General features: G+C 36.5%; 8 protein-coding genes across 15 annotated transcripts in view; 4 read left to right on the forward strand and 4 right to left on the reverse strand.

The window, feature by feature from the left end:
- The window catches only part of LOC130738528 (uncharacterized), a 6,898-nt gene extending 3,306 nt beyond the window's left edge, over window positions 1-3,592 (forward strand). The window contains exons 4-7 of one of the 2 annotated variants that reach the window (XM_057590524.1): window positions 71-365; window positions 1,391-1,485; window positions 1,885-2,079; window positions 2,772-3,592. In XM_057590524.1, coding sequence (XP_057446507.1) covers window positions 71-365; window positions 1,391-1,485; window positions 1,885-2,079; window positions 2,772-3,440 — 1,254 coding nt within the window. In that variant the 3' untranslated portion in view covers window positions 3,441-3,592. Of the gene's footprint in view, window positions 1-70; window positions 438-1,390; window positions 1,486-1,884; window positions 2,080-2,771 lie in introns of both variants that reach the window. The other variant, XM_057590523.1, reaches the window with a different exon arrangement.
- Window positions 3,593-3,777: 185 nt separating this feature from the next.
- On the reverse strand, window positions 3,778-6,079 carry LOC130738529 (pentatricopeptide repeat-containing protein At4g19191, mitochondrial-like). The gene has a single exon (XM_057590525.1). It carries the CDS (start codon window positions 5,883-5,885, stop codon window positions 4,068-4,070), a length of 1,818 nt encoding a protein of 605 aa, XP_057446508.1. The 5' UTR covers window positions 5,886-6,079; the 3' UTR covers window positions 3,778-4,067.
- A 9,803-nt stretch (window positions 6,080-15,882) lies between these two features.
- LOC130738530 (alpha-galactosidase-like) lies at window positions 15,883-23,373 on the reverse strand. Its single transcript, XM_057590526.1, has 15 exons — window positions 22,817-23,373; window positions 19,649-19,707; window positions 19,489-19,545; window positions 19,349-19,383; window positions 19,035-19,138; window positions 18,876-18,951; window positions 18,725-18,783; window positions 18,431-18,496; window positions 18,199-18,282; window positions 17,788-17,852; window positions 17,509-17,591; window positions 17,222-17,312; window positions 17,090-17,139; window positions 16,477-16,617; window positions 15,883-16,308 (listed from the first exon to the last, which is right to left on the reverse strand). The coding sequence occupies exons 1-15, from the start codon at window positions 23,008-23,010 to the stop codon at window positions 16,222-16,224; spliced, it is 1,251 nt and encodes a 416-aa protein (XP_057446509.1). The 5' UTR covers window positions 23,011-23,373; the 3' UTR covers window positions 15,883-16,221.
- Window positions 23,374-34,762: 11,389 nt separating this feature from the next.
- Window positions 34,763-40,136, forward strand: LOC130738532 (uncharacterized). Of its 4 annotated transcripts, none has more exons than XM_057590531.1 (8): window positions 34,763-35,418; window positions 36,191-36,310; window positions 36,431-36,484; window positions 37,848-38,011; window positions 38,121-38,303; window positions 38,603-38,658; window positions 39,049-39,217; window positions 39,443-40,136. In XM_057590531.1, the coding sequence occupies exons 1-7, from the start codon at window positions 35,017-35,019 to the stop codon at window positions 39,132-39,134; spliced, it is 1,065 nt and encodes a 354-aa protein (XP_057446514.1). In that variant the 5' UTR covers window positions 34,763-35,016; the 3' UTR covers window positions 39,135-39,217; window positions 39,443-40,136. The 4 variants fall into 4 exon arrangements, with proteins under 4 accessions (XP_057446514.1, XP_057446515.1, XP_057446513.1 ...); XM_057590532.1 differs by lacking the exon at window positions 39,443-40,136 and adding an exon at window positions 38,389-38,519; XM_057590530.1 differs by having other exon boundaries at window positions 34,764-35,418; window positions 39,465-40,136.
- On the reverse strand, window positions 39,231-41,445 carry LOC130738533 (probable aquaporin TIP-type alpha). Its single transcript, XM_057590533.1, has 3 exons — window positions 41,176-41,445; window positions 40,513-40,763; window positions 39,231-39,834 (listed from the first exon to the last, which is right to left on the reverse strand). The coding sequence occupies exons 1-3, from the start codon at window positions 41,306-41,308 to the stop codon at window positions 39,451-39,453; spliced, it is 768 nt and encodes a 255-aa protein (XP_057446516.1). The 5' UTR covers window positions 41,309-41,445; the 3' UTR covers window positions 39,231-39,450.
- Window positions 41,446-42,484: 1,039 nt separating this feature from the next.
- Window positions 42,485-45,809, reverse strand: LOC130738531 (leucine-rich repeat receptor-like protein kinase PXC1). Of its 2 annotated transcripts, XM_057590528.1 has the most exons (4): window positions 45,464-45,809; window positions 44,646-45,090; window positions 43,719-44,108; window positions 42,485-43,213 (listed from the first exon to the last, which is right to left on the reverse strand). In XM_057590528.1, the coding sequence occupies exons 1-4, from the start codon at window positions 45,554-45,556 to the stop codon at window positions 42,615-42,617; spliced, it is 1,527 nt and encodes a 508-aa protein (XP_057446511.1). In that variant the 5' UTR covers window positions 45,557-45,809; the 3' UTR covers window positions 42,485-42,614. The 2 variants fall into 2 exon arrangements, with proteins under 2 accessions (XP_057446511.1, XP_057446510.1); XM_057590527.1 differs by having other exon boundaries at window positions 44,646-45,808.
- Window positions 45,810-48,328: 2,519 nt separating this feature from the next.
- Window positions 48,329-56,000, forward strand: LOC130738534 (uncharacterized). Its single transcript, XM_057590534.1, has 4 exons — window positions 48,329-48,605; window positions 48,769-48,934; window positions 50,002-50,814; window positions 55,478-56,000. The coding sequence occupies exons 1-4, from the start codon at window positions 48,533-48,535 to the stop codon at window positions 55,590-55,592; spliced, it is 1,167 nt and encodes a 388-aa protein (XP_057446517.1). The 5' UTR covers window positions 48,329-48,532; the 3' UTR covers window positions 55,593-56,000.
- Window positions 56,001-62,263: 6,263 nt separating this feature from the next.
- Window positions 62,264-67,232, forward strand: LOC130738535 (abietadienol/abietadienal oxidase). Of its 3 annotated transcripts, none has more exons than XM_057590535.1 (10): window positions 62,267-62,481; window positions 63,027-63,296; window positions 63,972-64,296; window positions 64,398-64,547; window positions 64,824-65,063; window positions 65,213-65,296; window positions 65,460-65,538; window positions 65,669-65,811; window positions 65,904-66,031; window positions 66,825-67,232. In XM_057590535.1, exons 2-10 carry the CDS (start codon window positions 63,073-63,075, stop codon window positions 66,928-66,930), a joined length of 1,479 nt encoding a protein of 492 aa, XP_057446518.1. In that variant the 5' UTR covers window positions 62,267-62,481; window positions 63,027-63,072; the 3' UTR covers window positions 66,931-67,232. The 3 variants fall into 3 exon arrangements, with proteins under 3 accessions (XP_057446520.1, XP_057446518.1, XP_057446519.1); XM_057590536.1 differs by having other exon boundaries at window positions 62,270-62,481; window positions 65,669-65,790; XM_057590537.1 differs by lacking the exon at window positions 66,825-67,232 and having other exon boundaries at window positions 62,264-62,481; window positions 65,904-66,035.
- Window positions 67,233-69,590: the final 2,358 nt, after the last annotated feature.

Here is a 69,590-nt window from a genome sequence, read left to right on the forward strand (position 1 = left end):
CACCCTACATAAAACTTCATTTTGTTGTGATGATTATGAAATAAGTGTTGGTCTTCTCTATTTTATACAGAGGACGCTGTCCAATATGAGAACTCCCAGTTATGTAGGTGAAGTCATCTGTACAAACATCAACATGGGGAATGTTCCACCCTATATCATTGGAATGAGGGTTCTTCCAATTGAAATGAGTGAGGGATCAGCCTTAGAGGTTGACATTGAATATTCTGGAAGTGCAGTGTTAGAGATTGAAACAAGGCTTGAAGTTCGTGAACTAGAACTCCAAAGAGAGAAAGAGGGCTCAAATCCAGAGTCGAGCAATGTTGGGTCTGTTTCGTCAGATCTTCTAGAAGGTTTTGAATATTTTGGTAAGCAATTGAATCTTGCTGAAGGAATGAACGATTTAAATGAGCCAAAAGAAGATGGTGTCTGGAACACTGGTTAGTACATAAGTCCTATAAAATCCACCTATTTATGTATTTTCACTGCATATTGGTTTATCTACTCTGTACTGAATTTCTTGTCCCATGAAAATGGAATTAACAAGGACCATTGTGGTAGTTTCTGCTCATGGTATAAAACCATTTGTGCTCTTCCATTTAACAACTCAAACTTTTAGAATAGTTGATCTTGGCCTTGTATTAAAGCCTCTATGACCAAAAGGTCAAGGGTTCAGTCCTTGCCTTTCCTATTAAGTGAGCTTGGGCATTGTTCACAGTTCAAGCTTGAACTTGTTTGGTTGCTTTGTGCGATATTCACTGTTTTTTTTATAAGCCATGGTATATATATTGAAATGAAGTACAAGGGGTACTTCAACCCAATACAAGTAGACGATATTCACTGTTTGTTACCCAAGGTCTCATGACTTCCTTAGATTATCTGTACATGCATATTTACCGTAAACTTTTTAACTCTTGATAAACTAGGTAGACGGCAAAAGGGTCTTTCAAATTCCCACTGTATCAACCTATGGTTTCTTGTATGAGATTATAACCTTTCTGTATATTTATATCATTCAAAATATAAATGCTTATCTCCTATAGAGATAATGAATTTCCGAAAAGATTTTTCGTGTGTGCATGGCTGAGTGGGAGTTTAAGTAGTTCTCATATCTAGATATATGCTACGTTTAGCGCTTGTTTATTAGCTTATGAACAAGCGCTTATGCGATAAGCGCTTATCGCATAAGCTCTTATTCATAAGCTAATCTGAACAACTTATGAAAATAAGCTCAAAACAGCTTATAGGTAGAACATATGCTATTTACATAAGCTCTTCCAAACACTTACATAAACGCTTATGCTATAAGATAAGCTCAAATAAGTTCTTCCAAACGGAGCCATAGTGTTATATGAAGCATTGGGATTGACAATATCAATTTACCTTTTTGCAGACATGTCTAAGAGCTTTAAGAACAATACAACTTCCTCAACTCATGGATCGAGATGGAAGTCTATGTTAAATTCTGTTGCGAAGCAGGTTTCACAGGTAGCATCTCTTTATTAATCCCTCATTATTTCCCATCTGTTGCTTTTCTTTCTGACTACCCTTTTCTGAGTATTCATTCATTAATAGGAATCTGCTATATAACTATGTAGTATGGTTGAACTTGTATGAACTCTAAATCACTTGGTCATGTAGGCATTGATATCTTGTTAAGAACCAACACTGCCAAAACATATGCTTTTAGGTGAAAGCATATGAATGGTTTCTTATGCATCATCTCTTAGAATAAGCTATTAGAAGGGGCATAATGAAAACTTTTCTGTGAGCATTTGCATGTTGGTAGATGCACTTGGAGATGTTTTATTATTTTATCTAGTAATGAAGTTATAAGTAGCTTATTCTGTGTTGTTCTCAAAGTAATTGGTTATTCATTATGAAAAGGTTCCTCTCTCTTTGGGTATAAGGATAGCATCCCTCAGAGGGACATTGCGTTTGCAAATAAAGCCACCTCCATCTGATCAACTGTGGTACGGTTTCACATTTATGCCTGATCTGGACTTCAACTTGGAATCATCTGTTGGAGAACACAAGATTACCAATTCGCATATTGCTTTATTCCTGATCAACCGGCTCAAGGTATGATATCTCCTTTTTCATTATGTTAAATTATGATTATGAGATGGGTGTATGTGAAGGACTGCTTTTTCATGTTCTTTCCATGTCCTCCTTGTATTCATCTACACCATCAGTATCAGTATCAGTATCAATAATGAATAATTATGTTCAAAGAGGAAATTCTTTGGGGAATAACATAAGGAAAAAAAAATTGTTTGCCTCCTTCAGTCACTTTATGTGACATCCCTTAGAAGTGCCTGAATTTTGTCGTTGTAGTAACTTCCATTTGTGAAGTATGTGGCCATAGAATTCTGGACTTGTTGATATTTGTTTTCTTTTGTTTGGGTTGTAATACTAAATAACTTCATTATTTTGTTCTCTGTGTGTGTGTGTGTGTGTGTGTGTGTGTGTGTGTGTGTGTGTGTGTGAATAAACACTCTCCATAAGTTTAAGTGAAAAAATAATTCTGTTTAGTCTACTCTAATTTCAGATTGGTTAAATCAATAACTTAGAGGAAACCTACATCTGCCACAATTAGTACAAGTTCTCTTCCTGTTTTTTGGAGTCTGTTGCATCTATTGTAGTCCTTGACTGAAACCTTCTTTCATTACAATATAATACATGGGGAAATATGATTCAATAATTGAACTTTATGTATCTTCCAGAAAGGAAAAAACATCTGTTAACTGACAAATTTAATTTATCTCCTGCAGGCAGCAGTTCGGGAAACTATGGTACTACCAAATAGTGAAAGCATAAGCATTCCATGGATGCTAGCCGAAAAGGATGATTGGGTTCCTCGTAATGTTGCGCCATTCATATGGATCAACCAGGAATCTGGGAACGAGACTTCAACTTCAGTTGATACCAATAATGTACCTTCTGGAGGAGTGAAATCTAGTGCAAGTACCTTAAGTGAAGGTCCAGAGCTCAAACAACAAAAACCAAAGAGAAGCGAATCTTATCAAGAACCAGCTAGGAAATCGGATCCTCTGGCACTTCCACCAAGTTCCGCTAGTGCAATAATATTAAGGAGTAGCAAAAGTTCTGGTGAACTGACAAGACCTTTGCTCGAGAATGACGAACCACGAGAAACTAGAGATGTGAATGAACTAAGAACACCTTCATTACAAATTGACGATACAAATGAAACTAGTGAAGAAACGACGGAGGATGTTTCTGTGTGCGAATCACCTTCCAGCAGTGTGGCGATGTTCAAACCAAATAGTTCAATTGAACAGGATGATTCAAGGCCAAAGAAAGTTGGGAGAAGGGAAAGGATGCTTGATTTGCGAAAGAAGATGAGCGAGAAATTTGAAGAAAAGAAGCGTCACATTGAAGAAAAGAGTAGGCATATTGTTGAGAAGATGAGAGGACCTTGAGAAATATTAACAAAGTAAATTTCAGAATACTAACTATTTGTTATGATTGTTGGTCATATAAGAAATTAGTGACATTCATAAATAAGAATGTGGGGAATCAGATATTGTTTCATTGTTAAATTGTATATTTTTAGGGGCATGTTTTTGTTGCATTCCACGGCAGTTTCAAAATGCATTATTGACTTGGTTCTCTTGTAAATTTCCAATAGCCACAGGTTATGATAGAAAATTCATTTAATAGTTGAATACCAAATAATGTTTTGACAGAGAAATGCTATATAAGATTCAGTCACTCTCATTTGAAGAGTAACTTTTTTTTTTAACTCATTTGAAGAGTAACTCATTTTTATTTATTTTGCACGCTAGAATTTCTATAAATGCCATTGCTAATTAGTCAACTGTGACTGAATTGAAGTATCAAGTGCGTGTAGAAATAGTTTCGAACTATGAAGTGAGTATTCACTTCTAGGGCTAGCATTGCAGGTCTTGCTTTCTAACTTTCAAATTTTAGAGAATCCGATTTCCTAGCTGTAGATACAATTCAGAGAAAAATGAAGATCTTCTATTGTCTTATAGATATTGACTAATCCAACATGTGAGTGATTTCCTGCAACAAACGTATGAGATCTACGCCTTGACCTCGACCTGGCTCCGGCCACATTCTTTCACAAGTTCTTTACCATCTATCAAATTTCTCATAATATGTGCCTCCTTCCACTTGCCCAAAGAGGTATACAAATTAGCCATTAATACATAACTTCCAGAGCTTCCTGGACTCAGGTCTGATAACTTAGCAGCTGCAAGCTCTCCCAGCTCAACATTGCCATGGATCCTACAAGCACTGAGCAAACAACTCCAAGCTTGAGCTTGAACATCCAGTGGCATCCCCTGAATTGCATCTACAGCTAAGTCGAGCTGGCCAACTCGACCGAGAAGATCTGCCAAACAAGTATAATGTTTCACTGTAGGAGCTATTCCAAAATCCTCATGCATACTTTTGAAGAACTTAAGTCCATCTTCTACCAATCCCGAATGGCTACACGCCAGCAAAATACTAGTATAAACAATGGCATCTGGCATTATCCTTTCTTCAACTGTCATTTTGTGAAAGAGGTTGATAGCCTCATTCCCCATCCCATGGATAGCATAACAATTTATCATGGAAGTCCAGATGGTTAAATCTTTATCTGTCACCCTATCAAATACTTCTCTTGCTTTCTGGATGCTTCCACATTTTGAATACATGTGTAGGAGAGACGTTTGGACTTGTTGGTCCAAGTCCAATCCATATAAATAAATGTACTCCTCAATCTCTTGTCCCTTGCTTAGTGATCCCAAATCAGCACAAGCTGATAAAACAGTTGCAAGCGTCGCTCCATCCGGTCTAATATCTGTCCTTACCATCCTTCTAAACAGATCAAGTGCTTCTGCCGGATGACCTGATTGGGCATATCCTGCTATCATTGATGTCCATGATAAAATGTTCTTTCCAGCGGTCAGATCAAAAATCCTTCTAGCAGACGTAAGGTTATCACATTTTGCATACATATGTATAAGCAAGTGTTCAATGGAATCATCCTCACAGACCCCGCATTTGATTACAAGAGAGTGAACAGATGAAGCTAACAAAGGCTGTCCTACTTCTACACAACCAGAAATAAGAGTTAGAAACATAATGAAGTCTATGCTGATACTTTGATGTTGCATTTGATTAAATAATTTAAACGCTTCCACATTGTCCCCAACCTTCACATAACCCCCCATAATAGTTGTCCAAGAGATTATTGACTTTTCATCCATCAAGTCGAAAACCTTCCTTGCTTCATCCATTTGTCGAAACCGGGCATACATACCCATCAGTGAGTTGGCCAGAGAGACCTCAAAACACACAAGCCCAAGTTTGACCAAGCAACAATGCACTGAAATCCCCTGCAAAAGGAAACCAGAAGAATCCAAATTGGAATAGCCAGAGAAAATCGAAACAAATGTCGACGGACTTGGTTCAAACCCAAGAACCAACATTTCTTTCAAGAGGCTCAATGCCTTGTCCATCCAAGACCCACGAGAATAAGCCGAAACCATGGCATTCCACGACACAACACTTCTCTGCGGCATTTCATCAAACACCTGGCGTGCAGATGTAATATTGGAGCATTTCGAGTACATGTCAACAAGAGCAGTTTGAACAAAGGTGTCACCTTGGAACCCAAGTTTAAGGACATGCCCATGAAGCATTGTCCCATGGGGAATGGAAGAGAGGTTGGCACAGGCCTTGAGGAGTAAAGGGTAGGTGAAGTTGTTGCCATGAACACCAGATTGTTGCATGCTAGAGTGCATCTTTAAGGTTTCTGTGAAGAACCCATTATTGGTGGAGTCTCGAATCATCAAGTTCCATAGGTAAAGGGGTCTTTTGAAGTTGGAACGGGGTGAAGGACGCAGTGACATTTACTTGTCACTTTCTGGGGATCATGTTCCCCTTTGTTGTCTATGTTGTTCGAATGTTTGGTGCTGTAAGGGTTTTTGGCGGGATTTGGGTTTAACACCCCACCCATTAGGCCCCCGCCCCACCTGGGGGGCGAAATTACAAGAAAATCAGTTGATTAAAAACGGTAAATGATTACCCGACTCTATAACGGGTAATCATTTACCGATCGTGTTTAAAACATATAAACACGATAGTTTGGGTTTTGAAACCTATTATTTCAAAACCCAAATTTCCCTCCCCAAATCGCACCCTCTCTCAAAGCTCGGTTCCACCACTTCAATCTCCCTCAAAGCTCGGTTGTAATCATCATCAAAGCTCCCTCAAAGACCCATTCCATTACATTCAAAATGCCAGTTTTGATTTTCAATGATTCTCACATTTCAAGTTTGAATTAGGTGAATGATTGAACACTAGGGTAGTTGATTGATGATTAGAGGTAGGTTTTGTTGTGTTTTGTTGCCTGAAATTGCATGAAATGAGTATGGGCACGAGTGGGGTGCATTCTGGGTCTGCTCTGGTTCACTGTAATATCGGAAAATCAATTTCCGATATGATAATGGAAATTGATTTTCCGATATGATAATGGAAAATGAATTTCCGATATGACAGTGCAGACTTCCAAAATTGATTTCCAATATTTAACCATGGCCTGTATTTAACTTCCAAGATTACTTTGCTGATTTGTTGAGAATTGGAAATGATCAAGATAGATTTGAGTTTCATATTCTTCATGTTTTGTAATTAGGAAAGTTGTTTCTTGTTTTTGTTTGCTAGTGATGATGGTTGCTTGGTAGTGGATTAGTTCTTAAATTGACCTTAACACAGCTAGAAATTGTTAATCACATTCACATGCAATGTTGCTATTTTGGTACTTCAAAATAATTAGAGGTTTTAGAGTCTTGATATAGAAATGACGGTTGAGTTAGAACTTACAAGTTGTCCTTTTTGTTAATTCTCTATATTTTCCTTTTGATATCGTTAGTTGCTAAATGATATGCTCATATGTGAAAATGCTTTACTTATTATGACAAGTATTGTTAAATTTGTTTGTTTTGCACAGATAGCGAGAATGAAGGGCGGAAGGAAGAGGTTGCGTCTACTAGTGAGGATCCAGCGGATCGACACGAGCGCTTGCATGCCTCTTCTAGGCGCGGCGACCATATTGCATCCTCTCAGGCGGTAGAGGCTTCGGCACCGTCTCCAGCTCCGTCAGCTACTCCGGCCGGGGCTCTGTCTGCTTCTCAGGATGCGGCTGAGCTGGATCCTACTCTGATGTCTCCGATGGCTGAGTTACCTCGTCAGGAGACATCTGGCGAGTCTTCTTCTTCTGAGCCTAGTGGCGAGGAGTCTTATTCTGAGGCTAGTGGTGAGGAGGAGGAGCCTCTTATTCTCCAGGAGGAGATTGATGCTGCTGATGTCGTGCCAGAGGATGTGGCACAGGGCGGTGTGGATGACCTCATCCAGAGGGTGGCACCGTTTCCCGGGGGGCCTGAGGATCTGTCGCTTCTTGCGCATTATCCCGACCACAAGGCTCCTTGGACATGGCAGGCACTTCTACGCACAGACCCACGGTACGATGACCGTCGGACACTGAGGGTGGCCACTGTTGGGGGGAAGGTATGGAACCTTCCCTGTGATAGCGATTCAGAGGCCCATACACATGTGCGACAGCTGCTGCAGCAGACGGGTTTGTATCACCTGCCTTGGTGCGGGTTACCGGAGACAGACCCACCTCTCATACTGGCCCTTGTTGAGAGATGGCATGAGGAGACGAGTAGCTTCCACATGCCGTTCGGGGAGATGACTATCACCCTGGACGACGTGTCGGCTCTTCTCCATCTTCCCACGGGGTCGAGGTTCTACACTCCGGGCAGGGGGGAGCAAGATGAGTGTGCAGCGCTCTGCGCCCAGCTCCTGGGAGGATCTGTTGCTGATTATTTCGTTGAGTTTGAGGCGGCGGGTGGCCAGAATATTCGGTTCCTTACTATGAAGGCCATGTATACGCCTGCTTTGGATGGTATGTCTTAATCATTACTTTATTAAGTTGTATTTATTTTTAGCGTATTATTAATAACTGTTAACTTAATTCATTTCATTGTAGAGCACCGCTTTGAGGATGCTGCTAGGATCTGGCTGGTGAACCAGCTTGGTGCCACCTTCTTTGCCAGCAAGAGTGGGGGTTACCACACTACTGTCTACTGGATCGGGATGCTGGAGGACCTCGGTCGGGTGTCGGAGTACGTGTGGGGTGCGATTGCGCTGGCATCGTTGTACGAGCAGCTTAGTCGTGCGTCTCGCAGGAAGACGGCCCAGATCGGAGGGTTCACCTCCCTCTTGCTGTCATGGGCGTATGAGTACATATCCAGCAGCGTCATTATCAAGACGGAGGTACCCGGCTACACACAGGACCAGCCTAGGGCGCAGCGGTGGTCCACGTCCCGGATCGCGCATTCCGGACTCGATGAGAGACGAGTCATGCTGGATGAGCTTACATTGGATGATATCACATGGACCCCATTTGAGGACCATCGGGCTGTTCGACCGCGGGATCCCAGGGCCCTCTATTCCGGCTACATCAAGACACCTTACGGCCGGTCTGTGAGCCGACATCTACCGGAGAGGGTTATGCGCCAGTTTGGCTACATCCAGGACATCCCTCGACACCCCTCTGAGATCCAGACGACGGGGTCCCTTGCCGAGACCGCAGATGCTGCCTATGCTGAGTTTGAGTCGCACCTCCGCCCTCAGGGGATCCCTGCTACATATCCGGGAGAGGCGGTGGAGGGTTACATGAGGTGGTATAGCAGAGTGTCCCATGTGTTCATCATCCCTGAGGATAGGAGGGAGGAGCTTAGTGCCGTGGTAAGTTTGGATTCTAAACTTGTATATTATTTTTATCCATTCAATTGTGATTTTTGTTAATGACATTTTTTTTGTATATTATTTTTATGCAGTCTGCTATACGTAGGGGTGTGGAGTTGTTGGAGCAGTCACTGGAGGTTCCAGGTGCTCTTGCTCCAGGGACACAGCCCCGAATCCTCACTGAGAGGGCGCTCGAACTCTTTCGACGGACTTCCTTCGTTGGTACCCAGGGAGTTGCCTTTTCTGCTATTCGAGGAGCCGCAGTTGCGGGAGGCAGAGCTCGTGGAGGCAGAGCTCGTGGAGGCAGACCCCGTGGAGGCGGAGCCCGTGGAGGTAGAGCTCGTGGAGAGGGTGATCCTGGAGAGGGTGTTCGTGGCGGTAGAGCTCGTGGACCCAGAGGTCGTAGGGGGCGGGGTCGGGGAGATTGATTTTATTACTTTTGTTATGTGGGATCCATTGTTATGTATATGTTAGGACTCTTTATGTTATGTTATGACTCTTGCCTCTTTTTATTTACATGTGTTCTATTTTTAGTCTTAATATTATGACTCTTATAATGAAAAAAACAGTTACAACGACAACATAAATAATCCAAAGCATGTAATAATCCATGACAATAAGTTAAACGGTTACACAACCAAATTAAACATAACTAACACGGAAAACAAAATTATTCCTCTGTGATATCGATGAAGTCATGGGGTCCGCAATCTTTTGGGAATACCTTCACTAGGTTGGGCAATGTTATATTAAGATAACAAACAGTTCCTCTAGGTGCAAACATAGCAACCTGCAAGTAAATTGCATGCTTTAATCAAACCATGCTTAGTTGTCCAAAAAATGAAGCAAGTTTCATGTTTAGGTTCTAGGGGATATACCTTTTGGAGAACGAGAACAGATCCAACAGTTATGTCATTCGCAAATTCACTGTGGGTTTGCGATGGATGCTAGCATCAACAGCACCCGTGGGGTCCTACATTTTTGAAATCGTTTGGGAAGTAAATAAGAACGGTTAGAGAAGGGGGGCCTAAAGCAAGGCCTTACAAAAGCAAGGACAAGACATACCTTGAGGGTATCTTTCGCATCTCCGAACCCATTGGGAGTGCAAGATTTAATAACAGTAACAACATTCTCCACCCTCTCAACGTTCGCTGTCAGAGAGCCCAACGGAGTGGCAATTCCCCACTCTTGCAGAGCTGATAGCCAAGCATGTGAGTTGAAATCAGGATCGGTTTCGGTTGATCCGTGATCTAGCACACGCCTCACGATTTCCTGGGTCGGAATGAGTGTTGTGTTAGGGGTGGATCTACGGGCATACATGGCAGCCTGGATGGCGCCAGCCAGGCCAGGAATGAGAGGACGAGAGCTGCCAGAATTGTTGCTTTGACGTTTGCAATGGCAGACGAATGGATTTGAGTCTTGTTCCATTGTCTAGAAAGAAGAGTAAGAAGAAGAGGCAAGACACAATAGACAGGAAGATGAGGAATGAAGAGTAAGAAGAAGAGGCAAGACACAACTGAGATTTATAGCAGAGCAGAATGGTCAAAAGATTTATGGTGTACTGGTGGATGGTAGAAGTGTGGTTGTGGCTGGTGGTTGAGAGTAATGTCAGGGTTGGTGGTGGAGGGTAATGAAAATAATAATGACAAGACCTTCATAATGAAATGTTAATGACAAGACATTGATAATGAAATTAAATGACAAATGAGATATACTATTCAACGTACATCAAATTAACATTACCAAAAGTACACGCATGAACCTGCCAATCTACGATGATGTCTAAATGGTTGTCATTAACAACAACCTGTGGATAAGGGCCACAAAATTAAAATTACAGAGAGTTTACAAATTAATATTACACAATACAAGAACATTCAATCTGTGGTGATGTCCACATAGTCCGCATGACCACTAAAAACACCAAGCCAAGCTTGGAATTGTGCAGCGTACATGTCTAAACGTGGACCATATGGGTTGCGCCAGTATTTGGAGGCAAGATCAGCATGCCAATCCCACTGGGGAGCCACAGGCGGCATAGGATGTCCAGGAGTTAATTGGAGCTGCATTTTAGAGAATAACCATAAAATTAGATAACTTCAACATACAAAAATTAATCGACAAGCTAGTAGGCAACTAAAATATTAGTGTATTTGGTCAAAATATACCTGTACCCAGTGATTTGTCACATGTCCAATAGCTATAACAATATGCGGATCTGGTGGACCGGCTCCTATCAGTGGAAAGTATGTGTTACAACCCATAGAGGATAAGGATACGAGAACCAATTGGTACTTTGTGGCAACAAGGTATCCCATCTGTGGCAGTTGAAACCATTTGTCAGGGGTGGCCGGGTCACCAAGAGGAAGAGTGAGTCGTTCATGTAAGCCATAAACAACATTTGTGCCCCACATCCTATTATACATTAACACATTGGTCTCAAGTTCTTCTATCAATGAAGCCCTAACCCAAGGCCAACCGTCCTGACCGGCGGAATGCCCCAGTAATGCAGTAATGGATCTATAGCCACAGTTACCATCATCCTCAACATCTGTAATTGTGTCAATATATGGATGGAGAAAGGCTGGAAAGTTACACATGAAATGGCTTGTATCAGACTTCTTCACACGATTCTTCCTCTTTACTGGTTGTGAAGACTTCTTTTCCTCTTTAATCTTCCTGTCAGTAAGTTCAAAAGCTGAAGGATCACGAGTCAAGGATCCTATTGCTTGACCCTTGGGTGGTTTGCTCTCCTTCAACTTAGGAGTGCGGTTGGACTTTATCCGAAGCTCAGGAGTACATAGTGTACTGCTTTCAGGACAATATATCGCCTGAAGCTTCCTCCTTACCATACTCTACCCTCCAGTATCCAAAGAATGGAAATAACGTGTCAGTGCCTCAACTTCTGGGTGCATCTCTCCATGGTTTAGTCCGCAAATATCTGAGCTGCCAGTATCTACAACAGGTACATGCTCCCAACTTAGGCTCTTCCAGAATGGATGAATGACCTCGTACGGAATCCTCTCGTAATCTGTAAGTTCACAAACATGTCACATTGAATCACAAATATAAATAATTGGAAGTAGTTGACAGGAGAGTGGTTGACCGGTAACCTGCAAGTTGACAACCGCAAGGTAGTCCATGAGTCTCTCTCAATAAACAATCGCATCTGCCGCCGTAGGACTGCATTCTTGTCAGTTCAGCATCAATGAGTTTCAAGCATTTGTTTGACACAAATCCCCTAATATTTGTGTAGAAAGGGGTCTTGAAAAGGTGATCAATTTTATTCATACTGCGCTCAAACGATGCTACTATCTCAGTGTGACGATTGATGGTCAAACTATGCGACGCATCCCATGATGTGGCCAGGTCACCCTTACTGTTCCGCAACATCAACTTCAAGCTGGCATGTGCACCTTCAGCCCTGCAAACCAACAACGCGCATGTAAGAATTAATACTGTAATAATCTATGAAATGAAATACATATAACAAGTCATAACATAATTTTTGTACCTGTTACTTGTTGTTGTTCCAAAATGCATCACATGATTTGTCCATGCCTTGGCAAATTTCTGCTTGTGGACCAACCATGTAGTAGAACAATAAGTGGCAAATTTCAACTTGTGTTTAAGCTTGCACATGTTAAACAATTCAATCCAATGAGCTTCAAATTCTGGAACTATTGGAGCATCTACCAATTCGGCCCACTTGTCCATAACCTCTTGAGCAAAATCATCCGTGCCAACATACTCTTTGCACTTTGCCAAAACACACTTGTTGATGTGCCACAAGCATAGTAAATGGGTAGTGGTGGGAAGGCTTTGTGAAGCAGCACTCAATAAGGCAAGATCTCTGTCCGTCACAATCACTTTAGGCAACCTGGATTGGTCGGAAATTAGAGACTTCATACACTCCAATGCCCAAATGTAGTCCTCTGTGCCCTCACTACCAATGTAGCAGAATGCTATTGAGTATGTTTTATCCGTGGAGGTCAGGCCAACAATCTCTAGCAAGGGTAGATTGTATTTGCTGGTCTTGTATGTGCAATCCATGATCACTACATATGGGAATGTGTTGAAAAGTTTGACGGCATTCGGATGAGCCCAAAATATATCTCTAATCACTTCCGATCCGGGTTCATTTCTTTCGAAGTGAACATACTTCTCACCGTCCAACTTCTTCAGCAAGTATTGCATCTCTATCAGTGACCCACGAACGGATTGTCTGAACCGCTTGCAAACACCATAAATTTGTTGGATGGTAGTCAAGTTTGAAGGATCTTTTTCTTTCAAGGACGCCAACATCTTTCTAGGTGGAACCCAAGTCTTAGCCTGATTTATCACGTCCTCCTTCTCCTCACTATTCAGTCGACCAGCGTAATTGTGGCCAAGTAGTGACTCAGCTGCGAGATGGACGTGTCTACCCTCCATCACCTTCAACCACCATCCTTTACCATCTTTCGTACGTCGTCCTTTTAGCCTAAAAGGACAACCTGTCTTTTGTGTTGACGTTCCTTCAACAAGATCAGGATCTCTGTAGGGAATATACACACTATGCTTCTCACACCCCAGAATGACATACTCTTTTCTTCCCTTCGCACCACTATCAGACTTTGTTGTCACCAAAACAAAATTATTTGCCATAGAAATGTCGCGAACCCATTTCATAAGATCATCTTTCAAAGGGAAACGCTGTTTCAGGAAAAACAAGGCATAAGGCATAAAACAAGGCATAAACAAAGCATAAACAAAACATGCAAAAATTTGTGCAATGAGTACCTGATCAGTCTGATACAAATGAGAGGCATCTATAGATATAATCGGAGGTTCAACTGGTGATGGTTGCTCCTCTGGATTATCATTTTCCAATCCAGCAACATGTATCAATTGTGATTCACCAAAAAAAAAGGAATCTGTCATCCCTGGAAGCCAAACGGTAAATCAATATCCGACACAGTAACGGAAAATCAAAATCCGATCCTATAACGGAATATCATAATCCGACACAATAACGGCAAATCATTTCCCGATATAGTTCACGAACAGCAGCCTAAATTTCCAACTTAACTAACTTAACTAACTACTTAAACTAACAACTAACTACTTAAACTAACTATAAATAAAGTACCAAAAGCTAACAACACTTACCAGAAGTTTAAAGCTTTCCCTTGGTGGTGGTGGTGTTGGTGGTGGTGGTGGTGGAAATGTGGAGATGGTGGTGGTGGTGGGAAGGTGAAATGTGGGGGAGGAGTGGAGTAATGGTAGCATAAGGTTGTGTGGGCGAGTTATGGGGGGCTGGTGAGGGGTTGTTGATGGAGGAGTAATGGTGGAGGGGTTGGTGGAGGGAGGAGTAATGGCGAAAAGGTGATCAAACTGGCAGAAATGCAAATGGTAAATGATTTACCGATATTAAAATAAGAATCGGTTAATGATTAACCGATATTGTTCTTCGTGTTCTGGGTAATGGTGTGAAGGTGTTCATACTGAGGAACAATAACGGTTAATGATTTACCGATTCGTATTTTGATATCGGTAAATCATTTACCGATGGGTACTTTTGGGATAAAAAAAAAGGCTGGGGCGCGTAGCCTAAAGGGTGGGGCGCCAAACCCAAATCCCGTTTTTGGCGGCTTCAAGCAACCACAATGGCTCAATATTGCGGTAACATATATTATCACGCTGTAAATATGTTTTTCACAGTGATTTCTGAGTTTCGAGAGATTATTGTCATGACTGTGAGATACCTAAAAAAACGCTTTACTTTTATATTTTTCATTTTCATAGAGGAAAAATGGTAAAATATTTAGGCTAGGACAAAAATGTATCAAATTTACATAGATGAAAAACATATTTAAGCATTGATAATGTTGTTCCATAAGTGTTGAATTAACGAATGCCAAGTGTTAAACCGTGCCACATCATTTTAATTTGAAAAACTTACCGGTCAAAATGATAACATGGCAACCTAATATCCTAGGCACATTTCTATTGGTCACTAAGTAGGGGGCATGACGGTTGTTTAAAACAGAACCAACATTTTTAAGTTTATGTTTTTTTTTATCCTTCCTTAAAGGGGGCGGAGGGCGCTGGCTCTGTGTGAGGGCTTGTCTGCTGTGGAGCCTGCTCTGCAGCCCCGTCGGCGTGGTCGTCCCAAAAATATTCCCCCTTCCTACGTGAGTGCTGCTCGGCCTCTGGCTTGCGTGGAGGTGCGGGATGATGTTGAGGGCTTTTCTCTCTTGGCAGCGTCGGCATCTCTTCCGGCGAGCGGTGGCCCTTACTTCACGTGGTCGAAAAAGACGTGGCTTCTCGGCAAAGTCTTGGGGCTTGAGTTTGAGGGAAACGACCTAGAGGCTATTCGAGGTTTGGAAAAGGTATACGAGGATCATTTCAAGGCTTGATTTGTGTAGTTTCCGGGCTATATTTTGGGCTTTCTTTGGGTGTGTTGTTGGTTTTTCCATTGCTGTCCGGTTTGGTTTTTAACCCGGTATTGTTCCTTTTTTCGGCCTAGTTAGGTTCTCTTTTGATCGTTGAGATAACTCGTTTTTTTTTTGGTTATCTTTTCTCCCTAAGGGTGCTGTCCTTAGGGGTTTTTTGTGGATATTAATAGACATTCCTTCATCTTTCAAAAAAAAAATATAGTGCTTTTGGGTTTGGTCTCTTCTCTCTCGTAGCGACGTTGCATTTTAGTCTTTAGGGTAAGAGAAAATATTGATTTTGGTCCTTGTATGAGATTGAGCTTAGTCGAAGTGCTTTCATGTCTGATGAGTGTTTGCGTGGTACACCGGCTTTGTCCTCCACGTCACTTGGAAGATGACGTGATGAGTGGCGTGCCAGTTGAATGACTAAAACCAAAATTTTCCAATTTTATAGGGACCAAACACTTAAGTGGCCTATAAAATTAGATTTTCTCCTCCCCTCAAACTCTCTTCTCCCCAACTCCTCCTCATGGTCACCCATATCCAAGATCCAATTTTGACCACAACGCATATAAAAAGGTCCATTCAAAATTAATTTACACTATTACGAGTCAATTACCAAAAGTACTTACAGGCTACAATTTTGTTCAAGTAAATCGCAGGCTACAACTAAGGATAATGAAGTGAATTACTAGTTCTAGTAGGATAGATAAATTTAAAAAGTCAAATATAAATGTGTACAAAATATCATATGCAGTTAATCTCCTCTCAGTATCTGCCTTTGTTAACAGAAAACAGATATTTGAAAGGCTTATTGTCTTAAAAGCACGTAGACCTTAACAAATACATTTAATTGGAAACCTCATCAGAAATGCAGCTTATTCAGTTGGTTCTATACTTCCTATGGTTTATTTTTCCATCTTTGGAACTTCAGTGATTGCATTGCCAATTCATTTCCTATACTTTGAGTCCTGACTTGTGCTATTTACCTCCTTTTCTGCCTCAAGAAATTGAGAACTTAGTTTGGAGTCAGCACATACATCTTACAAGCGTGTGAGTCTAATTCTGCAGACATTTCTCCAGAAATTGATGATTTTGTAGAGTGCTGCAAAATTCAATAAAAAATATTCAAAAACTCAACAAAATACCATAAGGACAAAATATGTATTCAAACTATCAAACCATTTGGATTCTATCTAGTGCTTTTTCTAATAGATAAAAGCTTCAATAAAATCAAAGAAGTCTGTATCCAATCGGGCTCTGAGTATCTCACCTCCCATAAATCTCTTGCATCAACTGAAGTTCCTGATTCTAGGCCTATGTCAGACCAGGATGCAGTTACTGTTGCTTTCGATGAACTTCTATTCCATAAGATCACTGCTAGCCTATTATTACTGAGAGGTCCTGCCCAAACCTGCAATATTTACTTTCTATGAGAAATTTTTTAAAAAATGACATAAAAAATTTATGAGGTTTCATCTTCAAAAAAGCATCTACTAGGATCTACTTCATTTGTATGTGTTAATATAAGAAAATTGTACTTGAAAACAAAGTTGGTGCCATTATGATAGTTTTGCAGTTATTTGAAAGTATGAAGTAGTAAGCGAATGTGCTGAGAACCTCATCCAAATTTTACTGAAAAAAGAAACACTAACCCAAGCAAGAGATGGAACTAGGTACAATCACAATGAGGCAGTTGTCTCTTAAAGAGAAATAGTTTTCTTAATAGAATAGTACTCAAATAATGTATTTTCTCCCTCTGAAAATTCTTAATGCCCCTCTCCAATAAGCTATTGTTAGTTTTACATAATGTGTTAAATTTTCACTCCTTTACGTGTTTTTTCTGGTTAAGAACACAAGGAAACTAATAGGGGAAACGGAATTACCTCCAAATCACTCTCACTTTTCACCTTCTTTCCTTGAACTCCTAGTTTGTCTGCATTTCCACAAGCCTATTAGTTTGAAAAAAAGCATTTACTGTTAAGGAAAGATAGAAGGGTTTTAGTGTGTTTCTCTACCTTGGTTTACTGCAATAACTTCACTGTTGCTTAGCAGCTCCATTGTGGCGTGATCCAGTGATCGAATGTCGCAACCAATCAATAAGGGAGCCTATACATACAAAAGAAAAGTAGTTAATATTTTTTATTAATCTGAGACATGTATCCTACATAGAAAGAAATCATGCTCGAGCCAATAAGATCAACATCTGATAGTTAATATGCATAATACATTTTCCCTGGTGGACATTATTATGGAATATAGCAAAGTCTAAACAGAAAAGTACGAAAATTTTGGTTCAAGTTACCTTAGCTAACGCCCATATGCTGAAATGAGCACGATATTCTTCTGTTGTCATGCCTCCATTTCCAACTTCAAGCATGTCAGGATCTACACCAAAAAATGTGAATGTGAACTCTAATTTCTTCAATATGATAAAGTAAATAGGAATTGTATGTGACATATTTGCTTATGTATTTACTTATTTTGGTAAAGGAATAAATTGAGTATTGGGTAATCTGATGATGATATTTTGATAAATGTGTCCAAGAATCCAAGATAACTAGTAAAGGGTGAGAAAGATTACCATTCCATCCTCCAGGTCCTGCATAAGAAGCCCATTTGTCATTTAGATCTGCTCTAGATATCATACTGTGGAGAAAGTATGATAAGGTTCCCATGTGAAAATGAAGAGTCAAAACAGAATAATGCAAGTGTAACAAAATGAATTCCTCAGCAGTGATACTTTTAATGATTCCACTATCATGTTGATTCAAAATAAATCTCTTTAGAGGAGAAAAGTGTCTATGTCAAGTGTTCAATAGAGCATGAGTGTGATGCAAGCATGGTCCAGGTTTATTTTTTCTGCATAAATAATTGCTCTTGCAATTCCAACGTAAGTGTAGTGCATGCAAGATAGTGAAATTGCTTGAATTAAGAGCATGGTGTATTGATATTGAAGATAAATAAGTGTATAAATCATATCATTCATTCTCACCTATCCCATTTATCTTCAATATCTCCTGTTGTTCTCCAGCTATTTCCCACACTTCTGGCCCAAGTTGCTGGATCTTCTAATCCCCTGCATTCGAGAAAGCAAGTAATCATAAAAAAAAGTTGCAATCTCAGGCATTTTAAGAGGAATGTTGTTGATGATGTGCTAATTAGAAATACAAATACTATGAATTAGTGAAGTTTATATGAGAAACATGATCAACAATTCCACTCACCATTCACACAAAGAGAAAAAGATTCGCCTTCCAGAGTTTAATAAAGCTTCACTCATTGGTGGGTACCTGGTTTACAAAATGTATGAATTCCTGGTTTTAAAAGCACGAATGAATGGAATGATATATGATACATCAAGTTTGGAAATCCTTCTACAATTGATTATAACAGTAAAATCAATTTTGAGAAGAAGCTTATGTGAGAAGCTTCTAGGTGTCATAATTGATTTTCAGAAAAAAATAAGTTAATCCAAAAATGCTGGTAAAAGATTTGCATGCTTTTGAAATCCTCATTACCTTATTTTGGGGTTTATATTTTTGTTCTCACAATTATCATACTTCAAGTAGTCAATTCCCTATGATAACATTTAAAACAGATGTTAATTGAAATCATATAGGATATAAGTTCATGTAAATGCAAAATAGCTTTCAAATTAATGCATCTTACCCATGAAGCAAAGGTTTTTGCATCTTGCTCTTCATGTCCTAGTGATCCAGGCATTCTTTTACTGCATGTTTGAGTTCTGCAAAGAAATTATTAGTGATAAAAAATGGCTGATTAATCAGGGACATATAAGAGTCAAAGGTTAAGTTTAGTATGTGATACCCAGCATCAGAATAAATCCCTAACTTTAATCCTTTGTTATGTACATAATCAGCTAGAGCCTTAATTCCTGAAGGGAATGTTGAAGCTTTAGCAACCAAATTGCCCTGCCACCATTTTAAGTTGTCAAATATAACTCTAAATTTAAAAGTCAAAGCAAACTATATATTATAGTAACAATAAAATCGTTTAATCAACAAGAGATCTCTAAATTTAAACTTAAGCCATGCAAATTTCGGGTTAAAATAAATTACATAAAATAATTCCATTAGCATAACAGTTTTTTTTATTTAATTTACTAAATATAATAATTTTACCTCTGAGTCTCGATTAAGTTCGCCCCAACAATCATCTAAAAATTTGTATAAAAAAATATCACATTAATACAATTTCTTTATGAATAAATGCCCATAGCTTTAGTAATGACAGCAATTAAAAAATCAAATTGTTTTGCTACCTAAATTGATATATTGGTACCCTTGAGCAGCAAGGCCAGTTGACACCATAGCATCAGCTGTAATAATGAAGAAATATAAGAAAAACAGAGCATAGATTATTTATTCACAATTATAAGAATAATTCAGTGAATTGAAATTCATGCATTCTTTGTAAGCTACCTGTTTCTCGAATTAAGTCTTCGTTGATATCACATTCAAAATGGTTCCAGCTATTCCATCTGTTTTTAATCATTAAAATTGGTCAATATTGAACATTTACCTTCATATATCCGCAAGAAATTAGACATACTCTTACTTTAAAAAAGTAATTTCATTGCTGCAAAAATTTAAAACCTTACAAATCAAAAATATCAATTTCAATGATATCGAAGTTATAAAGTAAAAAAAAAAAAAGTTATATATGAAGTCAAATTTCAACAATTTGACTACAAATTGTTAGGACTTCTGTACAAGTTCAAGCCCAAACCTATTTCTATGGTTTCTAAAAAGAAACTCTTTGCACATAGACAAAAAAAAAAGACATTTTGCATCATACTAGTCAAAACTTTTAAATAAATGGCCAAACTAATATATATATATATATATATATATATATATATATAGGCTTTATATTAAACACGCATATTTTAACCCAGAAAGAAGAAATACAAGCACACTCAACACAATTGACCAAGATATTCCTATATAATACAATGGAGAAAGTATCATATTTAATTCTCAATTTTTTAATATAAAAAATGCAAATTCGTAAAACAATTTATCTCGCTTATTTGTTCTTTGGGATAAGACTTAAGAGATATGTACAATATATGACAAAAGATGCCTCAAGACTAAAAAAATAAAATCACATGATGTACAGAAAAAAGTGACACAGAACAACAATGAATGATGGAGAAAAAAAAATGCAAGACGTAACTATTCAAATGTTCACATTACTTATAAACCTGCTATATAAAGTATGTAACATGAGTGCCGGTGGTAGTCGGTAAAAATTGTTATTTTTAATTGTTATGAGATACACTTTTAAAAAGACATTTAGACTTTACAACAGTTAGGTCGAATATAAATGATAAAGTTCTCACTATATTTTTAATAATTTATCAAACAAACATCATAAAATTGTTATAAAAATTATGGACTAAATCGGACTACAAATTTGTTGGGGTTTCAACAAAGTGCGAACTGAGTCTGCATAGTCATCAGACAAAGATGTTTGATTCACTTAATTCTTTTTGTAGAACTTTGTTTATATCGATTAGTGCCTCCGTAATTTATGTAGAGGCATGTAGTTGTCTTTCTCTTTTTGTTTTGTTTCTTTGGCTTTAGCCAACATAATTTCATTTAAAAAATCACAATCAATTTCTTATTTTTTAATAAGTAGTAATTTAAGAAAATTAACATATTTGTTTATATAGTCTAAATTGTACTTTGATAGATTAAAATTTCTCAAATCCTGTGTTCAAATCCTATTGGTATCTAGATACCAAAAAATTGTTTTGAGAAATTTTTTATTCTATATGAATTAGTTCAAAATGATTTATAAAAAGAGTAATATAAATAAGTAGTATATTTCTAATGATTGTTATAATACAAGGTAGATTCTTGATCGGGGAATGCAATAAGTGATGATGGAGACAACTCAAGAACCTAGGGAGGGTTATTTTATTCCTTGTATTTCTTTTGTTTGTATTTATCTATTGATAAAGAAGAAAACACAAAGTACTTCAATTATGTGATTGTAATTATTTTTCTTTTTCTTTTACCTTTTTTTATACTTCGGAAAATACCCTTTATTTTATGACACTATAATTTTTTTATGTGCAATGTTTGTTTAAGTCGGAAACATCCACATTATGATAGAGCTAACCTTGTTAGTTAGGTTTTTTTACATCCACTAAACTCAAATCTAAAATTTTATTTAAGGGAAATCAAACATGTACTGCTTGAACTAATCACCCGTCTTACATCTTAAAAAATATTTAAAAATATATTGAGTTTCAAAACAAATCTTTAAAAATATTTTTGAAAATATATATAGTAGACCATGTATTAATTTTACTTAAAAATAACAAGAAATAGATAATGGCCGAGTAAGTGGTTTAGATATTTTTATATCTCCTACTAGTGTGAACCTTAATATTTTGTGTGAAATAAAGTCTTGGAGGGTCTTTTTCATCGGCGGTGGTTGAGTCCAACAAGAAACGAAAAACCCACAAACCACAAAACAAGAGTCTTAATTGCAACTTAATAAATTGTAGTAGTGTTGAACAAGACAAATGCCACCACCATATTGAGCTTCCATGGAATCACTCCCATCATTTCGTGCCACTCATAACCAAGTAAATTGGATGTATTAGTGGACCTTGAGGAGTTGACGGTGATAATTAACGAGTGTTTTTCTTAGATTTGTGTGAACGAATCACACATGGATTTCAAGCATAAAAAAAACTCTAGTAACACTCTTTTCTTAGCAGTTTCTCAATGATAAGTTTTATATTGAATCGATTAAAAATTTGAGTTTTCATTTTAAATTTAGTAGAACTTACATAAATTTTGACGAATGCATAATAAAGTGTTAAAAAAAAGTGTTAAAATGAGTGTCAAAAACTTGAAATATTAGTAAGTATATTGTTGTTGGAAAACAATTCTCACATGGGTTCAATTCAAGTGCATGCATATGCCATAATAAAAAAAAAAGTGGGTGTCTAAAGCACTCTTCTTTGCAACATTTTAATGTTTCTATTAGTAAATTATCATTAATTTCCCATTTCATAAAATACCTGATTTCCTTTAGCTAAGATTTTGAGTTAGAGTATTATGTATAAAAGAATTTGTTAGGAGAATTAACCCTATTAAAATATAGATGTTCTGATTTAATAAGATTATCTCTAATATTACAATATACCCTTTTGAGTTTACTACCTATCCTTAATGGCTTCCCCTCATTCCCAAAATGTTCACAGTGATTGCAGACTATGGAATTCAGTGATGCAATTAGTACATTTAGGAATTAGTTAGGACATATCTATCTTTTTTTAAAGCAAAAGTAATATTTAATATGATTGACGAGAATACAGCTAGAGAATGGTGATTGCCAAAATTAACTAGAGATTACTAGAGGTTATACTTCTTCAATGAGACTCTCTTTGACATTATACACCAGTTTATGAATCAGATACAGCTAGCAACATATCATTCAATTCTGGTCATGATTCAACTATTTGAGTATGCTGATTAAATGAAAAAACTCTGGAACACGGGTAATGAAGAACAGAGAAAACAGGATTATCACATAATAGGAAATGGAAAGAAAAAGAGATCTCTTACCCCATTGGGGGTGTCAATCCAAGTCCATTGTCAACCAGGTTCCTCCTATGCAAATGAATTTCTCTGGTTCTGTTCAACAACAAACGAGCAGATGAAGAGGTTGCATTGTTCAAGAGCACAAGGAGGCACAAAACAAGTCCTGCCACCATGGTTAACCTCTGCCTCCAAATTGAGAATGAATATGGCAGTGCCATATAGACTATAGAGTAAAATTAATAAATCAATGTATGTGACTAAATGTATATATTGATATATGTATGTGTTTGATCCAAGAAATATTGAAGTTGCAAGCTAATGATTTATAGTGTAGGCCATAGTGAGTGCACTAAGCAATTTCAGAAAAGCAGAAGTTAGATTAGATAGAAAGAAAGAAAAGAAGAAAATCAAAGCTTGGCGGTGGCCTTATAGCTTACAACTATTTTCACACATGACAAAAGTAAAAGACATAATATTGCAACTTAGGAAGAGCGTCACTCATCAAATATATCGATGGATGGAGCAATGAGTGGAGGTTAGTGAGGATGGATCGGTCACAGTGGACCAGCCAGCTGTCTGTTGGACGCATCAAACAATGGTCTACCTTGATGTATTCATGTTTATCCGGTATTTTATTTCCTTCTATCAAATAATCCTTTTATAGAACTTTATGTAAAGTTCAATAATAAGTTGGTTTTATGACAATCTGGATCGAGTAACTATTCATTGCGCGTTTAACTTTCACATTCTTATAGGTTGAGAGTTTGAATTACTATATGTTTATTAAAATTTTAATTGCTGGGAAATTATCTTCATGGAGATCCCATGACGCTCTTATTTAGGACTAGGCCTCAGTTGATCTCTCCACCATGTCATTGCCCAACCTCTTCGTTCTACCTTTTTTTTAAAGTTTGTTTTATTGTAATTAAGTCATTAGGATGATAGAATATGAGTCATTTAGAGTGATGAAGTAATTTTAGGAGTAAAGTAAATCTTGATAGCTATTGTGTTTTTTCGAGAATGAGATTGTCTGTTTCTCCTTAACTGAGATGAAATGTTCCTTAAACAGGCTAAGATACTATTGTGTCTCTTCACTTTTTAAACCAATCCGAACAAGAGGTTGTTTTTTTCTTGAGTGGGAAATCAAAAGCTTAGGTATCAATTGAATGCATACGCGTTAAATTAACCTAGCTCTGCTTGTTAACGTAAAAACTTAGCTGGTTGTCGTTTGGTATGAGGCAGCACCATATGTGTCTGAAAATTGAAATGATGCGTCGGTGTCTTTGAACCTTTAAATTAACTAACTAGAATGTCAGACTTTAAACGATATATTCAAAGTCTTGAGTTATTAAATTTGTGATATGTAACACGTTCCCTCCAATATGAGCATTAAGGCATGTCAGCATATCATATGATCACGATGCATGTTTGACATAAAAAAGAAGGAAGAAAAAACCGAGATGATGTTATAATACTTTGCATTAATTGACCATTTTGTATCTTATAGTTTGGGCCATACACGATGGAAAATTCAAAGGCGATTTAATAATGGATAAGGATCTTTTGTAGAGTGAAGTTACTTTTGAAACTTCAAAGAAAGATCACACACAACCCTCTTGAAAACGCTATGCAATGATTAAATGTTAGTTATAAAACAATTTTGTAAATCTGTATCCTTGAATGAGGAATTCGGTTTTAATTAAGGTGTTAAATTTGGCAACTGGATACTCAATTTCACACTCTACTTTAATGTGGTAATTTTCTAAATTACTCTTTTTTTGTACATATTTTCTAAAGGCTTAATTGCACTTTTGCTCCCTGATCTTTCACCTTTGTGCGATTTACCTCCCTCATCTTTAAAATGAGCGAATTCCCTCCCTCTTCTATTAATATGTGTGATTTATGTCCTTCCGTTAGTTAGCCGTTCAATTGCTAACGGTGGTTGCTATTTTCACCCCCCCTTTTACTAACCACACCCCCTTATCAGAAATAAAAATAAAAAAATAAAAAATAAACGAAATAAATTAAAAAAAATTATAAATTAAAAAAAAACTGAAAAAATATTTTTATAAAAATCAAAGAAAAAATAATAAAATAAATGAAATAAGTTAAATACAATTAATAGAAAATGAAAAAATATTTTTATAAAATCAAAGAAAAAACTGAATTTTTTTTTATAAAAATCAAAGAAAAAAATGTTTTTATAAAATCAAAGAAAATAACATATTTTTTTTAATTGAAGATAGAAATTTAAAAATAAAATAAAAGAAGAATTTGTTTCTATTTGCACCACCTACACTAAATTAAAAATAATTATTCTTTTATTTTATTTTTAAATTTCTATCTTCAATTAAAAAAATATTTTATTTTCTTTGATTTTATAAAAACATTTTTTTCTTTGATTTTTATAAAAATATTTTTTTCAGTTTTTTTATTGATTTTATAAAAATGTTTTTTCATTTTCTATTATTTGTATTTAACTTATTTCATTTATTTTATTATTTTTTCTTTGATTTTTATAAAAATATTTTTTTTCTGTTTTTTTTTATTTTCTATTAATTGTATTTTTTTTATTTTTTTATTTTTTTGCTTAATTGCACTTTTGCCCCCTGATCTTTCACCTTTGTGCGATTTACCTCCATTTTTTTATTTTATTTTTATTTTTATTTCTGATATGGGGGTGTGGTTAGTAAAAGGGAGGGTGAAAATAGCAACCGCCGTTAGTAATTGGACGGCTAACTAACGGAAGGGCCTAAATCGCACATATTAATAGAAGAGGGAGGGAATTCGCTCATTTTAAAGATGAGGGAGGTAAATCGCACAAAGGTGAAAGATCAGGGAGCAAAAGTGCAATTAAGCCTTTTCTAAATTACTCTATTCTTCTTTGTTTTTCCAGTTTTTAAAATACATGAAATTTAAAGATCGGTATTTTAAAAATATTACCAGGTTTTTAAAAACAGAAAAAAAAAAAATCAATTTAGGAAATTACTACATGTGATGTGTGAAATTGAGTTTTTTTTGTCAAAGGTAAACATTTCATTGATAACATGAGCTTGGATGCTCGTAACCCGAGAGGGTAGTACATCTGGTTGGGCAAAGCCCGCATCATACAAAGGAAGCATATGCCAAAGCACATGGCCTTACAAGACAATTTCTTACACTTGAGCTCATGACTCCTTAGAACACCTAACAAAAGCTAGAACTTAAGGAGATTAAGAAAAACTTCATGCAAGAACATCCAAACGGACCCAAGTCCGTAACTTGGGGCCTATGAAAAACCCCAGTCGGTCTCCAAATCTTAGCCCAACCACAGAGGAGAGATTGTAGAAAGGTGGATCGGTGGCGGAGATGGAAACGACGCCTCTAAAGCTCAACTCAAGACCTGATTTGCTTCAACCAAAGAAAAACTTTGATATTGAAAGTATAAATATCATTTCTCTAAACCTTTCCAGTTTTATCGTATGCAAGAGAACATATTTGCTACAAGGTTATCATCAACGGTGCACACCACCTCCAAAACAGGGACCAAACAAGTAGAATACTAGATCTGCATGAAGAGACCACAGAAGGATCGTAGACAAAGGTGGCAGCGGTTGTTGGGTGGTGGACGCAGATAGAGGCCATAAAAGAATTGTCGGTGGAGACTGTAGCAAAGACGTTAGTGATGGACATAAAAGGCCGCATAAGAGGAAGTGGTCGCATGTGGTGGGTGCATCGTCTTAGGCTAGTTCTGCAACACAGCTCACGGTGGTTGAAGGAGGCGACAGAGGAGAAGGTGGACTGCGGTGGATGGTGTTTTCCAGACGGTGGAGGGAGGATGGTGGTGGTGGCCAAAGGAAGCAAAAAACCAAACCACTTATTTGGGTACGTAACAACCTAATGTGGTAGAAACTCACCTAATGTGGGGAGGGGGGAATCTAAACTAGCAAGAGGAGAACCTCCTTAATGGAGGAGGAGGACACCCCAAGGGGTGACGACGTTGTAACTTCCCCGAAACCCTAGCAGAGGAGTTTTGGGGTAAATAGAGAAAGGTTAAATTGAGTGTTTTGGGTGCCGAATTCAGCCCATAGTTTTAATTGGTTTCAAAATCGAGGCATCGACCACAAGCATAAATATTTAGGAATGAATATCTGAGATAAAAAACTCAATAGCTCAAGGTTTACCGAGTGATTGTACAATGGACGATGTTAATCTGATTCATAGTACATGAGCCATGATTCTACCCGTTATTGCAAGTAATAATTTGTAGGAGTTATTTGTATAAAAAAAAACTTGCTCCTTCATTGTTAAAATAACTTTTTGTAGAAGCAATTTTTTGCACACCCTTTGGCAAGTTTAAGGCTTATGAACGCCATCGTTGAAGATGGACACTGTGGGGAAGCCCTGAATAACGCAGTACTCATGATCCAACTCACTCTCTTGTGTGGTGTTCACCTTGGCTAAAATGCCGTCATTCTTTTTCAACATAGTGATGACTGTGGTGTTATTCCACGCGTGGGCCTGGTAGTGGCCGCAACAAGGGGCGTAGAACTCCACCATGATGAAGTGATTATTCTTAAAGATGATATGATGGTGAAGCTCTGCTCTACCAGAATGCGTCATGGGCTCCACGTACACCTCCTCCAAGGGAAGGGTCGAATCTAGAGAAGTCAACCTTGAAATCTTTGTGGTTGTTGTCAAAGAGGTTGGGATTCAGGTAGTTGTTGGTTGTCGCAGGCATGATGCGAAGTTGATACAACCTTAAGTAAAAGATGAATCATTGGGTTTAATCTCACTCACAAACATGATTGCGCATTAAAGAATATTTCAAATAAACTAAATAAAAAATGGAATGAGACCACAATCAAGAAGATTGATAAGTCAACTGAGGATCTCCACAAGAGTAAGGGAGAGGTTCATCCAACAACACGGGTAGTGGTGTGCCGCCACAAGAGGATTTATATCTCTCTCAACACTCACTTGTGTTTGAATAATGTGGAAGAGCTCGAGCTGGTCTTTGAGGTTATCAAGTGTGATCCTTATGTCATTGAGACTCTTAGTTTCACAAACAACATAGTCTTCATCGTTATCAATATTAACGAGGAGGAAATCCTTGACGAAGAAGAAACCTTATGGTGTTATTGGCGAGATTGGAGGTAGTGAAGTTTTCGTGGTGAGAAGAATTTTTTAGAGTTGTAGTGGAGGTGAGGAAGTGGGACCTTCAGATGGACTGAATGGTATCATTGAGTTTGTCATGGAGGTCATATTCTCCATAATTCCTTTAATTCCATTCATCTTCATCTTCCATTTAATTTTATCATTGTTGGAGTGGTATGGAGCTGTGAAGCATAAGACCCATGGAAACTAGTATTTTTTAGTTCAAGACTAAATAAAGTTATTAAATTAAATTTATTGAATTATATATATATATATATTTAATAAAAATTAAATGTTTCCCCAAGATGACATTCTACACAAGTATGTATCAGAATTAACCTACATTAACTAGTAGCGGGGAATATTTGGGTTCAATACAACTAGTACAATGTTGAGAATGAGGGGATACACATCCCTAGTGATGTGTGTGGCTCTTGCGGCACGTGGCGAGAAACTTATCTTCAAAGTCGCAACAACCTCATGTTGACTCCTAGCATGATTAACACATGGAGAGACATTCCTACCAATTTGGGTAACTCTAATTCGAATGGAAATTTCGGACCACGTGATGTCATGTATTCCATGTTCCATGATATGGATTACGCACCAATCTTTCATGGGAAATGTCTCACACTTGCCAAAAAAAAAATGACAACATTCCATAAGCAGAGAAGACTTTTAAGTTAAAAACAACACAATAAAGACATCAATCATTTCAACAATTTGTGACGTTTGTAGCAGTAGGACAAAAGAGTAAATACCAGCACAATCATGTTTAAACCAACTATACCACTTATGTGGCCCTCTTCACCTTACTGAAGGACAAGCCCACATATACCATTAATCATGAGTCCACAAATGTTACTAACTACAACGGTACTCTCCATCCTCGGATTATCCCCTTAGGGATCTCATAGTTACAGTGTCCACAAAGCGCCTACCGTCATTGACGAAGCTAAAGAGGACCCATCACCATGAAACTTCCATATGGATGACCTCTCATTTCTCCCCAATGAGAGACTTTAGCAAAATCAACAACCGATTGAGGTATTAGGAAATATCAAGTCGTGTAACTAAGAATGCATGTTCAGTTAATCCTCCTAGTATTGAGGGGGAACCTTTGATAACATATATGGATTTCATCTCTCATCCAAATTATAGAAGATACAGAGTTGCCTCTATGATCCTATCACTCTTTAGCATAGTCTCATGTTTGAGTTTAAGGAAAAAAAGAGGGAAGTCGATCTACCTTAACAAGAGGATCCGCTGGCGGCGAAGTCTTTGCAAATGCTCGAAAGAAGCACTTGAAGGAGATTATGAAGATTTCATCCAGGGCTTTGTCTGACAAATGTCCGTGGTATTTGTCAAAATTTAGATACCTAAAAATTCCTTAAGTAGGTTTTGATGATAACATTACATAAGTTATAATTATATCATGTAAGCAAGTACTTAACCATTGTGTTTTGAAATTTCAGGAACAAAATTTCTCAAGCACTATTAAGTTCAACTAATCAAGTATATTTTTCTAACAAGTTATGGAGAGTTCATCTTTATCTGAAGAAACTTTGTCTAACACCTTATGTGAAGACTTCACCTGAAGAATTGAAGATTGATTCGTCTAACTTAGGATTACCACTTCATCTAAGGTCTGCATCATCTAACAAGTACATTGATGACCTAAGACAAAGTGAAAGTCAGAGATTGATGGTGACATATATCATAGCTATTGAAAATTAGCTTTTTTCATACTCACCTATTGTTGGATGAAGAGCCTACTCTACTAGGTCAATTATAGACGTGACACATAAATGAAAAGTCAAGTACTATGCTTGCTTGGAGACAATATTTTGCACCTCCCTTTTTGGAAAGATCTCACTAAGGATGTCAAGTGGAGATATCAAGTACAACAAACATTTATCTGAATTTAATGCCTTATTAGAAGTTGTTTGAATCTTGAAGGGCAAGAGGATCCCTGACACTAATTTCTCCATCTGTCACATTTTTAAGAGAGCTATAAAGGGCACTTTAAGAAAGTATGAAGTCCAACTATATCTTTGAAAATCTTACATGAGCTATTTTTATTTCTTAAGTATTTATTTCTTTCATTATAATACTCTTAGTGTGCACTTCTAGCGTAAACACTTAGTACAAATACAAGAGTACATTGAGCTTATATTTTTTACTATCATATCTTAGAGAGAACTCAAAGTAGAGAACCCGCTCACACTTATTTTAAGTTGTGAACTCTGAAAAGACTTGGGAAAACAAGAATACTTGTAAAAGAAGAAGTCCTTGAGAATACTTGTAAAAGGAAAAGTCCTATACAAAACTTGATTGAGTTTAGTGGATAATTTTGGTTAGAAACCAAAAGTTGGACTAGCCCAAAGGTTAAATGTGAGCTAGGATAAAATGTCTTGTGTGCTTTTTATTGTCTTTTATCTCTTTGTTATTTACCCTTGATATATTTTCGTCGCTACTAAAATAGAAGTTTTTTTAAGAAAATATTTTTTTCCAAAACAGTTTAATTTAGTTGATTTTGTTTGCAAAAGTTTTGAAACACAATCCAACCCCCTATCTTGTGTTACCCCTACAAATAAAAACTCTAATTTGCATAGGTTAAACGCCGAATTGTACCCGATTTAGCATTGGGTTAGTGTTAGTGTCATGGCCGACTCTAAAGGGGTCATAGCTAAATTTTAGCATCAACCTTTTGGCCGACTAAAATCAATGCTAATCCAACGCTATTCACTTAGCATGAAGGCTGACGATAATTTATTAGCATTAGCGTCAGTACATACAACCGACACTATTTATTAGACTTCTTAGATTATTTGTGGCAGTTTATAATAATAGCCTCTTTGATGCTTTCAAATGCTTCATTGTTTTCTATCACATAAAACTTATAGAAAAATATAAAAATATTTCAAGCTATCCTTGAATTCATCTACCCATCACTATCAACCACCTAGCTAGCATCTATCCCACCAAATATATAGAATAACTTACAAAAGCAGAAAAGGGATAAACAAAGGAAAGAAGGGGATTGATGAATTATCCAATACCAATAACTAATGTAATTTTTCTTCATATGAAAGACTACAACTGAACTATTATTCTAACATCACCTTATTGCCTAAGTTAGTACAACAATATTTCGAAGGCCCAGAAAAACTGTAATATATTACTTCATATTTTATAATATTACCTTTGATCTTGCAGTTCCTCTTGTAAATACCCCAAAGGGTATTGATGACCCAAAGGGTGTGGTTGGTTTCTTCTAGCATCTCATGTGGATAGAAATAATAGTGATTTTGGGTTAGAATAGATTCTGAGCTATGTAAGGTATCCATGCATGAGACGAAAAAATATATCTCTATAGAAGGAGCTTAAGTTGAATAGTTTAAATTTGAAGTGAGTTTCCTGTATTAGTAAAGGCAGAGCAAGAGAGAGAAGGAAGAAATTTTCTATTTAGGCTTAGTAACATCAAGAGGACTTTCTTTGCTTTCCTCTTGGCACAATGGATAAAAACTTTCAAGAATCATGTCTGTGAAACATAGAAGAAAAGAACTTTAGTAGATTGAAAAACTAAAAATTCAAGAGAGATAAAAAAAATTACATAACAAAACATGTTAAAATCAAAATATAAAACATGTTAAAATCACACACATATACAAAATAAGTGCTAAAATTAGTAGAAACACACAATTCAGTGCTAAAATGTTATACCAGGTGTTTGACACCAAAAAATATGTAACGACTACTTTGGTATCCGAATAAACAAGCTAGTTGTAGCGTAAGAACTAGCCATGGAGGATTAACCAAAGCTATGATTGTAGTTGTTGGTACAATAAAGAAAATGAGTCGAGCAAGAATAATCATGCATCTGGACACGGTTAGTGGACAAAGACATAAGCTCAAACATAAAGGAAAATATATTTTGAAGCTTCTATGGTTTTTCCATGTGTCCATAAGCAATTAGTTTTGTTCCTTAATAATAGGGAATATGGTTTTCCACTATGAACACGTTGATACAAGGAAGATCGTTCTAAAGCGATCTTCCAAGTTGACTAGGAGGAATACGACACTAACACCCACAATCTATGAGTGACTTGCATGGAGAAACAAGAGGTTGTTTCGTGGATTATGTCTGACCAACTGTTATATTTAGACGATTTCTCCAAACAAATAGGGAGAGGATTATTTGTACAAACACATAATAAAATGATCAATACAATATACAAATATTTCGTATTTTCTTTGTCCATTTACTTTATTTCATTTAATTTTCCATCCATTTACTTATTTTCAGTCTTTGCTTTACGTTTCCAGCGTTTACAGTCATTTACATCTTTATGTATCCATTATGGAATCATTGTGTCAGTTTTCCTAACCAACTCACGCGGCAACCCTAGGCAAGTCTATTTGAACCAACTCTAGGGAACTAGTTGCCGACACATTCTCCACAAGCAGGCATTTATAGAGTAAACTTCCAATACCAAGCTTCCTGTATCAATAAAATAGAAAAAGATGTTAAGTCACACTAATACAAACATGTAACCAGCAACGATTGAATAAAGCAATAAATAAGCAAAATCACATTAAGGTTGATAGATGCATGCATGTCATGGGAGAAAATGTAGGTTGGGCCTTAACATATAACACCAAATAAATTGGAGTTTAAAACATAACTAGAAGCAACATATGAATACTACATCAAAAGAACTATTGAGTTTTCAGAGCAGAATTAAATATTTTGTCAATAAAATTGTTTTTCTAAGAATGTTTCTAATATAGTGATAAATCTAGTTTTCTATAGTATTCTTTGAAATGTAACATCATTCTTTTCCATGTTTTTTTATCTATCATCATAAAAAAGGTAGATAGACAACATGTTATAGAATACTACATCACTTATCACTTGCTTGTCACATAAACCACTATTAGACTAGTAATGTACTACTTTGTAGCATATTGCACACTTGGGTCCATCTGTTTTAATTAAGTCCAAGTCTCATGAGGAATTAGGTTAAGAATTTTTCCTTTCTCACCATAAAAGGAAAATGATCATTGTAATAAACACTTGTTCACTTGATATACTAAAATGGCGTCTAGGTTAAAACCCTAACTCCTATGGGTTTTGACTTGGTCTCTTTTTTTTATATTCAACGTGAACAACTTCATTAGCCATATTCCTCGTCAATTTTACACGTTAACACATTTTCACGCTGTGAACAAACATTTAGAGTTCGAAATTTTCACAACTGAACATCTGCATGTGATCCATTTATGGGGGACTGAATAAAAGGATTTAGGCATTGGTTCCATCTTAGACTTCATAATGTGCCTAACTCTATCTCTAAACAAGCTTTTGGGATAAAGTTAGGCTTAACCTAAATTTTAATATAGTATTAGAGAATATCATAGATCTGTTTATCTATGTGACATATAAAGGGTCACGTACAAATGTCCAGTTTTGTAAACTTCACGTTTTATTTGTAATTCAGCATGAGTATAAGGAGGGTGTATTAAAGTCTTATACTCACTTGACGTATAACTAATAAAGTATCTATAAATGGAAGGACATTCCTCACATTTCAAATGTTAAGATTGAAGTAAGTTCAAAAAATTCTATAAGTCTTCATCTCATAAACTACAGGGTGAAAATTAGAACTTTTCATGGAGAGGGACCAAAACAAAAGTTCTGAAAGTTTAGATGGATGAAAACATATTTAGCTCATAAAAATCTCAAAATAAAGGGTTAAACTGATGACTGTCTCGTTTGGTATGTCGTATTAGACATGATTGTATAAGCTTATACAATACATTATGGGCTTATCAATTGTTTGGTGCTAACATTGTATTGTATAAGCTTATCCATCAACTCACTCTTATACATCAAAATGATGTATTATTTAATCCATCATGTATGTGATGGATAAAGCCTCATAAGATTTTGATGTATAAGCCACCATTACCACCACCCTCTACTGTTTCCACCATTCACCGTCCACCACCATTACCGCGACGGTCACCATCCTCAACTATCGCCGACTCGCCGCCACCAACACCACCACCCTACGACCACCACAACCACTGCCCTCCACCACCACCACCGCCACCCTCCACCACCACTATCATCGTTGGCGCCACCACCGACACCGCTACCGCCACCGCCACCACCACTCTACCTCCACCACAACCACCGTCCTCCTCCACCACCACCACCATCACCCACCACCGTCGACACCACCACTGCCATCGCCGTTGAGACCACCACTATCCATCCTCCGCCACCGCTGCCACCATCACTACCACTATCCATCCAACGGTCCAACACCACCACCCACCGCCACTGACACCACCACCACCATACAGTCACCACAACCACCGTTCTCCTCCACCACCACCCTACTGCTACCAACACTGCCATCAACACCCTACTGCTACCACAACCACCGTCCTCCTCCACTACCATCACCACCACCCTACCGTCGCCAGCACTACTGCGTCGTCGACACCATTACCCCAACCACCGCGCTACTGCTGACACCACCATCAACACCACCACTAATAATCTAATATCCTACCACAACCACCACCCTCCACCTCCAGTACTGTTACCACTATAAATACTGCAACCACCACCCTTCAGTATCCCCACCTTCTCCACTACCCCCACATTCAGTGCTATCACTCAACCACCGCTATAACAACATTTATTATCTATCATTATAGGATACTTCACCAAATATAAGATTGCATTAATTTAAATGATATGATGAATTATATGTGTATAATCAAACGTTGTATAATATAAGATACTTATCGGGGCTAATACGACACACCAAATGGGGAATTGTCATCTTTCCGCGGAGCTCTCACACAGTCACACACAATCACATGGTTCTGTTTTATTTTCTGTTCGATATTTCCTATGTATTCCTTCATGTTCCAAATGTAACTTGGTTTCGCTGTTCAGAGCACAGCATCAACTACCCTTTTGCGATTTGTTTAACTTGGTAGCATTTTCATAGTGAATTTAGATCATTGTAGATCAAAGGGATTTCCTTGGTCTGCATTGGGTTCTCATGGTGGTGAGATTGAACCCTTCTTGTCCCACCCTCTCTCAACACCCCCACCACTCTGTACTTTTCTCTAAACAAGTGAAAGTCAGCTGCAGCTATGAAAGAAACATGAGAAGGTTTGACCTTGGAAGGCCCCAGATTTCACCTTCCGTTTTGGGGAACACTGATGGGCTGCGTGTGTTTGTGGTGTCTGACTTGCACACTGATTATGATGAGAACTTGAACTGGGTCAAGTGCTTGTCTGGTGAAAAACACAAGAGTGATGTTCTTCTTGTGGCAGGTGATGTGGCAGAGACATGTTGCATGTTTGTGGCTACAATGTCTTTGTTGAAAGAAAGATTTGAGCATGTCTTCTATGTTCCTGGAAACCATGACCTTTGGCTCCGCCGCGAGGGGCAAAATTATGTAAGGTCATTGTACCCTCATCATGAATTCCAAGTTCATGCATTATGTAGATAAACTATTTGATTTGGTAAAGATACATTTGTTAGCAATAAAAAAACTATTTATGTGCCTCCATCTAACATCTAAAACTTAGAGGACTATTGGTTCTTGATTATATCTATTGCATAGATGAATTTGTGTTTGTAATCCTTTTCTCATGGCTCATGACTAGTTAGTTGGGCAAAATGGATGACTATGGTTCACATGTTGTTGCCTGATTCCTTTAGAACATACTTGCCTAGTTAATTTGTTTTGCAACCATTGTTTGAAAATAGATGCTTTAGATGTGGCTTTGTGGAAGCTTATGTATTCTAGTTTGTTTGTTAAATCTTGCTTTAGCCATAGTTTAATTTGAAAAGTGAGCTGTTATTCCCTTCTTATTTGATTAATCAATATACCAGAGTGTCCCTGTAGTTTCAACTTTCAAGGTATAAACCTGAGTTCTAGACTAGTGGCTTTATCTCTCTGATCAGTGCCAGTTGATCCTGGTTTCCATCAAAGCTACCCCTACCAAAAATAAAAGATATAAAAAGGAAAAGGGTTTGTTATTGGTTTGAGATATCATTTCATTAATTCCATGAAGATAATTTCTGGTGTATTTTCCACACATTTTGCACTGTGTACCCTGATTTTCCAATGGGTATATTTTGTTGCTGTTGATACTTGTTATTAAATCCTTTGTCTTTATTGGCGTACTTTTATTTTGAAGAAGTCTTTGCTGATTTTTCTCCAGGTTGATTCTCTTGAAAAGTTGAATAAATTGCTTGATGCATGTAAGAGAATTGGAGTTGAGACAAATCCAATGGTTGTAGGTGAATTAGGAATCATTCCTTTGTTCTCTTGGTATCATGAGGTGATTACTTCTGTAATGTCAATTTTAAGCTCGTCAATCTTTTATACCTGATGTTGGATTGCATCCAAATTGTTACTTATGGGAAAACTTTTATTTAAACCTTCACCCTGCTTATTTCAGAGCTTTGACAAAGAGAAGGACATAACAGGCTTTCACATCCCGCCTTTGGAGATGGTGACTATTCTCTTAACTCCTAGTAAGCCATTTAGGAAAAGTTGATTGATTGTCTGATCATGCGCTTAATTTCCCGTAGTGCTAGATTAAAGACTATGTGCATATGAACTTCATGCTCATTTGTCTTTTGTAATAGATATGTGTGATTTTGACAGTGTGAGTGTTGTCAATTGGGTTATTCATAAGCAGACTATAATACCAATTGGTTGGTAATTACTATGCATCAATGTGCTGACCTAATTACCACAGTGCTCTGAAATGGTTAGTTATCTAAGTGTTATATAAAATTGTTTGTTCCATGTCTCATCACCTTTCATGTGGTTGGTTCTTCCATACTATTCTTTAGCCCCAGAGCTGGAGGGTTGGGTTTAGGGCATAAGAAGTTTGTTGGTATAGGCAAGAATTTTCAAAGCAAGTCCTAAATCCTGATAACATAATATGCTGAGTCAATCTTAGGTTGGCATTATCTATATTTGTTCTAGCTACATGCTTAGGGAAATAGCTAGTAGCCAAGGATAAACAAGAAGAAAGTCATGTAAGGGTTTGATAGTATGCGTGGAAAGCTTGTCTAAATATAAGCAGCTAAGCACTATACTATTCAGTTATTTTGTACGAATGTAGAGTACCAAATCAGAAGAAAGCACTTGGCAGATTTCAGCCCAGAGTTTGTGCGAGATCCATGGCTGTGATTAAGAAGATATACAAGATAGTGTTGGTTGGATGTTATTTTGTTAACTTTGTGCGAAGTTGTTAGCGACATAAAACCAGTCTTAACGCTTAAGCCTTCACCTTAGTGACACTTCAAAGTTCAAACTTTTGGGAGAGTTAGTTCTTAACATGTAACTAAAGCTTCTATGATCACATCAGGAATTCAATCTTTGCAGCCCCATTTTTTTTCAGAGTTTAAAGTTGAATATATGATAAAAAAATTAAGTTTGTACATTGTCAGACATTTGAAGGCCTCTTTCATGAGAGTTGGTCCTTGACAGTGAAGAAGTAATAATAAACTAAAACAAAATAAGAGTAATGCTCTTGCATTTTTGAAGCTATGATACCCTTCGATCTAGCAGAAATGAAAGGAATGGAATGGAACCAACAATGAGGTAAAACTGCCACTCTTAATATGTGACTAAGTTAGTTCTGGACATGTAGAATTTGGACTTTGAAAATTCCACGTGTCTGTTCTTTATGTATGTACGCAGATTATTAGAGGAACACTCTTTTATATCATTTTAATATTTACATCTGCATACTATATTTTAAAGTCAGCTGAGTTTGCTTTTGGCTGCCATAAAATGCTGCCAATTAGACTGATCTTGGTGTAAATTTGTACCTACTATTATTATATTTGTTTTTCTATTAGGCATGTAAGGACTTCCATGCATGTAAGTGGCCCAATGGACTTTCAAATGGCGATTCCTCCCTCGCTGTACATTTTGATGGCATGAATGATAAACAAATGAAAGTGATAAAGGAGATTCAGAATACATGTGATCACATCATTACCTTTTCCCACTTTGTTCCCAGGTGATTAATCTGTAATTTGAATTGTAGCTATTTTTTCAGTTTCAATTCCTATAACTATTTTGTCATTTGAATTCTGGTTTTGGCTCATATTTGATTGCATGCTTCACAGGCAGGAACTTTGTCCTGAGAAGAGGATGTTATTCTATCCCAAGCTCCCAAAAATAATTGGTTCAGACCCTCTTGAAGATCGAATAAGGTCTATACATGGGGCTGAGGGAAGGAAGAGTGCATCTTCTTGCCATGTATTTGGTCATACTCACTTCTGCTGGGATGCTGTTGTTGATGGTATCAGGTATCCAATATTGTTGTTGCTGTTTTTTTATCTTATAGGTTACATTGAAAATTGTGGAATTTCACTTGATGTTATGCTGTATTAGGAGCTTCTTTGGTGTTTTCCCTTAACCTTTGGATATTATGTACACTTTTGCATTGTTTGCTGAACTTGTCATTGTACTTGGGGCTGTTACACTGTTGGTATTAAAATCTTCCCAAGTGCTATTCTTTATAGGTATAGGGAATCACCAAAATTCTCATTTTCATTCAGATATGATTCCACTTGCCGTATTACTAATGCTGTGGACATACTTGCAGGTATGTACAAGCACCTTTAGCTTATCCAAGGGAAAGGAAAAGAAGAATGAATGGAGGTGAAGATTGGCTACCTTTTTGTCTTTATGCTGACAAAAAATTTGCTGATAGACTCAACCCTTGCTATTGGTGTGATTATTACTCTGCCAACCCCAGGACACCTCATAATACTGAACTTGCTCCTTGGGTTGCCAGATTTTACAAGCAAACAAAAGTATAGATGTATAATATTGACAAAATTGACTTTTAACTAAAATTTGATTTATTGATTATTCAAAAAATATAGAGGAAAGAAATGTCCCTCTAATTTGTTGTTTTTTATTGGAATACAATCCAGGTGAAAGTTGTAAACCAATACGACTTTAAAACTGAATTAAGCAATGGGTCCATTATTATGTAAAAAACACACACAAGATTCATGTGCAAACAAAGTCATCTCTTTCATGCAGGTGTAGCTTTTGTTTTTACTAAATCGCCCCCACAATTCCAACCGAGCCAGTGTGGTGAAGACCAAAGGCCAAATGATCGAACTTGAAACAGTCAATGCGAGCCAGTGTGGTGAAGACCAAAGGCCAAACGATTGAACTTGAAACAGTCAATGCGAGTGGCACCTATTAAGTAAGTGTAACTTGCAAAATATTTATACAATATAGTGTTCACATTTTATTCACTATGTGTAGGAAAGACAACACACTGACTGAACTAGGTTTGGGAGTTGAGACCCATACATGAGAGTTCAGTGGCAACCAAAGCATAAAGATGGAATAAACAAAACAACACACCATAATCATAACCTTAAATATTTTGATAAACAGAACCAAACACTTTTATTTTGATAAACAGAGGCTAAACTAATAATCTTCAGGAGCCAAAGGCTGGTGTGCATGTGAGGGCTCTGTTGGGATCACAAGATACTCATATATGAGTGCTGCCAGTGCAGCTCCAAGAAAAGGGCCCAACCAGAAGACCCAGTGGTAGTGCCATCTCCAGCCCACCAAGGAAGGCCCAAAAGCCAGAGCTGGGTTCATGCATGCTCCATCAAATGGTCCACCAACAAGGATGTTTGCCCCAACTATGAGTCCAATTGCCAAAGGTGCAATGGCCCCAATACTACCCCTTTTGGGATCAATTGCAGTAGCATATACTGTGTACATCAGCCCAAATGTCATGATAATCTCAAGTATAAGCCCGTGGAAAGCGCCAATACCCTGTCCTACATGAAACCCTGCTGGTCTCTGCATTAAAACCACAACACCAAATCAGTTTTCATTGAAAGTTAATTGCTATAATATTAATGATATACTCAACTATTCAAATAGTGCCACCACCACCCATCTTTAGACTATCCCCTCTTAATGATAGAATGCAAGGCATAGTTATGATAATTTGTTTCAATAACGCACTAGCATAGCTACATAACACCAGCTTATCTCTTTCTAAGGGATTATCTCTTTCTAAGAGAAATGAGCAAATTTGTAATATGCTATTTGGAACAATCAGTTAACCTTTATATTTTTATTTTCATGTTTATGGGTGATTTTTTTGTTTTTTGCTTGTTAGGATTACTGTCACCGGTGTGTGGTTTTAGAGCATGCTAGCTGTTACGAGTATCTTATGCTATGTTATGGTGCTTTTCTAGGTTTGAGTCCCTTATTATGTGTGCCTTGACTTTTGCCTTAATTTTACAATATAAAACTTAACCGAAAACATAAAATAGTGTTGATATCTAACAAACACCTCATATCTCTCTCTATCTCTCCCCCCTATCATATATCACATGATTATCTTCCTTCTCCGCTCTCTGAGTATCTATTGGATGTCTGCAGTATGCGGATCCTTATAAATTACTTTCCTTTTTTTTACCATCCTACTATTATCCAGTTTTGGAGTTAGCACATAAAAATAAGATTTACCATGTTATTAGTGCAAAGCCTGAGCAAGAGGGCAGCCACTATAGCACCTAGAAGTTGAGCAATCCAATAGTAGATGGCACGAACAACAGAGATTCTTCCACCTATGAGAGCACCGAATGTCACTGCCGGATTGACATGGCCACCGGATACATGCATGCTGGAAGACACAGCAGCAAACAGAGCAAATGCATGTGCAAGTGCAATTGCCAACAATTCACCAGCTGAGAAAGCTGAATCCCTGTAAATCTTAACTGCAATATAGAAAAAGCACACAAAATCACCATCACTACTCATTTACCAAAAACACTAGCATAGTCATTACATGCATGCATGTGTTAGATGCTTAGATTAACATAATCACAAAGACACAAGATTATGAGTATTCTTTTCCAAAGAGGTATACTCAAAAAATCACATTCCTGTTTGAACCGAAAACATCTAAATCCTGATGGGACTAACCCTCCCAATTCAAAAACTTGCTTAACAAAAATCAAGAAAGAAATTAAACATGTACCATGGTACATAAACCAGTCATATGTTAAATTTATAATTTTATCCTAAATTCATTCTTAGTCAGCCCAGATAAATAATAGAAACTTCAAAACCATTATCTCTTGTTAAACATGTAAGGACAGATTTTGAGTGTGTATATATTATACAAACCCAAAGCAAGGCCAGAGCCTTCTCCAGCAAAGACAAAGATGAAAGTGGAGACAAATTCAGCTATGCTGGCTCTTATGGAGTCTGGGTGGGTAGCCTCATCAGCCCTTCCAAAAGCATATCTACGGGTTGACATTTCTAACACTAGCACCTAAGATTGTCCCAGGTAAAAATGAATGTTTTTAATCCACTGAGTTTGAGAGTTTGGAGTTTTATTGTTCCAGAAAAGGTGCTTGTTCTTTGGTGTGAATGAAACTGAATAAGGGAGTTTTGAAGGTAGGGTGATAGAGGGTCTTTTGCATGGCTTACAAGTGAAGTGGAAGTGCTTATATGAGGAAAATAGGAGTTGGACTAAGGTGAGACACCTGGATTTGTAAGATGCTAAATGATGGGCACGTAGTGTCATACTCATATATATGTGTTGGTTGCTCATGTCCTATACATATGCACCTATATCCACATTCACCAGTGTTTAATGTTGATCCTCATTTTCTCAACAAAGACAAAATTCAAAGTCTAGCCACTAGGCGGTTGCGGTTCCACAGGCTTAATTGTCTGACTTGTGTATTTTTAAAGTCAGTGTTTTTTCAATTCATCTTAGATAATGTTTATGCATTATTAAATTTAAACTTTAAAATCTGTTTATGATTGCATCAATAATTTGTGTTTAAACTCATAGAATTTAATAAATTTTACCTATTAGTTGTACTTTTTTTAAATAATCTGTCGCATGTACTACTTCCTTTCATTCAACTTAATCTGTCAAAAACAGAACCTGCAAGTTAATTCTGGGGATGATCTGGATGTGTCTTGATCAATTACATGTTAAATCATTAAGAGAAATTTGAATTGAAATCACCAATCATTGAATATGATTTATGATAAAATGTTATAGTGATATTTTGATACATATATAAAAAAAAGCTTTGATTGTATGATGTGGATGTGACCATCCCTAACTTTGCTTGAGCAGTGTATCCCATTGCCATGTGAAAACAAGCTTATTCTCAGATAAGTATTTGAATTGAGTTAAGTAATTCTGGTCTTGAACAAAACTTTATGAGTTTTAACATTACATTTACTATCTTGCAGAAATTACCCCTTTGTCTTCAAACTCAGTAGTTTAACTGATTGTCTGTTATCCGTATCAGAAATGAATCTTCTAGTGGAGAGGATAAACATATTATAAATATAATGTGAAACTATTCATTGTCTTCTGAACTAAATACATGCAAAGGTAAAAACAATGGAAATAACAACATCCCAAAGAAATTTTTTATCTAATATGAAAAAATCTTCTTGCATGCAGTAATGGAGCCAATTTCTACTTTAGATTATCTATCATTGTCAACTGAATTGAGTGTTTTGATGAATATATGAACACAAATGGGGTACTCTTGATACAAAACAATACACCATGCTATAGTGACTTTTAAATTTGTTTAGTCATTCTCTATTTTTATTTGCTCTATCTCTTCCATTCTCTTCAACACTTCACTCATTTTTGGCCTTTTCTCTGGTGCCATATCTGTACACTCCAGAGCCAGCTCTGTTAGCTCCAACATTCCATCATGCCTTTCTTTTTCTGCTAGAATCTCTAAATCCAATATATCTGTGGACCAATCATTGTTCACCACTGTTCTCACCCAATCTGAAAGATCACTGGTTGTTTCCTCAACTCCTAAGATTTGACCAGGAACTTTACCAGTTATGATCTCTAGCATGATGATACCAAAGCAATAAACATCAGCTTTGTGACTCAGCTTCTTATTCCCTTTAACAAATTCTGGCGACTTGCTTATGGCTAGCTTTTCTGCATTCTTTTTACCTTTGAGTAGAGGTAAGAAGCCATAGTCTGTGAGCTTGGAATGGTAGCCTTGGCTATCTTGATGGACTATGACATTGCATGATTTGAGGTTGGCATGAGGAACCTTGTGAGAAGACAAAGAATGATGAAGGAAAGCAAGACCTTTTGCTATGTCTTTGATAATAGCTAGCCTTGTGGTCCAATCAAGAGATACTCTTCCAGCTCCTCTACCCTCTAGAACCATAAGATTATGAATGTTAGTGTGACACTTAGTGTGTATTTAAAATCCTTCTACAATTGATTCTAAAGTCAAAATCAATTTTAGGGAGAAGCTACTGCGAGTAATAGCTAAAAGGTGGCAGAATTGATTTTTGATGAAAAAGAAGTTCATCTGGGTGTCACCCACCTTTGGACTTGCCCTGGATGTACACGTAGAGCTTTTACTCGCCCCCTCCAGCAAGTACTTTACACTAGATCCCATCTAACTTGGTACCTTACTTGTGTGCTCAATGTACCAAGCTCAATTGGTAGCCACTTAGCCCTCAAGTCTTGCGATCGAGTCTAGGTAAGGTAAAGTACTACTGGCTGGAGGGGGCACGAAATATCTGGGTTAGTTCAAAAAATCGCGGGGTAAGCCCAGAGGTGGCGACACCCGGATGTTAATTCCAAAATTCCAAACATGAGATTAGTTATTCTGGGTTTTCTTTAGGAATTTAATGAAGGAAAGAATCAAACTAACCATGTAGGAGTTCAAATAAACTGCCATCAGAGGTGAGTTCATATATGATCAGCTTTTGCTCCTCTAAATAATAAAAGGATATAATTTCTACTATATTTTCATGCTTTATCTGTCCTAACAATTGCATCTGCCGCAGAAACTCCTTCCTGCTCAATTCACTCATGGAGCTAAGTCTCTTCACTGCAACAACAGTGCCAGTTTCAAGTGTTGCTTTGTATGTAACACCTAAGTTCCCTCTTCCTAGAACTTGTGCTGATGCCCTTAATAAATCATCCAAGTCAAAAACTGGGAAATTCTTGTTGGAAAATTCTAATTGGCCTAATCTTTGAGACTCTTCACTGTTCCCTGGATAAGACACCATCTTCCTTGCCCATGCTCCAAAAACATACCCTATAAGAAAAATACAAAAGGTTCAAAAAATTTAGTGTGTTTGGTTACACCTTTGGGAGCCTTGGAATCAATTCTCATTAACCATAATCAGTTTTAGGTGGTAATATTGATGTCTGTCAATAGACCTGGAGAATGGATTTTAATTCCAAAATCAGTTTTGCGTTGAAATTAGAGAGGGTAACTTTTGTGGTGAACATAATAAATGAGATTTCATAACTGGATTTCACATCTTTACCCTATAGAAACCACTTTTCTCATGAACGTATCCAAACATAAATCACATCACTTTCAACTCAATTTTATCAAAGTCAATGTTACCGAAATCAATTATATCCAAAATCAAGTTTGACAATACTGAACCAAACATGCACTTAGAAATCCAGAATTAGCTTGAGACAACATTGTACTTTATGAAATTCTTGATTCACTTGACAAATGTTTTTCATTTTTTTCTTAGAATATTCATATAGATAGCATTGTAATAAGGTTTTAGAAAGCCAATGGTTGGATGACATGTTGTATAAGATATGATCTTACCTGCTGAACCATCTCTTCTTGTTTCTTTTCTACTTGCTTTTCTTATAGAAAACAAGAAAGAAATAATGATCAGAAAAAGACACAGTGCAGCTGCAGAAGCAATCAAAGCAATAATCCATACATGAAGTCTCTTCTTATTTCTTTCCACTGCAGGGATTGGAGGTGGAGCAGGAGGTTCAGCAGGACATAACTTATCCAATTGCTTTCCACAAAGATCTGAATTATTATCAAATGAACTCTTTGGGAGCTTTTGAAGAACAGAAGTTTCAGGAATTGGCCCTACCAGATGATTGTATGACACATTGAAACTTGTCAATGATGGTTGATCAAAGGGTGGAATTTTACCATCCAAGTAGTTTTGTTGCAGCTCCAACACTTCAAGACTTTGCAATTCAACATACTCCCCAGGAATTGACCCTGAGAAACGATTGAATGAGAGCAAGACCTGTTCCAAAAACACCAAACTTGTGAGGTTTGGTAGAGGCCCAAAAATTGCATTGTTTCTGAAGCTAATCTGGGTCAACAAAGTTATGTTTTGAAGGAATGTGGGAGGTAAAAAGCCACTAAGGTTAACTCCTTCAAGAACAATATGAACAACATGCCAATTGGAACAAGTGACACCAATCCATCTACTAAGATTCTCTATACAAGGAGGCCCTGTCCAATTCCCATGCAAATCAAGAGAAGAATTTAAAGAATCCCTTATGACTAACAAAGCATCTCTTTCTTCTGGATGAAAATCTTCAACACACAAGACCAAGTTCAATGACACAAACAACACCACCACCACATAGCAAAAGCTTTTTTTAAAGGCCAACCTCATGATGATGGTGGATGTTGAAAATGCAGAAAGAAGCTTGACATGGGTTTTGGAACCAATCAAGAAGTGAGAACAGAGTCATATCAATCATACACTCTTGTTTGTTAATTGTTTTTCAGTTTGACGAAGTTGGCAAGGCAAAGTTGTGCCTAGATGCTGATAATGGTATTGGACACAAACGGTCTGAACTAGGAGGCTTGTTTTGTTTTATTTATTGTATTAATTAGTGACACAACATGACAGCTTTCAACCTTTCATTAAGGATCCCGCATGATATAATGTCCCATGTTATTTGATAATTGAGTTGTTAATGAATAAAAAATGTGTGTTGTTTCAAATATAGAGACTTCGTGGGAAGTAAGAAATGTCAATGACCACTATTTTATCCATTTAGTAGTTTGTTGCATTTCTCTAGAGCATTCAAGTGGTACATGTTCAATATTTCTTAAAATTTTTTTTAAACCATATCCCTTAAATATAGTCTTGAGTTTTTTTTTTGGTACATTGGAAAATAAAGTCTTGGGTTTGAGTCTTCTTTATGTAAAATACATCTGCAAACATGACGATGAGGTTATCTCTAAAAGAGCAGTCAAAGCATCTGCAAATATGTTGTGGTCCTTAGAGATATAAGACTAAGAAACATATCAACTCCAATTCAGTGTATTCCTAACTCGGAGAATCACATCTCTCAACCAATAAGTACTAACATCAAAATTGCTCATAAAGATGGATAACATCTAAGTAATTAATCAGATTCACAATCAATATTTTTAAAACCCAAGTCTCGAGCATACCGTAACCAACCTCCATTGCGAGTGAAGATGAAATCCAAGGGAAAATGAAGCCATAACCTTCCCGAGGAGTGCCAACTCGATAATTTCTAGTATATTTTGATGTGGGCTTATATGAGTTGGTCCGCTTAACCCGTAGGTTAAATGGGTTTGGTATGTGAGTTTATGGACCAATCCGCACACCAATATATATTTTTACCTATTAAAAAATTGATGAAAGTGAAAAAAGAATTAAGTTGTTAATATTTTTATTTTGTATTTAGATGATATAAATAGAGTTCTGTTTTAGATTTTGCAATTTTAATAAAAAAACTTTTATTATATTTTTTCACTTATTTTTATATTTTTTTAAATACTTTTACAATTTTGTTTGATTTTTAAATTTTATTAATTTGTTGGTCTGCGGATTGATCCACTAACCCGCAGACTAATGCGATAAAGATGCGGACCATGAAAGTATTAAGCTTGCTTATTTTGCAAATCAACTAGGTTTTTTTAGGTAAGCAAAATTTGTATAATCTATTTAGTTGCAGGCCATGCATACCGGGCCTTAACGGACCAGGTTGGCCCACTTACCTACCTCTTATTATCAAGTTAAGTGAAAGATCAATATGCTGAAGGAATTTAAAACTACATTATGCAGCATATTTTAACACCACTTAAATTGTAATCATTTTGCATGGGACACAATGTTTAATCTCATATCCACTACTACTTAATATTCTCAAAAGAATAACTTGCAAGCAAAAATTTGGTTCACAAAGTGTGAAATCCTAGAATGAATCATGAATGTGTGCATCCAAGACTCAACACAAAAGAAATTAAACCTAAGACATGAAAACTAAATTAAGTTATGGAAAAAATGGGTAATGGAAATGTATCTGAGGGAGAAGAGACATTGAAGCCAAACTAGAAGAAGAGAAATAGTAAATGCCTTAGCAAAAGATAGATGGACATGAACATTCTAAAAGAAGCGAGAATTAAAGAAGAAAAAATAGTATTTTATATTTTTTATAAAATTCTTTTAATTTATGTTTCAATTTTCTTCAGTGCGCTTGAGCGTATAGAATCTCATGTTTGATTGTGTGTTTTTCGGTTTTTTTACGCCTAAACTTGCCATAACGCATGTTTGAACATGATGGAACAAAACTGCCCATTTTTAGACAGGACACACTCACTTCGCATGCCCAAGTATGCCATTACCCACTTGGAGCAAGTCATTATGATATTGCGCTAAGATCTCCATGTTATAACATTTTGAGAGGCAAAATTCTCCTAATGGCTCGCTCACGTGTGTAAGAGGACACACTCAAGTTTGATGGAACGTTGCACATTTCCTTTTCAACGCTCCAGCGTTCTGAAATACAAAATTTGCCTATTTAGAACACTCTAGTGTGTTGTTTGACATGTTTCTCACTCTGAACATGCTAGAACGTTGTATTCCAAAATAATATAGCATTATGGACACAAAAACAACAAAATATTTTCTAGGTAATCTTTGACCTCCACTTATTAATTAAAAACACTTTCCCCACAATTGTGTGAAACGTTTTACATTTTGAGTGCATACAATCAAATTTTCACTTTTTTTTAGTACTTATTTTAATTTTATTAATGATGTGGCAAAATATACCGTATCCTGATGGAATGTTTATGTAACTTTCTTCACATTATCGGTTTTAAAAAAAAAAAATTACATTTTTTTTGTTACAAAAATGATAGAACAGAGAACAAGAACCTCCAGACTTCAGTGACATGCTGAGGAGGTCAGCAGAGACCCACTCCTAGGTAGAAGCGTCGGGGGATCTCCCGAGAAGGGTTGTCCACCAACAGAGATTTTACTGATCCTAGGGAGATTTGAACCCTCGACCTATAGGGAAGTGAGAGTTAAACCTAAAACCTGAAATGATTTGTGTTAACCCAATGTTTTTTTTTTGGAATGGTGTTAACCCATGTTGTCAAGGCATATTAAGCTCATATTATTTTTTAGGTAAATTTGTATATACTCACATTATAAATGAGTTTGACAATTTCATCCAACATATTTGAGAGAAGTGCTATGTCATCACTTAATCACTTCCCCTTCACCCTCACCGTGATTTTGGCCTCTAAACAAGTTTCCATAAAAGATAAAACTTCCATTTTTACTCGTTTTGAGAATTTTGAAACAAACGAACCAAACTGCAAAACCCTAAACCCCTCACTCTCTCTCTAACACATGGAAGTTGGTGGAGTTGCAGAGGATCACATCACAGTGTAGCGTTCGCTCAAACAAGATGCAGAAGAAGCTTCAAATCGCAACCCTCTCCTTCCGCTCCATTCGCTTCCTCACTCCCAAACCCAATCACTGTAATTTTCTTCCATTAATTTCACTTCTGCATTTTTTAGTGTCAATCACTGTTTTTTCAATGTCATTCTTTGGAATTAAGATTTAGATTCTAGCGTATTGCCAAGTACGAGGTATCAATTGTGTTGATTGTGTTGTCATACATGTGCTGTGTTTTTTTGGCAGTGTCCTTTGAGGTATGCGATTCTGTTGGTCCATCAAATGTGAAGTGGCGTGGGTTGTCATATGCTGCTGCTTCTTCTGCCCCTTCTGAGCCACCGGAGTCTCAGAAAGGTCGAAAGAGGGTTTCGAAACAGCAACGGCGAGCTATAGTGGAGTCCTTTGTGAACAAGTATGTCCTTTGTTTCTTTCGAACTTGAAAGTTTTGCTTAGAATATTATGAGGTTCCCTGCATTGTAGCATTTTGGGATATCAAGGATTTCAGCATGTTAGTTGTTAGAGATGCATACAACAAAGCATGTCTGTTTTATTTTCGTATTAAATTAGTTAAAATAGATTTGGCAACTTAAATTAACGTTTGTTAGATTTTCGCCTTGTGGGATTTTCGCATTTGGACTATATCGTTTATATAGTCCAAGTTCTATTGGGAACCAACTTTATAGGACCGGAATACATTTATCCAAGCACAAGGATTTCAAAATGAAGTCTACATTTTTATTTCACCCTAACAGATTATATGGGATAATAGAATAAATTAAGGGTAGCAGGAATGAAACAAATAAACATTGATTTGTTCTTATGGCCATGCTTGAATAAAATACTTGTTTTGTATGATGCTTATGATCAATAGTAGGATGTGTTTATGTGTGTTTGTTAAGTTGTCCGACCTTAAGGTATTGTGGTCATTTTCTGGTTCCCTTGGAGTGCAAGAAGGGGTTTTTAGAGGACACAAGGATAATACTGGTACCTTCATTTCCAGAGTGCTGTCCCCATTCTGTGGTGATAAACTGAATTCAGCTAATTTACTAAAAGAGGTGGAGAAAAAATGTATGATATTCTTAAAAGCTCCCTTTGGTTTACATGTGTCAAGAACCAATTATCTCAAAAGCTTAAGCTGTAAGGTAAAAGACGCATGATTGGTTTATATTATATTTCTAACTCTCTTCACGCAATATCCCACATACCATGTGGAGAAATTCAGCTCTTTATTAGAAGAATTGGAGGCGGCAAGGATCGAACTCTAGACCACTTAGTCATAGAGGCTCTGATACCATGTCTAGAACCAATTACCCCAAAAGCTTAAGCTATTGGGTAAAGGATACATGAATGACTTTACATTATATTTCTACCAAGTACATGGTCTATATGTATTCCTGTTATTGTAGAATGGTAAGTTCTTATTTCTTATTACTTATTAGTTATTAAGGAATACTTAAATAAGTCTCTTTTTCTCTGCAGGCACAGATCAGAGAATGCTGGGAAATTCCCGACAATAACTGATATTCAAAAACAAGTTGGTGGTGGTTTTTATTCGATCCGGGAAATCATTAAGGAACTAGAATACAAGTCCAAAATGAAATCTTCAAACAACAAGGATGAGATTTTGTTGGAAAAGCTAATTGATAAAAGTAAACGTGAGACCACTGAATCGGTCATTGTTTCATATGATAATATTGAGACTTCAAGAGAAAAGCCTTTCCAAGATGATTCTCTGCCGGTTCTTATAGATGGCAAAGAGACTGTTAGTACTGGTTATGAACATCTTGAAGAAAGTCTTTCTGCTCCGTCTAGTGAAAATTATAGTAATACTCAGGGCCAAGAATCTGAATTTGTTGATACCGAAAATCATAAAAAATTGGAGGAAAAATGCATTAATGAAGAAAGTTATGAGAGAAGGGAGCAACCTGCCTTGGAAAACCTGTCTGGTGAGACTTCCCATTCATGTTCCCAGGTACCAAATGATATGAATAGTGTGGAAGCTGTATCTAGTTCTCGTTCTGAGGCTGTTGGACAAGAAAGACATCTTCTGAAAGAGGAAATAGATCAGGTTTTTGCTCCATCTTTTGGAAAATCTGGCAATAAGCACAGCGAAGGTCAGAGCTATCAGGCTGTTGACATAGAAAACCATCTAACAATTGAGAAGAAGAGCTTTAAGAAAGCAGGACCTGAGAGAAAAGAGCAAGATGTCTTAAAAGACCTTCCCGATGTGGTTAGTCAAAAGAATAAAATGGAGCAATCTCATGGGTCTTTAGAATTGGATGAATCCAAAATGTAAGTTCTCTCGTATATTTAGATACATAGCGTTATTACTGCGACTGTTACAGTATACATATTTGCATTATCTCTTGAAATATATCATCATTATACACTGTTCATGTTATTAGAATGATGAAGATACATGGAGTTGAGCAGTTAAATATTCCCTGTGTGCCCCTTTGTGTTTGTCCATAAAACATTGATAAACAATTTCTACATTAAATTAAACGTTCAGACAATGTAGACAAACACCAACAGAATGCATGTAGAAATTAGTATACATTGATACAAATAAATAAAAACACACATATACACAGACGGTTTTTTATACTTTAAGGGCATGTTGAGAGAATGACGTGTAAGCCAAAAGAGCATGTTACTTCCCAGTATTGACTAGTGTAAAAAATAAATAGTGGTGCAATGAGGTTTACATGTAAGTATCATCTTACACTAATGAAATGAAATACATAGTTCTTAAAAATAAGGGCTCAAAAGAGGAAAAAAGAAAGGACTTGCATTGGTGATTGTTGAATATCTATTAAGATTTAGTTTATTATTAGTCTTATCTCATAGAGATATTGTTAAGATTTGTTTATCGATTTTAGATTAGTATCTATTTAAATAGGGATGATATCTATTTTATTAGAGATAGGTTTAGATAGATTTAGTTTCTTTTTGTCTCTTTGTTAGTCTATATATATTGTAGTCTATAGTCAAGTATTAATCAATGAAATACAAGTAATATTTTATCAAATTCAAGTTGGTATCAGAGCCTTTATGACCGAGAGGTCTAGAGTTCGATCCTCGCTCCCCTCACTTTCTAATTAAAAAGTGGAATTTAATTAAGCACTTGGTAGGTGGGCCTGTGCATTTGTCCACGCTTCAAGCCCAAAGGGCTCTTGCGTGAGGGGGCGTGTTAGAATATAATATAAAACCATTAAAGTTGCCCTTACCCAACAGCTTAAGCTTTTGGGATTAAGTGGTTATTTGACATATTAGAAATTGGGAGGCCTATACTCAACCACAAAAGCTAGCTCAAGAGTTGAGGTTTGCACTACCCTTATAAAGACTATCTATGCTCTATCTCTAGCCAATGTGGGACTTTTAACACACCCCCTCACGTCCAGGATTGAACAGACTGGAACGTGGGATAACAACGGGTGGCCCAATAATGGGAGGTCTCCACAACAAATGGATCTAGGATAGGCTCTGATACCATATTAGAAATTGGGAGGCCTATACTCAACCACAAAAGCTAGCTCAAGAGTTGAGGTTTGCACTACCCTTATAAAGACTATCTATGCTCTATCTCTAGCCAATGTGGGATGGTATCAGAGCAAGTTTCGATCCTACCGCTGTGAGGGGGCTCCTCCCCCGTGAGCCCCCTCATGGTGACTTTCCAAATCTCTTTGGATTTATTTTTCATACTTTGCTTCTGTGCTTGTTAGTTCTAGCCGTTTTCTTACGGCCTCGTTTCTTTCTGATCATGGTTCCCTTTCTCTTGAAACCCTAGTGATCCTTGTCACGTTCTTGGCAGTCACTATTGGCGTTCAACACTGTCAACGTCTTTCCACCGCCGTTTTCCGAAGTTGCTCAAAACGGATCAGAAACACCTCCATCTTTTCCCTGAAGCGTCGCCGCCTGTATCTTGAGCAAGGTTGGTCCTTGAGTGGGCGAGGCTCATTGATTAGTGAACACTAAGAATCTGTGGTAGGAATATCTCTGTCTCTCCCACGGTACCCCCGTTCATACTTATCTGTTGCGGCGCAAGGAATGGAATACGAATTCTTTGTATGGCGTGGTCAATAATTCGAGATTGTACTGATTCAGTAATGTGGTCTTTGTATGGTCAATGGCTGGTATTATTTTAATGGAAGCAAGCTGCAGAGTTTGATTAAGGTCTCCAGTGGTGCAGCACCTTTGAATGCAGCGGATATTTATTACTTTGTCCAAACTTTCCTAATCTTGATTTCATACAAGATACGTGAATAATGAGGAAGCCACAATTTCAACAATAGATAAAGATGGTTATTGGAGATGTTGTTTATTTCAATCAGGATGAGTATATACATACATCTGATCGCTATCTGATCGCTTGCAAGGTATTATCAAATACAAGGGCTTTCAGATTGCTCCTGCTGATTTAGAAGTTGTGTTAATTTTGCATCCTGAAGTAGTTGATGTTGCTGTTACAACTACCATGTATGAAGAAACTAGAGAGATACAAGGTGGCTCTTTGGTCCAGCCAAGTTCTCAATTAGTGAGTTGGGTTACTCTGGTAATATTTCTTCTGTTGAATGGATGTATGCATCTGATGTGCACTGCAACTCTTTCTTAGAGTCCAATATTGAAGCTGCTATTGTTTGAAAGGGAAAAGTCTTTACCTAATCGTTGGGAGTAGGCGGTGAAGGGAAATTTCAAGTCTCTACGATTTCTGATTACCGCATTGCATTGTGTGGCAGTAGCTTCTCTTCTTGAGTTAATAATATTTGTTACAAGCTATGCATATGACATATATGCTCTAGCTTGAGGGGAAGTGTTATTAGAGACTACGGTCAGCCACCACCGTCGGATTTCAAGCCACGCGCCCTCACGTGCCTCCCATCTCTCTGCGTGTGAAGTCCACGCGCCGCTCTCTCCGCTGCTTTGTTATAGCTGGTCCTCTTTGTGTATCAGCTAGGTTTGGTTTTAAGGATCCTCTGTTTTGACGTGTGTTGTGTCGTCACAGTTGTGATCATCCGGTCGTCCTCTCCCTGTTTGGTTTGTGGGTTTGCTGTTTTGACCCTGTTTGAACGTTTCTCGTGCCATCTCTCATTGTTGGCCAAGTTTGGTTTGGTTTGGTTTGGTTTGGTTTGGTTTAGTTTGGTTTGGTTTGGTTTAGAGTTTTAACTCTGTTTTCACGCTCAGGTTCCGCATTGGATTTTGAGACTTGAGTTGTTGTTTGCGTCTCATTGTTCGAGATGCTCTTATTATACTGCTCTTAGCTGGCTTTATGCAATTTGGTTTTGAAGGTGACATTGTCACCTTCGTTTGTTTTGTCTCGATTGTTTGGTTTTCTAGTTGTTTGGTTTTCTGGTTTAGGGCTTCAGCTGCGAGTTGCGCTGGCCCACTCTCTAGTTGAGAGTTATTGGTTCTGGTTTAGGGCTTCAGCTGCGAGTGGCGCTGGCCCACTCTCTAATGTTTGAGAGTTGTCTGTGTCAAAGTTGACACCATTGTTTGTCTTTAGAAGCCATCAATCGGTCGACCTCAAGTATGTTTTATTTCTGTGTGGTTGTTGTTGGTGAGTTGTTGCTTCAGCCTTGTTTTGTTTTCGGGCGTATTGTTGCTGGTTTTTTTCGCCCTTGTTTGCTGGCTCAGCTACCCTACGACACTCCAGAAGAATTGGTTTTTGTCTTGCATCAATTTCAGCCAGATCAAGTATGAGAAGTTGTCTTTTGCCTGCCCATGAATTTAGCAGAAGTTCAAAAGATTATTCAATTTGAAGTATTAGAAGTTGCCTTTTGCTGCCATGGATTTACTAGAAGTTTGAAAAGTTATTCAATTCAGAGATTCATCAAGACTGTCATTATTAAGGGATATCTATTAAGATAATTTTCTTCTTGGGTTCGATTTGTTACAAGCTTAAAGCTAAGTAAGCTTTAGCTTGAGGGGGAGTGTTGAATATCTATTAAGATTTAGTTTATTATTAGTCTTATCTCATAGAGATATTGTTAAGATTTGTTTATCTATTTTAGATTAGTATCTATTTAAATAGGGATGATATCTATTTTATTAGAGATAGGTTTAGATAGATTTAGTTTCTTTTTGTCTCTTTGTTAGTCTATATATATTGTAGTCTATAGTCAAGTATTAATCAATGAAATACAAGTAATATTTTATCAAATTCAAGTGTGATGACACTCGATGCCCAAAATATATCTGCAATATACTGAAATTATAATAAAAAATAAAAATTGAAATATCTGGTACTTATGCTAGGTATCTAAGCATCATAGATACAAGTTACTGGTACATCTGTTGTATACTATTGATAGAGTTTGTTAAATCTAGGGAGTTTGTTAAGATAGCGTTTAGTTTGTTATGGAAGACAGAATTGGCTAGGATTTAAGACAAAGTTTAGTTTGTTATGGAAGATAAAGTTTGTTAAAAAATAGAGATAAAGTTGTGGATTAATTAGGCGTTTGAATTCTAGTTAAATTTGTAATTTGTTTTTCATCTTCATTAAAAGGACTATGCTGACTTGCTGGAGTGAGTTTCTCTCAAGCAATTCTGTAAAATACTTTTCCATCTTAAGCTTTATGTTTATAGATTGGGGTACTTTTTTACTTTCATATCTGTGTGGTAATATATATATTCTACCTGAAAGAAAAATGCCATTAAAATACTATCTAACATTATTATCAGTTGAAATTCATTTTGGATCTAGTATATCATGTTTCCAATCTCAATTTTGTGGGCCCATTCTCTCTTTGGAGGGACCAATATGAATTTCTACCAATGAGAAACAGTGTGTTAGAGTGTGTTGCTACTTGCTAGTAAGTATTCCTTCTATCTGAAATATGCATTGATGAATGGTTCTATATGCAAAGAACATAGAACAGTCTTATGAATTAGTTTATGGATTACTTTATATTCTACTATAGTTTATTAAGGTTGCTTACATCCTCTCAATGTTCAGGGATAGCTCTGATAATAGGGAGCCAGCTGGTTTAGTGGTCTCGGAGAAATCAACTTTGTGGGGAAATCTGAAATCATTTGCAGATGGCATCATTAATATCTGGAGAAAATTCTGAAGCTTTATCAGTTTATGGTGCAGCTTGCAGGAAATGCAATCTTTCTGCCCAACTCTGACGGTATGTGTAGGGTTGATGAGATGCATTACTCTCTTCGATCTGTCATCACCTGTCATCCTTCTAGCAAATTGCATTTTTTCTTGCTATCTTTCGACATTTCCAGAGGTTTTGCAGCTAAGTTTTTCTGTGCTCCAGCTGGCTGTTCATTTCAAAGTGGAAGATATTTGCAATTGAGTTTCTAGTACTATTCTGTTGGCCCCTTCTAGGTTAAATCAAAAGTACTTCGATTCCTAATCTAGGAAATTAACTTCCCATTGTAAATGATTTTCACTTTGTTGTGAACAATAGGAATGGAAATGCACAATATTGCATTTTTACTTCAATTATATTTTAGATTACATTTTTATATATGAATTTAAGCAGCTGAAAATGGAAGTTTCAAGGGTGAAGGGAAGCCAAGGACAGCCCTCAGATCTATTTTTTACGGGATGCTTTTGCATTTTGGAGAGCATTCGAAGAATATCCAACTTGATAATAGTTGATTTTCAAGGACTGCAGTTTTTCTTCCGTGGAATAAAGATTCCCTTAGTGAAATTAAAGAAATTGGTAGGGTTTTTGAAATTTCATTTTTTACTTCCATATTATATTCTTAACCTTTCATCCAAATTATATTCTTTATTTCATCTAGACCTTGCAAAGCATGAGCACTAATCGATTTGGTTAGAAACTACTGTTATTTCACTTAATTGATGGAATGCATGTTCTCATTTTTGTCTATTTGTCTCTTCATAAATACTTGTAACTTTTGACATGGTCACTCTTACATTCATCATGTCAAAAGCATAATCTAATTGGCCTCCAATCTGGTACCTCTGAACTATTTTCAAACATTGCCAGATTGGAACTTGATGCCCAACATTTATGTTGGGACAGTCTCCCATATGTTCCACACTCACCTGTTGCTAAATGCTTGAAGGTGTGCAAGTTGCATTTATAAATATATTTTACTCTTGGTATCTGGCATAGAGAACAACAATTCAGGTTATAAATGACGTGTGAAGCTGGTCACTGTTTAATTTGCTGCTATTAATAGCATTGGAATCTATTTTAACTGCAACATGTTCTTTTTTTATGCAATAATAGCTGAGTTTTAAATGAGGACAAGGTGATGTTCCTAAATCCTTAATATGAGATTATTGCATTGGTATAAAGAGTTAGTTTATGACTTCACCTTCGAAGTGATTACTGTCGTACTTAGATTGCTACAAACATGTATTTAGTCTTAAAGATCATTTGTTTAGGATAGTAAGATTGTGTGTATCCCCGTGGTTTCTTAGTTCGGAGATTATCTCCTGGCCTTGAGATTGTGGGTTCGAACTTCGAACGCAACACAATGTGAAAGCAAAAAAGATTGTTGTATCCCTTTTATCGTAAGTGTAGGAGAAAAAGCTTAAATTGTGGTTGTGTCTGTTTGAATTGAATAGTATTTGTTTAGATCATGTAAGATGCTCCTATATTTCTTTTGATGCAAACAAAGATGTGAGGGGATGCATCACTGATTACATCAAGTTGTTGAACAATTGGCACAAACGTGGTAGTATAAAAGTGAAGAATGACAGATCTCAGTTGATACTGCAAGATAACTATAACTCTTATTCTGTATATTCTAACTCTTCTAGATGTTTGCTTGATAAAATTAAAGTGGTGGCTTTTGCAAACAGGAAATCTGTCAATCATGAACTATTCTAAGTAAAAGCAACATCAATTTATTTACTCATTCTGTTATTAAATTCACTAATCAACATGTCATTATTAGCTCTCAAATGCTTAATGAATGATCTAACTGAAAGTTTTAACACTTCTTTATCAGTACTACCGGCATTCTAGATGAATATTTGCTCCAGTTTGAGTCTAGCCGGAATATTAGTTAGAGAACAATTACAATTAAATTGGTGATTTGCATGAGATGTGCATGTGTAGTTGTAACTTTCAAGTCATGCAATTGCTTAAATAATGTTTATATACCTTACAATCTAAAAAATATCAATTTGACGTCAAGAGAAAGAGTGTTTGACATCATAAATAGTTAAATTTTAATTTTTGTGATGACTTGTTTTTAACATTTGAAACAACTCTGATTTATCGGAGTCAATTTTAGTAGTAGATAAATAAATATACACATAGATAGTAGTAAATGGCGTGAAATGGAATGGATAGATATGTTTCTTACTTTATTTGAGCAATTTGTAAATGATGAATAACTAATCCTAATCTGAATTGCAGTTTAAGATATGGTGTATCTGTAAAAAAACCGTTAGATATTCCCCGATGACTATTCTGTATTCCATATTTCCATTGAAGCAAACCACTTATTTGCTGACATAACTGGGATTGTTTGCTTAGCTGGTTCTTGCTGGCATTTATAATAAGAAAAACATATAATGATTGGGTATGTATTAGGGGTGAACATGGCCGGATAAATCCAATGAACCCGCCCAACCCAATCCGATCCAATAGAAAAAATGCGGGTTGGATCGGGCAATCGGGTTAGTCGGATGGATTTTACTACAACACAACCAAGTTCGGATCGGATTTCGGATTCAGTTCAAATCCATCAAACCCAACCCAGAATCCATACATATAATAATAATTTTTATAATTTTACTCATACTTGGAGTGCTAGTGTCGAAGTGATGACTTTTTGAAACTTTGAGACTTAAGTACTTGTAGTTATTTGTCATATTTGAACTTAGAGTATTTGTTCGTAGTTATTTGTTACATGTTTATATATAGTTATTTGACATGTTGAAGAAATTTAAGTTCTAAGCGTCATGGCATGCCATTTAGTGTTATTTTTCACTTTTTTGATACTATTTATATTAGATTGTTTCATGTCATTTGGTAATGAAGTTTTATGTTTTCATGATATTTGGCTATATGTCATTTATGTGGTATTATTTCTATAACTTTTTATGTCTTTTTCATGCTATTTAGTATTATAACATATTTAGTATTTTTTATAATTTTTTCTGAATTTATAATAATTTTTACAAGATTTTTAAATATTTCAGATATATTATTATTTTAATATAGTGACCCAATAAATCCATCCAACCCAATCCAAACTTCGTCGGGTTGGTTCGGATCGGGTCCGAAGAAGAAATTCGTAAAATCCAACCCAGACAATTTTGATCGGTTCAGATTTTATTTTGACCAAAATCCATCCAACCCAACTCATGTGCACCCCTCTGGTATGTATCAAGCACCCACTAAACATTCAACATTCGTATGCTTAAAATATTTTACTACATAACTTTAGGGTGCTGATTCCTGAAAATAGGCCTTAAAAATGGGATTCAAAACCTATACTACGTTGACTGGTCTATTTAGTGGCTCCATAATACCCCAACTTTTCATTTCTAATCTAATAGACTCACAAGTATGGCCTATGCCCTATGGAACAGAATGTTCCCTCCTCGAGATGGATGTATTTTTTTACTACATGATAAGGTTAAATATAACAACAACTTTGTACCTTAAATAGGTGGAACATGTAGATCCTAGTTATAGACTTTGATTACATTGTTATTAACAACTAAGTTTCATAATCATCAAATATTTTTTTAGTACTTCATACTCCGGTCCTATTCATAAGACAAAAAATAAGAAATTTTTGTCTTTTTTATAAGAACCAAATGAAAGTTTGTGATATATTAATTATTTTTTAGTGATGTTCTTATTAATTCTAACTAATAAAATGTGTCTCGTTAATTATTCCCTCTCATTCCCACTCTCTAACACTAAAAACTACATTAGAACAACGAGTAATTTTCAAAGTTTATTTTAATTTGTGACAAATATAATGCATTCGAACTAATTTAACAATATTTCTTAAATTAGGTGAATTGTTTTTTTGTCCTTATAAATAGGACCGGAGGTAATATAATTTTTATGCACGGTGTAATTTTTTTACACTGATATCCAACCATTGTACAACCATTGTATGTTACATAGGACTAACGGTTACATTCCATTTTATTTAAATTAAATTAAAATTTAGATGAAAAACAATTGAACGTATCATGTAAAAATGGTCTACACTAACAGTGTACAAACATAAATTCTATTTTTATTTTCACTAAGTGAAAATGCATCAAAATGAATTTATTTAATATTTTTTACTGGCTAAGTAAAAATGTAATAAAAGAGAATTAAATATAAGAATTTAAGAGATTAATAATTATACCTGGATACTTAATTGGATCTTTTGTGTAAAACTTGCATAGTTAGTGTATGGTATTAAACTCAATAAGTTTTTTCTTACTAAATAGTTTTAGACATATATTCATCTCACATCTCATCATATTGTTTACTCTTATTGTTCCCTAAAAAACTTATTTAGTCTTTTTATTTTATTTTAATTATGATGAGACAATATACTGAAACCTAATTGAATATATGTGTAAAACTTATTTACATTCAAATATAGTCGTTAAACTACAAATAATTGAAATACCAATTAAAGTTTTACTTAACTATGAGCAAGACTATTTCCATTCTTTGATTTCTATAAGTTATTACATAGGTAGTTTCATCCCCTCTTTAAAATAAGATCATACTTGGGCTGATTATACTGATTAAGTGTTGATTGTTTGAACTTTTAGGTTAAAAGTTGGATTTTTAAGCCGTTGGTTTTTTAGGAAGATCTTTAACTTTTGTTACACCGAATCAAAATTGCAAGAGCAATTTATCACACTGAAAAATAAAATGTATAATAAAAGAGTTTAATTTTTATGCACCTACGGTATAAAGTTTTTTTACACCGTCAACCAATCAGATTTCAAAGATGTGAGAAAATTTCTTTTTTTATTTAATTTCATTAATTGACGTGACACATCATTGAAATCTGATTGATTAATGATGTAAAAAAAAATTTACACCGTCGGTGTATCATCTTTTTTCTCATAATAAAATCTCTATTATTTAAAACATGAGAAAGGGGCGGCAGATGGATAATTGGTGGCTGAATGAGGAGGGGGAGGCAAAGGTGGTATTGTGCATTAGAGAGATGAGGTGAGGGTTAGGGAGACAAATTTGGTGGCAGAGGGGGGATAGAGCAGTGGAGGGATATAGGGTGAGGGTTAGGGAGAGAGTGAACTAGTGGTTGATAAAGGAGGAGGAGGGAAGTAGAGGTGACATTGTGGCGTCAGGGAAGGGAAGGGGGAGGGGTGGCTTAGGGAGAGAGGACTGCAGTAGGAGATGGCGTGAGAATTAGAAAGTTCGAGGGGGTGATGAAGGGAGAGGAGGCGACATGGCGTGGAGGAGAGGTGGGGTGAGGGTTTGTGAATGTGAGGATAAGTGGGTGCGCGGAGGAGAGGTGCAACAGGGTATGAGGTCGGGGAAGCGGTGAGGGTTAGGAAGAAGTGTACGGATGGGGTTTGAGGGCGGAGGGGTCTTATAAGGTCGATGAATGGAGAAAGCATGGAAGTTGTTGACCTATGAGATGGGCTGAATCAAGTTAAACTTAGCATCGATCAATTCCAACGCTTAAGTAGCTGTTAAATTAGCGTCGCCTCAAAACCTCCGCTCATTGATGTTGGAAGAACGCTTTTCCGATGATTTTAGCGTCTGTTGCAGTGTCAACACTAATAGTAGCTTAAGTGTAATTAATTTTTCAATTGATACTTTATGTCAGTTTGGCCGACGCTAAAGAACAAAAATTAGTGTTGACATCGAAGTGAACTCTAATTTTTAATGTAGTGCATAAATCTAAATGTTGAAAAATATTTTAACTATTGGAATATTATAGCAATAGTTAATATTGCTATGAGACGAATACACGTACCAATGTATATGCCTTTTTTTAACTCTGCTAACTTTGTTTTGGTGATGTGGAGTATGGAGAAATGTATATTATTATTTATATTTATTCCACTCTCCAATAATTTACACTAACTCCGTTATTGCTTTTGACTTTGGAATCAAAGTGACATGAATGAAATCTTCTATGGCATTCAATTGTATATTGAAGCTATAATAATGGGGAAATTATAAGGTGTGGTAGAAGTTTAGAACAGTTAGAAAGTAAAATAGGTTATCAAAACTGTTGAAAAGTTAAGAAAGGATGAATTTTCAATTGTTCAAAATTGTTGATGTGGAATGTTTTAAGAGCTACACTGAAAGAAATTCATCATACCCTTCAAACAATATATATTATAAATAGATGGAGATAATTGTATAGTTGTGGAGAGTTGTATCCTACTTCTAGTTACCTATGTTGATGGTTCCTGTCTGCTCGAGATGACAAGGAACACCTGTTAAAGTTCTTTCCTATTATTGATGGTCTTAATTGATCGGATACTCTAATTAGAATATGAACTAGTGTTTCCTCAAAACATGAAATTGATTCATGTTAAATACTTTATTAGAAAAATGTGTGTCCATCACTGGAATACGACAAATTGATTCATGCATTGCTACATAACTACATAGCGTAGAAAGGACAAGTCAAACTCTAGCTAACTTTTCTTGATGGACAACCTTTACTAGTTGATGATCATGCACCTTATTTTATGTTCACCAATTTGAACTTGTACAATTAAATGCACACCAAAAGCGTTATTTTGGACCAGTTAAGACTTAAGACACCTTTATATATTCTTATCACAAACTCATTACAAGACACAGCTTCTTCCCTCTCCTCATCTCTTCAAATCTAGCTCAGTTTTCTAAGTAATATACACCGGGTTCTCAATGCTGTGTATGTTAGTTTATCAGAAAAGTCTTAAGGTGACTAGAAGCCTTTTGCACTAGCTAGGAATTTGCAAGAGTCTAGTTTCACACTTTGATAAGGGAATTTGGAAAATTGCTCAAGGCAATTAACCACTTGGTAACAAAACTACCTTCTCCTCTTTTGCTTTATTTTCTTAATCAGGTTTTGGCAGTGTCTCACAAGTCACAACACACCAGAAAGATTCATAGTATCTATTCATTAGTTGTTAGGATTTGAGGTCTTTTTAAGTGAGATAACGAAAGAGTCAGCAAATCTTCTATATTATGGAATAGCCAAGTTGTAGATAAGTTATTATCCTTAGATTGCATTTTAGACAAAAGATTGGATTCATATTCATTGAATAACTCTGTCAGCTTGTGATCTTGTTCCAACATTTTATATTTAATTTTTCTTGTATCCTTTTATTCATACTTGTTTAAGAAAAATAGATTCAGGGAATGATTTATTCATGTTAAATAGCAAGTTAATGTGGCCCTACCAGATCTTCCTAAGGTCAACTAAGCATGTTCATACAAGTTATAAATTCTTCCTTTCAATTTTAATTTTATTTCTTAAAAAAATAATCAGTTCACATTTGCATTGACATTGAGAAAGTGATCACCATGTCCTGCTCACTATTAATATTCAATCTTCTCTGACAGGTAGAGTTGTGATTAGCTTTTCCCTCCATTTTAATTCACACGGAAAATGAGAGAAAACATGTCAGGAACATGGCTGGTTGTGATCACTGTGATATTGGCCACTGCAATATTTGCAAAAGTAATTCAAGTCAAGTCAAGGAAGGAAAGCAAAAGAAAATGCAGATTACCACCAGGAAGGAGAGGGTGGCCTTTGATTGGTGACAGCATCAATTGGTACAATGCAGTTGCAAGTTCTCATCCTCCTCAGTTTGTTGAAGAAATGATGCAGAGGTATTTAGTGCGTGTTTGGATCAGTGTTTTCTAAAATTTATTTTGATAGAATGGATTTTGGTAAAATTGATTATGATAAACGTGAGTTAAAAGTGATGTAATTTATGTTTGGTACCTTCATGGGAAAAGTGGATTTTGTAGGCTAACGTTGTGAAACTCAGTTGTAAAATCTCAGAATTGATTATGTTCAACGCATAAGCTACTCTCTAGCTTCCAGCATAATTGATTTTGACACTGAAATCAATTATCCAAAATAACTCTCAAACATCTATATCCGTAATTGATTTTACCCTATCAGAAATGATTCTAAGGTTCCCCGACGGAAAACCATATATATGCTTACTCCTAGTCTGCCACAACAAGAACAATGCAATTCATTCTAGCTTTTTGAATGGCTTTTAGTTGGGTTAATTTGGAATTAGAATTGCTAGTGATAAAAAAGCATGCAAGGCAATGATTTATGGACAGGTTAATGGCTCAATTTACTAGAGTTGATTAATCCAATCACAGGGCTTATGAATAACCCTCTGAACAGGATCATTCTTCTGAATTCACTTAATTTGAAAGAAAAAAAAAAGATTCTCGATAAACCTATAAAACCAGGATTTGCAAAAAAAATCCAATTACATGGCTTGTGAAAACCATTCTAATAGATGAAACATTTCTTTGGCATAGGTATGGTAAGATATTTTCTTGCAGCCTATTTGGCAAATGGGCAGTGGTATCAGCAGATCCAAGCTTCAACCGGTTTGTAATGCAAAATGAAGGCAAATTATTCATGTCAAGTTACCCTAAATCTTTCAGAGATTTGGTTGGTAAAAATGGTGTGATCACAGTGCAAGGAGAGCAGCAAAGGAAACTACACGGGATCGCTTCGAACATGATGCGCCTAGAGAAGCTTAAGTTCCATTTCTTGAATGATATACAAAAGGTCATGCTCCAAACTTTGAGCAACTTTGACAACAACCAAGTCATTCTTTTGCAGGATGTTTGTAGAAAGGTAAGCAATTTCAACTAATGAAGTGTTTGTGTATGTAAACTTAGCTCAATATTTAGAACCAGTCATTCATTTTCAAATAATATTTTCATCATTTACTTCAGGTAGCTATAAATTTAATGGTTAATCAACTACTTGGGGTTTCAAGTGAGTCTCAAGTGAATGAAATGGCTCAGTTGTTTTCTGACTTTGTTGATGGTTGTCTATCTGTTCCTATCAACATCCAAGGCTTTGCATACCACACAGCTATGAAGGTACCACAACTAAACTTCTACAACCACTAATATGTAAAGAGAACAAAAATACAAGGCTTAATTGCAATTAAGCCAAAATACAAAAAGAACACAAAAGAATTCTGGCTTGTTTGATTCCTTTACAGTTTTCTGAATTCAAAAGAAGAACAGAAAAAAAAACTACAGAAAAATCTGTGATAGTGACATTACTTTTGCAAAAATGTAATTCTAGATTAATATGATCATTTTGGGGCTATCTAGTAAAATGGTATTGAAGTGACATTCTTTGGATATCAGGCAAGGGAGAAAATCATAAGCAAGATAAACAAGACTATAGAGGTACACAGACAAAACGGCGCTCCCACAGAAGGTAGTGGTGTACTTGGAAGACTAATAGAGGAAGAAAGCTTGCCAGATGGTGCTGTTGCAGACTTCATCATCAATCTTCTCTTTGCAGGGAACGAAACAACCACCAAGACAATGCTTTTTGCAGTCTATTTCCTTACTCAATGTCCTAGAGCCATGAAGCAATTGCTGGTATGTATAACAGAACTAATCTTCAAATTGTTCCCCCTTATTTGTTATTTGTTGCATAAAACTATGCTATGATAAGCTTCCTAGATTTTATTATTCATAAATTGAAATTTTCTTGTTTATTAGTTTCTGAAAATTGTTTTCTTGAACAGGACGAACAGGATTCTCTAAGAAGTAATTCTGGAGAGGAATTTCTTACATGGCAGGATTATAAAGCAATGCCTTTCACTCAATGTGTAAGTGATCAACACCACACTATTTTTCATATTAGATTGTCTTCAACTCTAGTTTGATGAGATGCTTCATCTCCTAAATGTTTTATCCTGCTAATTAAATTTGTAGTTTGCATACTCCATAGAGACCAGTCCATTAATGTTTCATGTTGTCTTCCATGAACAGGTTATTGATGAAACACTTAGACTTGGGGGCATTGCAATTTGGTTAATGAGAGAAGCAAAACAAGACATTCCATACCAAGGTAAAAAAAATTGAGTGCAATTGTGCAAGTTCAGTGGAAAAGAGTTGATATTGATATCCACTACCAATCATAAAAAAGTTTTATAATAGGCCTCTCAGGCTCTCACACTAGCTTATCTGTATTTGAGCAGATTTTGTTATTCCCAAGGGATGCTTCGTGGTTCCATTTCTTTCAGCAGTTCATTTAGATGAATTAGTATATAATGGTGCTCAAAACTTCAATCCTTGGAGATGGATGGAACCTGAAAATGAGGTTAGTCCACATACCAAACCGGTACATCATTGCCTATAACTTTGTACTTTGTTTCCCTTTTCACTTCTTCCTTTCCACTTCTTCCTTTCTTAACTCTTATGCCCTCAATGAAGGAAAAGAGAAACTGGAGAACCAGTCAATTGTATGCACCCTTTGGAGGAGGTGCTAGATTCTGTCCTGGAGCAGAGCTAGCTCGCCTTCAAATTGCTCTTTTTCTTCATCACTTTGTCACTACCTACAGGTAAATTCCATGAATTATATTAAGTAATTAAACTTACACATACAAAACAGAAACTCAATAGACACTCAATTTTTCTCACCATCTTTCTCTTTTATCACATCCATCAAATGTAAACGTCAACTATTTCTCTTCTCTTCAATTCTCACTCTCAGTGCTTGTTGGATGTTTGCATTATGCGAATATCCACAAAACATTTATCATTATCAATGATTATACTTACACATTAGACACTCAACAGACGCCCAATTTTTATCACCATCTCTCTCTTTTTGTCACATCCATAAGATATCACATCAATTATTTCTCTCTTCTCTTCCTCTCTCACTTTCGTGTCTGTTGGATGTCTGCACTATGCGAATGTCAACAAATTATTACAATAATCAGTAATTATAATTAAACATATAAACAGTGCTGACACCCAACAGACACTCAATTTTTCTCTCTCACTCTCTTGATCACATTGATCAGATATCACATCAATTATTTCTCTTATCTTCCTTTCTCACTCTCAGTGTCAATTGGATGTGTGCACTATGCGGATGTTTACAAATAATTTTCCATTATTTATCGTCATTATACTTAGACATACAAACAACGCAAACACCCAAACACTCAATTTTTCACCATATAACTTTCTTTTGATCACATTGATCAGATATCACATCAATTATTTCTTTTCTCTTCCTTTCTTATCCGCGGTGTCAATTTGATGTGTGTACTAGCTTATATATTGTACATATGAGCGTGCCATAATTTTTTGCTAAAGGATAAATGTATTGGATGTTTTGAACAGATGGACACAAATGAAGGAAGATAGGATATCCTTCTTTCCCTCTGCTAGATTAGTGAATGGCTTTGAAATCTGTCTAACGAGAAGACATGTTGATGAAACAAATTGAAAGATGTCACAACATGTTGATCTTGAACTCCTCTGAGTTCCCAACTATTTTTCAGTCATTGTTTACTCTGGCTGCTCTTTTTGCTGAGTATTCTCTCAGTTCTCCCAAGAGTGATGTCAGAGTTTAATTTCTTTTGTCATGTATAATTATGTATAGAATAGTTTTCATACTGTAACATGTTCTTCTTTTTTGAAACAATACTGTAACATGTTCACTAGGAGTCTAGTACTCATAAAGGCTGTATAGCATACAACAGTCAAGTGTTGAGGTGTTTCTTATTATTTCATTTTTTCCTTGATAAATGATAATCCAGTGCTCATAAGCTCTTTCTAAAAGAATTTTCTTTCTTTCTTTTATAGTAGAATCACTTTAGTTTTTTTTTTGGTCGATTAATCACTTTAAGTTATTGGGGGGGACAAGATCGCAGGCCCTTTACGTGATTGCAAGATCTGAGATCAGGTTCAGCCCAAGGGTCAACTGGTCAAGGCTGCTGAAAGCCTTTCTTAAGATCTCAAAAATCATTGACAAAAACAATTGTCCAAAAAGTAATACTTGTCTATTATTCATTTTGAATTTGGCTACTACAAAGTGATGATTACTTAAATGGTTAAAAGAAGCAATTAAAGCTCTAAATTGTGAAATTAATTGATGAGATTTGAAGAGTTCTATAATTTATTAGTATATAATCACAATGTGAATTGATTGTGATATGATGAGATAGAGTGCAATGAGGAAAAAAAAGACAAAATGAATAAGGTAGCCACCCTTAACTATTAAAATCTAACCTTTTCATTTTGAATTAAAGAATTCATTAGGATTTAGACCTAAGGTCCTCTTATGTTGATTTCACAATCAATTATTGTTGGAATCAAGTGTTAGAGTCAAATCTCACATCGGAGAAGTTAGGATAAGAGGGAGAGTTTATAAGGAGATTGACCCATAAACCTGTTGCCTTACGGTTTTGGGGTTAAAATGTGGTGTCCAATATCTCCTTGGTGTCTCCCCTCGGCCTTGACTCATGGCTCTCACTGTGACTCTCCCCAACAAGTGGTATCAGAGCTGATGGTTCGTGGGACCATGGTGACGGCTCCTTGTGTCGAAACTCTTCCTAGTAGTGTGCTAGGCGGCAGGTTCTGTTGAGTAGTGAACGGCGGTACAAGGATGGATAGCTTCCACAGATGAGGAGGACCATGGGTGATGTGGTTGAGGGACTCGCACTTGAGGGGGAGATTGTTGAAATCAAGTGTTAGAGTCAAGTCCCACATCGGAGAAGTTAGGGTAAGAGGGAGAGTTTATAAGGAGATGAACCCATAAACCTATTGCCTTAAGAGGTTTTGGGTTAAGATGTGGTGTCCAAGATCTCCTTGGTGTCTCCCCTCGACCTTGACCCATGGGTCCTCGCCGTGACTCTCCCCAACAATTATTGTATTTGTTTATTTTACATTTTAAAGTGGTCATTTCACTTAGGAGTATCCATTTAACACCTATTGTTGCTACAACAATGCGGTAGGGGTGAGAATGTGAGTCAAACAATCTCGCCTTGCTCGAGCTCACTTTTGACCCACCTTAAGTAGAGCACGTCGAGTTGACCCATAGGCAATAGTCAATCTCTATTAAGAGCGGGTTGTCGGGTTAACCCACTAAAAAATTGAAGCAAAGTAATAATATGCCGTAAAAACTATAAGCATTTAATTTTTTTTTACGGGTTTGCCAACTAAAACCTGCGCATAACACTGCACAAGCATTAATAACAAGTTAACAATATTTTCTTTTCTTTTCAAGTTTTATTTGCTTTGATGGTTTTTTTGAGTTTTATTTTCTCTTTATATGGATGAGTCTCACTTGGGTGTTTAGAGAAGAATGACTACAAGTTAAAAACTCTCTTTCAAAATGAAATAAAATCCATACATTTTTCTTCCTTTCTCTTCCCTATTTATCGACACATCTCCTATCTCTTTTCCCAGTATTTTTCTTGCATTTATGATACATCCAATCATATACTTTCTCCCCTTAAGACCTGCATCTATTTTGGTAGGAGAGGACATTTGAGGGCTTAGGCATCCTATCAAGTCTAGTTAACTTTTGATGGGATGCCTAAGCTCTCAAGTGTATATATTATGAACTAGACTGGGGCGAGACCCCACCCCATAGGGAGGCTCGCCCAGGGACGAGCAGTGGCAATGGAGCACGCACGCCAGAAGCGAGGGAGAACACACGCCATAGGGTGGTCACTAGGGCGTAGGGGAGTAGGGTCGAGCTTGGCAAGGCCCAATTAGCTCATTTAGCTTAGGAATTATCACTTCATGTATTGACCTATAAAAGGGGACTTGGCACTCAATGTAAGAGACTTTTGACATTTATGAATGAGATTCAATAATTACCATTGGTTGAGTTCTGCTTGGGTATGGGGATTTCCCTTTAAGTGTTCGTGACCAGAACATGAACTAAGATGAAGAGGAGAATTACCAAAGAGTTAGGAGACTTACTTCATTGGAGAAAATTAAGGGCCTGTTTAATAGCAGTTTTAGTTTTCAGTTTTTAAAACAATTTTCAGAAACAATTTTTAAAAACAGTTTTTAGAAGAAGAAAATAGTTTGAATTACATGTTTTCGAACATTTAGAAAACTGATATCTGAAAACTAAAAACTGAAACTGAAAAC

The sequence above is a fragment of the Lotus japonicus genome, chromosome 2, assembly GCF_012489685.1.
Source record: "Lotus japonicus ecotype B-129 chromosome 2, LjGifu_v1.2".
Taxonomy (NCBI): domain Eukaryota; kingdom Viridiplantae; phylum Streptophyta; class Magnoliopsida; order Fabales; family Fabaceae; genus Lotus; species Lotus japonicus.

What these genes read in the sequence shown, in the direction of transcription:
- LOC130738530 (XM_057590526.1), bottom strand. Translation starts at nt 23,010, where the DNA reads ATGGCACTGCCATATTCATTCTCAATTTGGAGGCAGAGGTTAACCATG. An exon ending in AGACTTAATTCGAGAAACAG is followed by an intron (nt 19,546 to 19,648) that starts GTAGCTTACAAA and finishes TCATTATTACAG; the next exon opens with CTGATGCTATGGTGTCAACT. An exon ending in AATATAAACCCCAAAATAAG is followed by an intron (nt 18,497 to 18,724) that starts GTAATGAGGATT and finishes TTTGTAAACCAG; the next exon opens with GTACCCACCAATGAGTGAAG.
- LOC130738535 (XM_057590535.1), top strand. Translation starts at nt 63,073, where the DNA reads ATGAGAGAAAACATGTCAGGAACATGGCTGGTTGTGATCACTGTGATA. An exon ending in GAGCCATGAAGCAATTGCTG is followed by an intron (nt 65,064 to 65,212) that starts GTATGTATAACA and finishes TTTCTTGAACAG; the next exon opens with GACGAACAGGATTCTCTAAG. An exon ending in TTAGTCCACATACCAAACCG is followed by an intron (nt 65,812 to 65,903) that starts GTACATCATTGC and finishes CCCTCAATGAAG; the next exon opens with GAAAAGAGAAACTGGAGAAC.
- LOC130738534 (XM_057590534.1), top strand. Translation starts at nt 48,533, where the DNA reads ATGCAGAAGAAGCTTCAAATCGCAACCCTCTCCTTCCGCTCCATTCGC. An exon ending in CACTCCCAAACCCAATCACT is followed by an intron (nt 48,606 to 48,768) that starts GTAATTTTCTTC and finishes TTTTTTTGGCAG; the next exon opens with TGTCCTTTGAGGTATGCGAT. An exon ending in GAATTGGATGAATCCAAAAT is followed by an intron (nt 50,815 to 55,477) that starts GTAAGTTCTCTC and finishes CTCAATGTTCAG; the next exon opens with GGATAGCTCTGATAATAGGG.
- LOC130738529 (XM_057590525.1), bottom strand. Translation starts at nt 5,885, where the DNA reads ATGTCACTGCGTCCTTCACCCCGTTCCAACTTCAAAAGACCCCTTTAC.
- LOC130738531 (XM_057590527.1), bottom strand. Translation starts at nt 45,468, where the DNA reads ATGAGGTTGGCCTTTAAAAAAAGCTTTTGCTATGTGGTGGTGGTGTTG. An exon ending in AAGAAGAGATGGTTCAGCAG is followed by an intron (nt 44,109 to 44,645) that starts GTAAGATCATAT and finishes TTTTTCTTATAG; the next exon opens with GGTATGTTTTTGGAGCATGG. An exon ending in TTTATTTGAACTCCTACATG is followed by an intron (nt 43,214 to 43,718) that starts GTTAGTTTGATT and finishes TTATGGTTCTAG; the next exon opens with AGGGTAGAGGAGCTGGAAGA.
- LOC130738533 (XM_057590533.1), bottom strand. Translation starts at nt 41,308, where the DNA reads ATGTCAACCCGTAGATATGCTTTTGGAAGGGCTGATGAGGCTACCCAC. An exon ending in AGGCTCTGGCCTTGCTTTGG is followed by an intron (nt 40,764 to 41,175) that starts GTTTGTATAATA and finishes TCTATATTGCAG; the next exon opens with TTAAGATTTACAGGGATTCA. An exon ending in GGCTTTGCACTAATAACATG is followed by an intron (nt 39,835 to 40,512) that starts GTAAATCTTATT and finishes GTTTTAATGCAG; the next exon opens with AGACCAGCAGGGTTTCATGT.
- LOC130738532 (XM_057590529.1), top strand. Translation starts at nt 35,017, where the DNA reads ATGGTGGTGAGATTGAACCCTTCTTGTCCCACCCTCTCTCAACACCCC. An exon ending in GCCGCGAGGGGCAAAATTAT is followed by an intron (nt 35,419 to 36,190) that starts GTAAGGTCATTG and finishes ATTTTTCTCCAG; the next exon opens with GTTGATTCTCTTGAAAAGTT. An exon ending in GCTGTTGTTGATGGTATCAG is followed by an intron (nt 38,304 to 38,602) that starts GTATCCAATATT and finishes ACATACTTGCAG; the next exon opens with GTATGTACAAGCACCTTTAG.